The 63,514-nt window shown below is 49.6% G+C and overlaps 1 protein-coding gene and 1 long non-coding RNA gene across 2 annotated transcripts; both read right to left on the bottom strand.

Moving 5' to 3' along the window:
- Positions 1-31,004: 31,004 nt before the first annotated feature.
- Positions 31,005-55,035, bottom strand: ECHDC3 (enoyl-CoA hydratase domain containing 3). The gene is made up of 5 exons (XM_047740834.1): positions 54,717-55,035; positions 50,554-50,675; positions 48,811-48,908; positions 43,642-43,842; positions 31,005-34,555 (listed from the first exon to the last, which is right to left on the bottom strand). The coding sequence occupies exons 1-5, from the start codon at positions 54,881-54,883 to the stop codon at positions 34,247-34,249; spliced, it is 897 nt and encodes a 298-aa protein (XP_047596790.1). The 5' UTR covers positions 54,884-55,035; the 3' UTR covers positions 31,005-34,246.
- On the bottom strand, positions 39,308-42,661 carry LOC125106583 (uncharacterized). The gene is made up of 2 exons (XR_007129358.1): positions 40,038-42,661; positions 39,308-39,965 (listed from the first exon to the last, which is right to left on the bottom strand). It is a non-coding gene; the product is annotated as an uncharacterized LOC125106583 (long non-coding RNA).
- Positions 55,036-63,514: the final 8,479 nt, after the last annotated feature.

Raw genomic sequence — 63,514 nt, 5'->3', positions numbered from 1 at the left:
ACTTAGCATAATGCTCCCAAGGCCGATGTCCCAATAACATGTCTGTTATTGTGAATACTGCTGCCGTGAACATGGGAGTGCATCTCTCTTTTGGAGGGAGTGTTTCTGTGTTCTCTAAAGAAGTACTCAGTAGAGCAGCTACTGGGTCATGTGGCGGTTGTATTCATTTTTTTCCCAGAACCTCCATAGTGTTTCCGGCAGTGGCTGCACCCATTTCCATTCCCACCAACAGTGCACAGGGTCCCCTTGTCTACACACCCTTGACTACACCGGGTGTCTGTCTCTGGGATGATTGCCATTCTCACTGTTGTGAGGTGACAGCTGATTGTGGTTTTGACTTCCGTTTCCCTGACAGTGATTCATTATGTTGAACAACTTTCTTGGTGTCTGTTGCCCACCTGGATGCCATCTTTGGAAAGCGTTTCTTCACATATTCTCCCCAGTTTTTATTCAGTTTGTGTTTGGATTGGAAGGACTGTTTTGTGTACTTTGGATATTAGTCTCTTCTCACACATAGGATTTGCAGATATTTTTTCTCATTGGGGAGGTTGTCTTTTAAGGGTTTGATGGCTTCTTTTGTCTTGCAGAAATTTCAGCTTGATGTCTTTCCACTTGCTGATTTCTGCTTTTGGGGAAGAGACTCTTCCCCAAAACCAATATCGAGAAATTTACTACCTGTGTTTTCTTCTTGGAGGTTTAGGGACTCAGTTCGTACGTTCAACTCATTCATCCATTCATGAATTGCATGTGCGGTGTAAGATGTGACCCCATCACATTCTTCTGCATTTAGTATCCAGTTTTCCCAGGACCATTCCCTGAAGAGACAGTCCTTTCCCCATTGTGTATTTTCTGCTGCTGTGTCATAAGTTAAGACTATACATGTATGGGTTAGTTTCTGAGCTTGCTTGCTTTTTTTCTCCCTTTCTCCCTCTTTCTTTCTTTCTCTCTTCCTTTCTTTCTTGTCTTACAGTTTATTTGTTGGGAAAATAGTTTTTCTGTCGGAATATATGCAGTGTGGGCTTAATTGGCAACATCTTCATACTCCTTGTTAGGACTTTTCTCTGACTTATGTGTTTTTGTAAATAAGTAGCTGGATTGAGCATTTGGGCAGAACTATGTAAGTAGTATTCTGTTCTTCCATCAGACACCAGACTTGTGTCTCAAGTCTTCTTTTGTGATGTTCTCAGCTGTGATGATGGATACCTACATTTCCTTTTCCATGGTAGGTTTATTAAGTGAATTTAATTTCTCTTAAAAGTCTGGATTCTAAGTCATCCTTATTTTATAATATGTATTTATATAAAACTGCATGTTTAAAAAATGCATTTATTGGAAACAAACTTTGGAGCAGGGCATCCATATTATTAATTCCCATTCAGAGTTAACAATTCTATCAGAGCTAAGTTTAAATATACCTTTAATATACTAATGAATAAACTTTGCCAAAAGTACTGTGATTATCAGTTTCCGAGCTTTCTTTCGTGTTCCATTGACATGTGTGTTTGTTTTTATGTCAGTCCCATACTGTTTTGAAGATAACAGCTTTGTAATCTAGCTTGAAATGGGAGTGTGGTGACTCCAGCTCGCTTAATTGCTGGCTTGCCTGCTTGCTTTCTTTCTTATCAGTGAGATTATGTATTTATTTTTACTTATTTTACATTTGTATTCTAAATGTTTTTGTATTTTTGTGGTATTCATTGTAATAGACCATCTTTCTTTTTTTTTTAAGGTTTTCACACTTTTTTTTTAAAGATTTTATTTATTTATTTGACAGAGAGAAATCACAAGTAGGCAGAGAGGCAGGCAGAGAGAGAGAGGAGGAAGCAGACTTCCCGCTGAGCAGAAAGCCCGATGTGGGGCTCAAACCCAGGACCTGGGATCATGACCTGAGCCGAAAGCAGCGGCTTAACCCACTGAGCCACCCAGGTGCCCTTCACACTTTTTTTTTTCAAATAAGAAGTAGACCTATAGGGGCGCCTGGGTGGCTCAGTGGGTTAGGCCGCTGCCTTCGGCTCAGGTCGTGATCTCAGGGTCCTGGGATCGAGCCCCGCATCAGGCTCTCTGCTCAGCAGGGAGCCTGCTTCCTTCTCTCTCTCTGCCTGCCTCTCTGCCTGCTTGTGATCTCTCTCTGTCAAATAAATAAATAAAATCTTTAAAAAAAAAAAAAAGAAGTAGACCTATAATCTAATAGAAAAATTTTTAATTTAAATTCAGTTAGCCAAGGTATAGTTTTTGATGTAATGGTCAATGATTCATTAGTTGCATATAACACCCAGGGCTCATCACCACATGTCCCCTCCTTAATATCCATCACCCAGTTACCCTACCCCCCAACCTACCACTCCTCCAGTTTGTTTCCTATGATTAAGAGTCTCTCATGGTTTGTCTCCCTTTCTGATTTCTTCCCATTCAGTTTTCCCTCCCTTCCCCAGTGGTACTACACACTATTTCTTGTGTTCCACATATGAGTGAAACCATATGATAATTGTCTTTCTCTGCTTGGCTTATTTCATTTAGCATGATCCCCTCCGGTTCCATCCATGTCAATGCAAATGGTGGGTATTCGACCCTTCTAATGGCTGAGGAATATTCTATGGTATGTATGTGCCACATCTTCTTTATCCATTCGTCTGTTGAAGGACATCTCAGCTCCTTCCACAGTTTGGCTCTTGTGGCCATTGCTGCTATGACTATTGGGGTGCATGTGCCCCTTCTTTTCACTGTTTCTGTATCTTTGGGGGTAAATACCCAGTAGTGCAATTGCTGGTCATAGGTAGCTCTATTTTTAACATATTTGAGGAATCTCCACGCTGTTTTCCAGAGTGGCTGCACCGGCTTACATTCCCGCCAACAGTGTAGGAGGATTCCCCTTTCTCTGCATCCTTGCCAACACCTTGTTGTTTCCTGTCTTGTGAAGTTTAGCCATTCTAACTGCTGGAAGGTGGTATCTCATTGTGGTTTTGAATTCCCTGATGACAAGTGATGTGGAACATTTTTTCATGGTCTATTGGCCATTTGTGTGTCTTCTTTGGAGAGTGTCTCTTCCTGTCTTCTGCCCATCTCTTGAGTGGATTCTTTGCTTCTTGGGTGTTGAGTCTGAGAACTTCTTTATAGATCTTGGATACCAGACCTTTATCTATAATGCCATTTGCAAATATCTTCTCCCATTCTGTAGGGTGCATTTTAGCTTTGTTCATTGTTTCCTTTGCTGTGCAGAAACTTTTTATCTGGATGAAGTCCTGGTAGTTCATTTTTGCTTTTGTTTCCCTGGTCTTTAGAGTCATGTCTTATAAGAAGTTGCTGTGCCCAAGGTCGAAGAGGTTGGTGTCTTTGTTCTCTTCCAAGATTTTGATGTAAGACAGGAATCAATTATCTTTCTTTCCTGATTGTATTTGAGCCCTCTCTCTTTCTTGGTGAGTCTAGCTAAAAGTCTGTCAGTTTTGTTTATCTTTCCAAAAAGGCAGTTCATATTTTCATTGATCTTTTGTCTTTTTAGTCTCCATTGGATTTCTACATTCCATTTTGTTATTTCCTTATATCTACTGATTTGGGGCTTTGCTTGTTTCCCTCTGGCCCCCTTCTTTCCCATGTAAAATTAGTTTTACTAATTTTGGAGAGCTTTCAGGTGGATTGATGAGGACCTGAATTTCTATGAACTTCCCCCTTAGAGCTACTTTTCCCACATCCCATAACTTTTCATAGGTTTTCTTTTTCATTTGTCTCAAGGTAGTTTTAAAATTTCTTTTGATTTCTTCTTTGACCATTGATTGTTTACTAGCATGTTCTTAAATTTCCACGTATTTTTGAGTGTCCCATTTTCTTCTTGTGACTGATTTCTACTTTCATACTCTTGTGATTGGACAAGATTTGAACCAGAGCGTGAAGAGAGCATTCAGTTTAAAGCTTTGTTTCCTGGGGTGTTTTCTTTCTTTCTTTCTTTCTTTTTTTTAAAGATTTTTATTTATTTATTTGAGAGAGATAGTGAGAGAGAGCATGAGCGAGGAGAAGGTCAGAGAGAGAAGCAGACTCCCCATGGAGCCGGGAGCCCAATGCGGGACTCGATCCCAGGACTCCAGGATCATGACCTGAGCCGAAGGCAGTGGTCCAACCAACTGAGCCACCCAGGCGTCCCTCCTGGGGTGTTTTCTGAGGACAGACCACAACTTCCATGGGGACAGAGGAAGGTTTTGTGAGACTGGTGGGGGTGGCCAACTCGTGTTAGATTACTGACTACTACCAGGCAGGCTGTATACCACCATTCACACTGTAGCCCTGATGGACTTGTACTTCCTTAGGAACATTTTGTAGGAGGTGCAGGGTGGCCTTCTCAACAGAAAGGTGCCATGTGGGTTCAAGTGATTCCACATCAGGCTTGATGATGCAAGGTATAGTTTCATGGCAAACACGACAAAAAAAACTTTAAATGACAGAAAGTATGTAGTTCAATGTACTCTGTACTATGGCAGTGACCGGGAAAGTGAACAATGGGGTTGGAAAAGGAAATGGGTGTTCCAAGAAGAAGGCTGGAGTCGTCAGGTGGTAGGGGGTGTCTGGTGGAGGAAGGGACCAGGAGACTTGTCACAGGTTCCAACAGTGCAGGGTGTGCACTCTGCCTGACCCACGACCTCCAGGGTCATTGGAGGGCATTCTAGCTCCAGAGGATCTACAGAAATGCAAATTGGCCTGGGCAGAGCTTCCATGGTCTGTCTTCTTGGTTCTTGGGTGTGGCTCTTTCTCTGCTCCTGGAGGCTGTGGATTCTCCTTTTGTTTTCCTCTGAGCTGCACTATCTTATGTGGATTCAGAACTGTTAGTTGACACAAATTCCACCTGAAAAGAAGTGGAATAGAAGCCACCCTTGTTTCCTAAGTAGACCTGAATAGATTCCATAGTACTAGCTTTTTCCCAGGTCCCTGGGCCTTCATCCACACGCCAGCTCTGAGATTTTTGAAAACGTCTTCTATTTTTAACAGGTTGAAAGAATTAGTTCTGTTTTTAAAAAAATTCAACAAAGTCACACTTTTCATAATCTACAAAATGATCTGTAAACACTGAACAAGGCTTGACAGGATGAAGGAAGAATTGGCTTTGTAGTGGGGTTTGCGCCAATGTTTACTCACTGTTGCCCCCATGTGGCCACTCTCCAGATAGCACGTGGCCAAATGTGTTCCACCTTAGCAGATTCAAGGGAGAGTAAGACAGAAGAAGGTTGGACCCTGAATTCTTTAGCTCCTACAAACCATCGTCTAATTTATGAGTGATATTCTTTTTTTTTAAGATTTTATTTATTTATTTGACAGACAGAGATCACAAGTAGACAGAGAAGCAGGCAGAGAGAGAGAGGGAAGCAGGCTCCCTGCTGAGCAGAGAGCCCGATCCGGGACTCGATCCCAGGACCCTGAGATCATGACCTGAGCTGAAGGCAGCGGCTTAACCCACTGAGCCACCCAGGCGCCCCATATGAGTGATATTCTAAGTCGAGTATATCTTAACTAGCTATTAGGGTTAGGGTCAGGGTCAAGTTGCATACATTAACTAGGGACAGCTTTTTGAATGTCTATCTTACCTGCCTAACGTGTTTTTTAAAAATAACATGGGGAGGATAGAGTCCCCAAAGCACTGAGCACACTCTCTGTCCCAGGAAATAGGTAATTAAACATAAGAATTGTTTCATCTTAGCTGAGGAGCTGGTCCTGCGGGTCCTCAGCAGGTAGCATCTGTAGCCATCTGGCCATCTCCCCAACGACACCCACACCCAGCCCAGCACATCCTCTGCTCTGCTCAGGGACAGCAAACAGACGGACCAGGCACAGGTATGACTCCCTCCTGTCAGGCACGGCTTGCTTCCGACGGGCAGAGAAGTGGGCCAGCTCACAGGCACATGACGTGTTCCTTTGGTTCCTTGCTATCTGCCTCCCCTTTCTGTCAGCCTGGTCCTGAACCTTTAGCTCCTGGGAGAATGTGGGTTTGCAGATTTCTGTTGCCCTTTGAAGTGTAGATCTGTGTTGCCTTTGTTCCCTGTGCTTAGGTCAGAGATGAAGGCAGGAAAAGTCATCCTACTCTGAAAGCAACAGAAAGAAATATCAAGTGTGCTTTCCCCCCCGGTACCTCAGGCTTGAAAGCAATGGCCAGCTACGTCCTTGATGTTCTACACAATCAGCTTTAGGGACTCACAGATGCGTGTGACATGAAACCGTGCTGAAAGAAATCTCGTTACCAAACTTTTGCCTTGTAGAAAACAGTTTAGGGACACTGCCCCTTGCCCGCCCTGTCATTTCTGGTCTGGCCAATTCCTGGTCACACTGACATATGTAGCCACACAAAGGCACAGCTGTGACATCCTCCTGGATCATTCCCAGACCCTTGCCCCCTGGTCTGGCCAACCCTGCACACCCCCAGTCCTCCAGAGCATTCCCTGTAGTAACACAGCCGTGATCATCCTCCTGGAGCACTCCAGGGCACCCTGCCCCCAGGTTTGGCCAAACCTGCACACCCCCAGTCCTCCTGAGTATTCCATGCCTTGGCACTTGTCACACGAGACTGTCATTTGTTGTCTCTCTGTCTGTCCTTTCTGCTTGGAGTAGATCTCTCTCCCAGATGCCTGGCTGGATGACAGGCGGATGAATGGTTTCGGGATCTTTTGTCCTGGAACAGCAGGCATCCTTCAAAACCCTGATGGGCAGGGGGAGTCTCTGTCCCTCTGTGTGCCACGCGCCTTGGTGGAACCTAGTGTCCAGGACAAGGGATTTGGGAGTCTGCCCAGATGAAGTTTGTTCTTGAAGGTGGCTTCCTTCTGAAATCATTCTGGAACACCTTGTGTGGCCGGCCATTCCTGTGGGACAGACATGCTACTATATTGTATTCTCCTCAGACACTGTGGCTAACAAAGAGGAAGCACACACTCACAAGTTCACACTTACCCCTCCGTTTCTGAGCATCACTACCATATAAATGACAGTGAATTCCCATTGGGCTGCAGACCTGTAGACGTGCCATTCCAGGTGTTAGTAGAGGAGGATGGAGATGGAGTTCTGGCTAAAAGGATGGAAGTCCTTACCTCTGGGGGTGAAAAAAATTAGATTTTACCCAGAAGGCACTATGTTCTACTCAAAGAAGTGACATGATCCTAGGATCTTTGAGACCAGGGATTGACACAGACTTTTCTGGAAAGTCTTCTGTAAAGATTTTCTGTCAGGTGTTACAGTCCATGTGGTGTCTCTGACAATGACTCCACTCCTGCATCGTGGCTTGACAGCAGCCACAGACCATCTATAACTCATGTTCCAGCCACATTTGATTGAAAGAAGATGGCGGGGGGGGGGGGGCAGTCCCATTTGGCCCCTGGGTGATAGTTGCTCACGCCCCAGATCTGCAACATGATGGGTGATGGGAGAGAGAGCTCTTCTTTTCCAGGAGCAGAGTGGGAATACACTGGGATCTATCCTACCTGACTCTGGCCCCTGTACATGAGAGGGAAAAATGCTGATTGTAAGATTGGCCAACACTTAAGGCCTCAGGAATTCCCCCACATTTCTCTGTAGGCCTCGAGCTTCCTACAAGATGCTTGTCTGTGGTTGAATTCTGTGTGGGTATTGTTTGGCTGATTATGTCCCCATTGCCTGGTGGGTATATCTTGCAGGTTCTATACCACACAGATGATCATCTTGTTCAGGCCAAGACCATGAGTGAATTTAGGGTTCTCCTGAGCTAGCAGAGTATCTAGCATGTGTGGGCTTCAGGACAAGTCCAATTCAGCCCTCAGCAATGTTATGGAGCTCCTGGCTTCCTGGGCCCTCTGTGGCACTGGTGCGGGCCTGGCCTAGGCCACTTCTGCAGTTGTGATGGAAAAGCCCCTGGCCTGGGTGGACCACCCCATCCTTGGCTCTGCAGGCTGAGACCCAAGGTTCCTCCCACCTCATTGGCTAGGACCAGGTCATGTGCCCATGGATGAGCCAATTCCTGGAGCCAGGGAGTGAAGCTGTGGAGGTTGGCACAGGTTGTTAGGACCTCTGTTGTAATGACTTTTCTGATGGGCGTGGTGGCAAGATCTTCTGGGATGCATTTGTTAATAAAACGAATATTAATTTCTGATAGTAACTGGGTCCAAGGTGCTGGCTTAGCACCTAGCACCTCAGTCCCAGCACCTCGGTACTCCTGTACTACTTTGCAGAGACAATGGCTGAGAATGAGCAGAGTGGATGGAAACTGGTCCGGAGTACACAAGGGAAGGGTGTGTGTGTAGGGGGTTGGGGATAATAGTTCTGGCCAAGTACCTCCAATTTACCTATGTTCAAGGAGGTGCGGGGAATCCATGGTGTTTCAACGTCCATCATTTTGCAGATGAAGAACATGCCTTTGCATGGAGTCTGGCAAGACTTGTTCCAAGTCTTCTCTAGTTGGTACGGAAGTCGTGGAGAGCAGTGGCCTCCATCTGCTAGGATAGGCGTGAGAGGCTGAGTGCTCTCAAAAAGGTGTCCGTCTTTTGCAGGGCTCACTGTGAGCCTGCACACGGGACTGACAAGGACGGTTCATGGTTTTGTTCTGAGGGTGAAGTCTTGGAAGAATGCAGTGCCCCATGTAATCCTGGGAAGGGGACAGATCTAGAGCTACTTCGTGGGAGTCGTGGTGATCTGCAGCCTCCACTTCATGAGATGTCTGTCCTTTATTGAGTTCCGGGTGTGGTTTCTGTGACTTTGTCCTAATGGCTGGGATTTCCAACGGGTGGGATTTTTTGGCATCACTGTAAGAGTTGGTCCACCAGGAGTGGGCAAGTCCCCTTCTGCTGCTGAGAAGTGTGTCCCTAGCGGTTGGAGTGTGTATTACAAGCCTAGAGGTCAATGGTGAGGTGGTTACAGTGGTCAGCAGGTTATCGTTATTGATGATTTTTATGGGTGAATTCCAGAGGATGAGAGGTTAGATCTTATGGTTAGGGATCCTCATTAAGTGCCCATAAAGGGCACTCACTTTTTCTGAGGTTCATATTCAGTATCTTTTTATTGCTGCTAATAGCCCTCTTTGTACTTGGTATTCCAATGAGCAATGCATTATAACATTGCCTGCATTTTACCTGTGTGTTGATGAGGATTTGAGAAAGGAACGTGTTTTCAGTGCTTCCACAAGTTAGACACTGGAACAGCCAAATGATAAAATTTTATTTTTGACACAAAGTAGGAAGTATCCCGCTGTGATTCTTAGTTTAAACCTGGGGAGGGTACCCTCTTTTGGTACTGGTAATGAGTACCATGGGCCTTCCTAGGGAACATTATCAGATTCTATTGGAAATTTGGTCTTTGTTATTGGGAAAGAATCAGGAGTTGCCCAATTATTTGTCTCCTGTTTCATTTTCCATGAACATTTCCATGATATTTGGTTTCACACCTCTACCATTGTGAAATCATCACAACCTTGGCACCAGCTTGCCCTTCTCTGCCAAGGGTATGTTTGGGCCAAGAAAAAAGCTGTTTCTGGGTGACTGGGAGACTCTACAATCAGAATGCTGTCCGTAGGGAGTTACTGGGATCCTAAATTCCAAACCAGCTCCTAATGCCCAGACAAATACATTTCAGATTTAGAAACTTCAGATAGAAATTTTGTGTGCATGATGACAACTGAAGAAAATGTGTCATCCCTAAACCTAACCTTAACCCCTAACTTTAACACTGAAACTTAACCTAACCTTACAGCCCAAACTGGAACCCTGAATCCCAAACCTGAAACTGAACCCGAAGTCTGGAATCTGAACCTGAGTGCTGGACCCAAGCCCTGAACCACAAACCCAAACCCTAAACCAGAACCCTGAGTCATGGACCCCGAACTCAAAGCCCAGCATGAACCCAAACCCCAAATTTGACCTTGAACTTTATCCCAGAAGCCCTGAGTCTTAAACCCTATATCATAAACCTAAAGCCCTAAACTCTAACTTCCCTTTCCCTTCACTCTAAATCCTCACCCTGACCCTAAACCCAAAGCCTGATCTAGAACTCTGACTGAAACCTGAACCTGAACCCAAACCCAAATTCAAACACTTCACCACACTTTGTTTATGCTTTCACCACTGATGGATATTTGCAGTTTCTACATTTTGATTCTTGTTTGGGTTGGGGGCTAGGGTTAGGGTCTTGGATTGGAGTCAGGGCCTGGCTTGAGACCAAGTTGAGGTCAGAGTGTGGGTCTGTGTCAGGGCCAGGGTCATGTTTGGTGCCACTGTTTGGGTCAGGGACTGTTGTCATTCCATATTGTTTCCAATTCATTGTTCGTTAGCTATTTTTGGAGAAGTCGGGGCATATTGGGCTCCACGCAGCTTGAATTTCCAGAATGAGCTGGCTTCAGCTGGACCCCAGGACCCAGCAGGTGCTTCCTTTGAAGGGGGAGCTCCCCTGGTCCTGCACTGCCCTCCACCGCCTGCAGAGGGCGCAGGGCCCCAACTCCCGCCCTGAGCCTGGCCTGCGCAGCCGCAGCTGAGACAGCCGCCAGGCCTCCTCCGGACTGCTGTGGAGACTTCTGGAGAATGTGGTGCCACTCCCACGCTAACAGGACAAGCTGAGGAGGACGTGGGGCCGCTTGCACACTGACAGCAGTCCAGCCCCCTCCGGAGGGCCACTGGAGAAGGTGAGGAGAAGCTGCCTCAGTGGGAACTGGCGAGGGGGTGCGTGTTCTCAGGATGCCATGGAGGACAGCTGCACTGTGTAGACCGTGGGGTTTCAGTGGCTTCATGTGCGGGGACGTGGACCCCTGCGGTGCTGTGTGCGGGACTGTGGGGTCCCCCTTTCTGGGCTCAGATGATCCCCGTGTCCCATGACCATGTCTGCGCGCCTGTAGACTCGGTTCCTGGGGCTTCTCAGACGGTCTGCAGTCAGGGAGTGGCCGCTGGCCTCGGGGCTCGTGCTCCCCCCCCCCCCCCCCCCGCCTCGGCCCTGCAGGGTCCTTCCCACGTCCACACCCGCTCCAGGGCTGGTCCCGGGTCTGGGAGTTCTGGAACGACAGTGCGGACTCTGTAGACGGCTGTGGGGAGAGTGTCCCGGTGTCGGTTCTTCCCTGAGCCCAGAGTGTGTCCCCGTCTCCGTGTGTCTCCCTCCTTGTGTATCCTCAGTGTCTCACGGCTGTCAGAGGACAGGCCTGTCACCTCCTGGGTTCAGGGGACTCCTAGGAGTCTTGTTCTTTTGGACACGGTAGTGCATGAGATTGTTCTCCGTAGTCTCTGATGGTTCCTTCCGAGCACGCAGAAGTGCCATTGATTTACGTGTATTGATTTGTTCCTTGCAAGTTTCTTGAGTTTATTCGTTCCGTTCGCCTTGAACTCAAACTGCCAGTTATTTGAGCAGCCACACGGGTTTATCTGGGAAGAGCAGAGAGTAGCAAACTGGGACGAGCGGGCTATAGTCCCACCACCGGCAAGTGCAAGCAACAGAGGAGAGGACCATCATTTCAGGGAGAAGGATTTTGAGGGTATGATTTTATCTATTTTGTTCCTTCCCTTCTTACGCTTTGGTGTCGGATCTAAAAGCATTGCTAAATCCAAGGTTATGAAGATTTATCCCCCTTTTTTTCTAGAGTTTATAATTTTGTTTCTTACCTTTAAGCCTTTAACTTATTTTGAGTTAATGTGTGTATGCGGTGTGAGGTAAGGGTCCAGTTCCACTCCTCCGTACATGGACAGCCGGTTGTCTGGCACCCTTTGTTGAAGAGACCATTCTGTCTCCCCTGTGTAATGTTGTCCACCCTTGTCAAAATTCAGAGGACCATAGAGGAAGGGGTTTATTTCTGGGTTCTCGGTTAAATCTCCCTGATCTGTATGCATACTTTAAAAATATATATATTTTATTTATTTTAAAAAATTTTAAATTCAAATTCGATTAGTTAACATATAATGTATTATTTGTTTCAGGGTGCATGCCTACCTTTACAACAGTATCACAACGTTTTACTTACTGTTGCTTTGTATTAAGATTTGAACTTTGGAAGTATGACCTTTCACCTTTGATTTTCTTTTTCAAGGTGGTTTTGGTTATCTTGTGGTTCCTTAAAATTCCATATGACTGTTAGGATTCGCTTGTGCATTTCTTCCCAAAGGCCTTTGTGAAATTTCTTGGGAACACATTGAATTTCCACATTGCTTTGTGTACTGTTGCCATCTTATCAATAGTACGTCTTCTCATCACCATGGGGTGTCCTCAGATTTATTTAGGTTTCCCTTACTTTCTTTCAGCAGTGCTTTGTAATTTTCAGTTTACAAGACTTACACCTTGATTACATCTATTCCTAAGTATTTTTTCAATGTTGATGTTACCTAAAATGGAATTGTGTTCTTAAACTCCTTTTTGGATGATTCATTGCCAGTGTATACAAATAAGATTTTTTAAAAAATTTATTTGAGAGAGAGAGACTGAGAGAGAGCATGAGAGGGGAGAAGGTCAGAGGGAGAAGCAGACTCCCCTTGGAGTTGGGAGCCGGATGCAAGACTCAATCCCGGGACTCCAGGATCATGACCTGAGCTGAAGGCAGTTGCTTAACCAACTGAGCCACCCAGGTGCCCTTAAAAGAGATTTTCGTGTATTGATATTTTGTCCTGTAACTTTGCAGAATATTACAAAGGTCGGTGGGTTGTGCAGGGGGGCTATAAATTTCCGGCCAATCATTGTCTCAGTGTCCATGTCACAGGGTCTTGCTGGCGTCTGGGAGTAGCTATTGCTTGAGGGGTCGTTTTGGTGCCCACCAGGTCTTTGACTTCAGTTAACAGATGAGGTGGAAGGAGGCAGGTCATCAGTTAGGAAGTACAGACGAAGGTCACTCTGAGAGCAGGGGAGCTCTGAGCCTCTGCCACACAGCTTGCCTTGCTCATCGCTTCCAGCTGCCTGGTCCTGAGTTCTGTCCTTTTAATGAACTGATCATCTAGTAAGTAACATGTTTCCCTGAGTTCCATGAGCCACTCAAGCAGACTATTCCAACCTGTGGAGGAGGTCGTGGGGACCTCTGATCTGTAGCCCATAGCCTGAAAACACGGTGACCTCTCTGCCCAGCCACTGGCTGACCACTAAGTTAACAGCACAGGATCCAGTGACCACACACAGCACAGAACACAGACTGGACAAAGTCAGTTTAGAAAAGTCACTAAGCCAGCAGTAGCAACCACCACAAGCAGCAGTAACAAAGCCTGGCATGAGGAAGGTCTGATTTCAGGATGCCTCCATGATAATATTCATCATCACACCCTGGACTTGTCAGTGGGGCCAAGGCCCCAGGCTGGGGGTCAGGGAGCTTCCTACATGTTCCACCTGCCTCTCCCTGGCTCCCCCAGCCAAGCACAGTCCTGTGCTGCTACGCACAGAAGCAGTTTCAACCAAGGTCAGGAAGATGGGATGGGTTTTCCTGACTCCCCCTGCCACCACCCCTTGCCCAGGGCTGCAAGAGAGGAAAGTTTCCTTCAAGTCCTCTTAAGGTCCCTGGCTGGGTCTGGAAATTGACAAAGACAGATGAACCGGAGAACAACAGGCAAAGTGTACTGATTTTCTTTTTTGGTGGGAGCCTCACATGAACATGGAGACCAGCAGAGGCGACTGGAACAGACAGCTCTTCTATCTTTTAGACAAAGAAGCAATCAGTGTGTGAAGAAGAATTGAGAGACACAGGAGTTTGGACTTGGGCTGGTAAATGACAAAGAAGTAACTGGGAAGATAAAGGTTAGTTTAACCAGGTTTGTTCCTACAGACTTTGTGGCCCTAAATTCCTTGACTCTGGTGATCAGCAGGTCCTCCCTGCGGTCTGGGGAGAGCAAGTGCCACATGGGAGTATTCTGACCTGCTTCAAGGAAGAAGGGCTGACGGCTGGTGATCAGAGGGAACTTCCTGCTTCTGCTCTATGCATAATTCTTTCCGTTTCTATATTTAATTTGCCAAGGTGCCATATTTGGGGTACCGTATCCCGACCCTTACTGGCCTGGTGCTGTGCCCTTCTCCTCCTAGTATCAAGGACATTGGATGTGCTGCTGCGGAGACCTCCCAGCCCTGGGGCAGCCCCTTGTCCAGGGAGGCACCTGCCTCCAGATGGGGATTGCCTACAACTTCCCACATAGGTGCCCTGTTGCTAAGGGTGGCCGCCCCTCCTCCAGGACATTGGGTGAGAGTGTGCAGATCTTATATCAAGAAACTGACTTCATTTCCTGCAAATGTCTACCCGGTGGTGGGATCATACAGGAGTTCTATTTCTAGTATTTTGGGGATGCTCCATACTTTTCCCAGCACGGCTGTGCCAACCAGGGTCAATTATGGATGATCTTACCTATAAACCAGATTTTTCAAGAACCTCTCTGGCAGAGAACATGAGGAGAACATTTTCAAAGGCCTCGCACAGTATACTAACCATAGGAACAAACCGGTAACTCAGAAACTATTGACATGAAGAACTGTTTCTCCTTCTTCCATTTGTGGCTAGTGTGCTGGGCTCTGGCTTGATCCCACCTCAGGCAGCTGGAAGGTTGACCTCCCAGGTTGAGTGCCACTGAGATGGCTATTGTTTCCAGAAATTCTTCAGGGTGTGGCCAGGTTTCCCCACCTGTGCACAGATCAAGTTGGCGACCTCTGACAGTGGAGCTGTGGGTCCTCCAGGCTTGGTCCCTCCCCATCCCGTGGTGAAGCCATCACACTGCGGGTTTAGGGGGATTAGAGCTGACCACAGGCAAAACCACCCAAGATTCCCACTGTCCCTGCCTGACCTCCAGATGCTCCTCAGTTACTCCTGAGCCTCTGGTGTCTTCCTGGAACCCTGGCTTGGCTGTTTCCGGACAGCTCATCCAGCAGAACCCTGACGTTTCAGGGAGGGGAATTATTAGCTGGAATCTGCAGTGTGTCCTGCTGTCCCACCTGGATCGCTGTTTGAAGGCACGTCATCTGGGCCATCTGAGGATCCAAGATTGTGGGTCTGTGGTCTGGAGGGGTTCTGAGCAGAGCTAGTGGGATGGGAGGGCTGCAAGGCACAGAGACAGGTTTCCAGAAAGCAGTCTGGGGTCACAGCATCCTACCATTTTTGAATCAAAGTCCTGAGACCTTTAAAATGCCAGCAATGTTACAGCGTGGGCCAGAAAATCACATGTCTTTGTGCGCCCAACACCACCTCAACTATTGGCCATTTCTTGTCACTTGAGCTGAATACAAAGGATTAGGAGTTGGGGCTTGAGGGGAGGTCCTGGGACAGACTTTGAGTATGGGGACACAGACCTTCCAGACAAGCTTGTGCTGAGCCTCGGGAGGGCGTCTGTGTGGAGACCCCAGCTGTAGACACTGCCCCCTCAGCCCTCCCCACCCCCCCCTCCGCTGATGCCCCCTCAGCCCTCCCCAGTGCACCTGCTGCTAGGGGAGTGCCTGCCCCCTCCTCTCTGCAGAGGGCTCTCTCCTGCACCAGCCGTGCCCCTCCCCTCCCAGTCACTGCCAGCCTGCAGCTGGGGACGGTGGATACCCCGAAGATCTCCAGTCCTGGGGCAGATCCAGTGCAGGTGGGAAGGTGGTCTCCCAGCAGGCCTGAGTGCCAGGCCCCCACGGTGCTCACTCTCCTCCTGGCGGCTCACTGTGCCACATCCTCCCTCAGCCTCCCTGGACCCAACTCCTCCTCTGCTCAGAGACCATCCTTGGCCCAGGCTCCTGGTCATCTGGACCTTCTGGACTCACACTTCCATCGCTTGACATGGGCACAGGCTGGCCTCACGGACTCTTTCAGAGGAGACCCAGTGCAGGAAGATGCAGGACACTGCAAGGGAGATGCCAGGTGACCCCAGAGGGAGCGCACAGGCCTTGCACAAAACATGGGGCTTGTGGAGCCCAGTGTGGGATGTGGGCACCCTGCTAAGGGGCACAGGGAATCCTGGCAAGGGTGGCCCTAGTGGGGGGAGGGGGGACCACAGAAAGGTCATAGAAAAGGCCAGAGACAAGGACAAATCTTCCCAAGGAGGTTGATGGAAGGATCAGAGGCTCACAGAGACCCTTGGGAAAACTCGGAGGTCCTGGAGATGTTGGCTGAAATGCTGTTATTTGGTCAGAAAAGTTGTGTCACAAACCTCCAGTCAATGCTGGATGATTGACTCTTTGTTGCTTCTAGGAATCAGGGCGTATGGGCCATTAGCACTCACGTTGCATGAAAACTAGGATATATTTACTTTTTAAAATTATTTTTAAATTTGATTTTATTTTATTTTTCGTGTTCCAAGGGTCATTGTTTATGCGCCACATCCAGTGCTCCATGCAATACGTGCCCTCCTTAATACCCACCACCAGGCTCACCCATCCCCCTACCCCTCCCCTCCAAAACCCACAGTTTGTTTCTCAGAGTCCACAGTCTCTCATGGTTCATCTCCCCCTCTGATTTCCCCAATTTACTTTTCCTTTCCTTCTCCTAATGTCCTCCATGTTATTCCTTATGCTCCACAAATAAGTGAAACCATATGATAACTGACTCTCTCTGCTTGACTTACTTCACTCAGCATAATCTCCTCCAGTCCCGTCCATGTTGATACAAAAGTTGGGTATTCATCCTTTCTGATGGAGGCATAGTACTCCATAGTATATATAGACCACATCTTCCTTATCCATTCATCTGTTGAAGGGCATCTCTAGTCCTTCCACAGTTTGGCGACTGTGGCCATTGCTGCTATGAACATTGGGGTACAGGTGGCCCTTCTTTTCACTACATCTGTATCTTTGGGGTAAATACCCAGTAGTGCAATTGCAGGGTCAATAGGAAGCTCTATTTTTAATTTCATAAGGAATCTCCACACTGTTTTCCAAAGTGGCTGCACCAACTTGCATTCCCACCAACAGTGCAAGAGGGCTCCCCTTTCTCCACATGTTCTCCAACACTTGTTGTTTCCTGTCTTGTTGATTTTGGCCATTCTAACTGGTGTAAGGTGGTATCTCAATGTGGTTTCGATTTGAATCTCCCTGATGGCTAATGAAGATGAACATTTTTTCATGTGTCTCATAGCCATTTGTATGATATATTTACTTTTCATTACTTTTCAGGGCTAGATTTTTCTAGAGGAAGTGCTAAGCATGGGTCTCTCCATTCTTTTCTTTGTGCAACCAGCCTCTGTTTTCAGGAGCAGATTTCTGGTGCTCATCACCACTGCTAGCCCTGAGGACTGTCCCCTGTCACCTCCCACAGTGGACATGACCACATGGATTGGGGGATGCTCACTGATGAAGCCCCAATGCTCAGTACAGAGCAGGGACCCCAGATTCTCTGCTGAATGAAGGAAGGCATGAGAGAGGGAGGGAGGGGTAGGAGGGTAAAGAGGGAGGGAGAGAAAAGAAGGAGGGAAGGAAAGGAGGAAGAGAGGAGAAGGAGGGAGGAAGCGATGGGAGAGAGGAAGGGAGGGTGATGTAGTAGGGGAGAGAAGGGAGGGGTGGAGGGGAAGGAGGGGGTAATGAATGAGAGAGTGAGTAAATGAGGTAGGGAGGGAGGGAGTGAAACCATGAAGCTGGGTGCATACATTAGGAGCCATTATTTGGAATGAGGTCTGAGGGCATCACAGCCTGGGCCCTGGATGGTGGCATGGGGCTTGTCCATCTGTCCTCCCAGTGCTGACCTTCCTTCTCCTTGGCCTTCTGTCATTCTGGATCCTCTCCACCTCCTCAAACAATTCTGAATGTTCCCAGGAGCAGGGTGGCAGGAGGGGGTCTCAGGAGGGGCTTCCCGGATCCTGTGCCCAGACAACACTAGGACAGTAGCTACAGAACATTCTATCACAAGGATTTGGACCCAGGATCCCATCCATCTCCTTGGGCATTAGTGTTGTTCCATTCCCTGCTCTCTCCACCACCTCTGTGCTGAACACTCCTGACAATACATCTGTGAAAAACCACACCAGAGTTTCTGGGGGTGAGTCTGAGACCAAGCACCGCTAGGTAAGGGGTGCCCCTGCGGCCTGGGACGGGTGCTGCTCGCGGTTCTCCCAGACAGCGGTGCTCATCACCCTTCTCTCCAGGAGACCTGCAGTGGACTTCTGGTTCTTCACAGTCTCCCCAGGGCTGCAGGTCCCCAGACCAGACCCCTGGCACTCTGAGGGTAACCAGCGCTGCCTCCATAGGGTTTCCTTTGCCAGAGTCCTTCCCAGGAGCTCCCGCATCTCTGACACTTACTCCCCACACCCCTGTCCTCCCCACTGGACTTGCATGCATTTGGTCTGTCCCTGTGAGACCCAATGACTTGAAGCCTGGTTTGGAGCAGAATCAGGTGAACTTTTTTCTGGCCTTAGGTTGTGAGCGATGCGTTTGCCCTCTGTGGTGTCTTCCAGTTTTCTGCATTTCCCTGGTTTCTGTGTGGGCCACAGGAGGAACCAGCCTTGTCCTATCTGGAGTCAGGCTGTGGTGTCCCAGCAGGAACAGGGGTCTCATCCCCAAGATTGTGCTTCTAATTCCTAAGGGGACCTCTATGATTACATCTCATCTGTAATCCATCAGGAGGTTCAATATCGGATATGTCACACAAACACAGAAAAAAACAAGTTCCCTTTGAAAATCAGTGGGCAGACACAAAGGCACCTATTGTGTGATTTCATGTACAGAAACATCCAGAACAGGTAAAGGAACACAGAGAGAAAGCAGCTTGGGGGTTGCAGGGATCTGGGCTAGAGGAGAAATGGGCAGGGAGGGCTTCGGGTTCAGGGTCTCCTTTGGAGAAGGAAGTATCCTGCAGTGATGCTCCGTGGTGTGGTGACACAGGGTTGGGAATGTACTTAATGCTCATGACATGTTCAAGTGAAAACAAGCAATTTTACTTAAAACAAATGATAAAGAGAACATGGAAAGATAAAATAACTGTTAATATGTACCAGAGAAAAAGAATATACTGGCAGGTGACAAACCATTCCTATAGGCTGTCAGGGCTGGGGGATAGAACAACAGATAGCTGTACAGGGAACAGGGCTCTGGGCTCTGGATATGGCTCTGGGAGCCCCGCAGGAGCAGGTGTAGGGGCAGGGGTTGGGAGAGGGGCAGGGACAGGAGCCGGGGCAGATGCAGGAGCAGGGACAGAGCAGATCCCAGGCAAGAGCTGGGTCAGGGGCAAGAGCAGGAGCACAGGCAGGGGCAGGGGCTGGGACAGGGCTGGGGCTGGGGCAGGGGCAGGTGCTAGCTCTTCCTGGACAGCATCAGCCTTTCTGTGGGCAGGTGCCCAGTCACCTGCTGGCTCCTCGTCTCCTGCTGAAGTCCCTGCAGGCACCATCTCCCACTCTGGTCAACCCTTGTTCAAATTACTGACTACTACCATGCAGGCTGTGTACCACCATTCACACCGTAGCCCTGATGGACTTGTACTTCCTTAGAAACATTTTCCAGGAGGTGCAGGGTGGCCTTCTCTAACAGAAAGGTGTCATGTGGGTTCACAGCATGGTCCCAGGTCAGCAATCAGGATGTATGGTAACTTGGGGGATCAGAGCCCAGCTTTCCGTTGGAAGTGGGAGAAACGGGACATGGTGTGCTTCATGACACTAGCCGAGGTCCCGAGTGACCCACTGGGTGTTGGTGGTGGGTGGAGTAGCAGGGCCTGTGGATCTGTCTCATCATATCCTGTGGAATTCAGGGACACCCTCCTGTCTGTTGAGTCATGCCGAGACAGGTGTACAGCGGTCTCTGGCCAGGCACGTCGGTTGTCCTGGATCGCCACCAGGGGGCAGAGTGTGGGGGGAAGCCACTCCTTCATTTCCATACAAACTGACCTGGCTTGGTGACTCTGGTTCCTAGCAGCAGCATGGGGAGAGGAGGGCAGTGGTGGTACACACTTCCTAGGGTTGTGGTCATGACTAATCTGGAGCCCACCGAGGTCAGCCATGCTGGCTCAGAAGGCACCCAGTCAATGTACCTGTGGGCATGGTGCCCATGGTACTTCTGAGCCAGCACCCATGCTGCCGCCTCCTACTTTTCATCATCTGCATGGTCATGAGCCTTTGCTCTTCCCCATGGCCCCCGGGTTATGGCCCTCCCTCCAGCTGGCCCTCCTGCCTGGGGCCCTGTGCAACCCGATGCCAGGGTAGCCTTCTTTTTTTTTTTTTTTTTTTTTTAAAGATTTTATTTATTTATTTGACAGAGAGAGATCACAAGTAGACAGAGAGGCAGGCAGAGAGAGAGAGAGGGAAGCAGGCTCCCTGCCGAGCAGAGAGCCCGATGCGGGACTCGATCCCAGGACCCTGAGATCATGACCTGAGCCGAAGGCAGCGGCTTAACCCACTGAGCCACCCAGGCGCCCCCCAGGGTAGCCTTCTGAAGAGGCAGCTCAGTCAGTCCCCTGACGGAACACTTCCGTGGATCCCCGTGAGGGGAGGATGATGCCCTGCCCTGGAAGGGGGCTGCAGGTCCCCAATCAGGAGAGCCACTCTCCGTTTTCAGCCTGGCCTGCCCTCCCCTCAGTCCTCCTCAGGGAAGCTGTCCCCACTTTCTGAGCTGACAGCTCTGACCTTAAAAGCCAATATTGCTTTCTGTTTCTCCATGCCTTAGTTCATCCATGGCACGTCCTTCAGACCTGTTAGTGAGTTTTCAGCAGTCCTTCAGGGCTGTCTGCTCAAAGATGAAGTGATCTGCTCAAAGACGAAAGACCTTCCCTCCCACCTTCCTCAGCATGTCCCTGAGCCTGGGGCCAGCTGTCCCACTGAGGGTTGAGGGACCCGAGCCAGCCCATCCTGAGCCCAGGCTGTGTCAGCAGTATAGACTGATGTGTGCCAGGAGCGGTGGGCAGATGGCATGGGGCAGAGGCAGGCACTTTCTCTTTCTCATTCCTTCACCCCCCGCCACCTTCCTCCCAGAGGTAGCTCAGAGCAGCCTCCAAGCCCTGCATCTCGAGATTCCGTGACCTGTGCCTCCTGCCTTCATTTGATGACCTCAGTGGTTTCCTGTTGCTCCAGTGGCAGTTCCTGGATCACGGGAGGGATCATACCCTTGTCTGTACTTTGACCTCTTCCTGTCCTGCACGGAGCCCACCCACCTTTGCACCTTCAATGGATGTGCTTGGAAACACGCTCATCCACAGGGAATCTATCAGCCAAAGGGATCCAGGGAATGACCATTAAATTAGCGATCCAGGATAGAGAACCAGCCTGCTCTGAACCCTGTCCCGCACTCTGTGACTGTCTCACACTAAAACAGAAACAGTAACAGCTTTCTGGACTGTGAAGTGGCATCTGTCTCTATGTACACCGTTGAATGCTAGGTGCTGAACCGGGACAGAAAGCAACCATGGCTCCTGTGGGCTGGGATGAACAGTTAAAGTGTAAGAACTCAGTGAAATTTGAATTTGAGGGATAGAGTGAATAAATATTGTCAAGGAAATACTCCCAAGCAGGGCTTATGAACATTGCACAGCAAAAGCTTTTTCAAATAGGTTACTGAAAGAAAAATCGTTTTTATGTTTTGTTTTAATTCCAGTTGACTTAACATACAGTGGTGTATTAGTTTCAGATGTACAATAGAGTGATTCTGTAGTTTGGTATATTACTCCGTGCTCATCAGGAAAAGCAAGGATAATCTTAATTCCCTTCACCTAGTTCACTCATCCTTCCACCCACCTTCCCTTTGGTAACCATCAGTTTGTTCTCTATTGTTAAGAGCCTGTGGGGTGCCTGTGGGGCTCAGCTGGTGAAGCGTCTGCCTTTGGTTCAGGTCATGATTCCACAGTCCTGGGATCAAGCCCCATGTTGGGCTCCTTGCTCAGCAGAGAGCCTGCTTCTCCCTCTCCCTCTGCCTGCCATTCTGTCTACTTGCACTCTTTCTCTAGCTCGTTGTCAAATAAATAAATAAATAAAATCTTTTTTTTTTATTCTGTATTTTGGTTTGTCTTTTTCTCCTTTATTTTTTTCTTTCTTAAATTCCACAGAAGAGTGACATTCTATGGTATCGTCTTTCTCTCACTGATTTCACTTAAGATCATACTCTCTAGTTCCATCCGTGTGTCTGCAAATGGCAAGATCTCATTTTTTTTTATGGCTGAGTAGGATTCCATCATGCATGCGTGCACGCACGCGCGTGCATGCGTGTGTGTGTGTGTGTGTATACACATATCTATTGTCTCATTTATCAATTTATAAATAGACACTTGGGTTTCTTCCCTATTGTTATATTGCAAATAATGTTTCAAGAAACAGGGCCGCATATATCTTTTTCAATGATTGTTCTCCTATTCTTTGGGTTAACACCAGTCGTGTGACTGCTGGATCATAGGGTAGTTAGTTCTCAATTTGATTTTTTGAGGAACATCCAAACTGTTTTCCACGGTGGCTGCAGCAGGTTGCATTCCCACCAAGAATGCACGAGGCTTTCACTTCCTCCCTATCCTCCCAACACCTGTTGTTTCTTGTGCTGTTGACGTGAGCCATTCTGATAGGTGTGAGGTCATATCCCATAGTTCTTTGGATTTGCACTTTCCAGATGATGGGTGATGCCCCATTTCACGGGACATTTGGCCATCTGTATTTCTTCTTTGGAGAAATGCTGTTCATATCGTCTGCCCTTTTTTTAAACTAGATTCTGTTTTGGGGATGTTGAGTTTTATCAGTTCTCTATATTTTGGACACTATCAATTCATTACATAGGATATTTGCAAATATCTTCTCCCTTTCAGTAGGTTGTCTTAAGATGATTATTTTTTCATTGTTCTTCTGCTCTGTGGAAACTTTTTATTTTGATGTAGTCCCAGTAGTTTATTTTTGCTTTTGTTTCCTTTGCCTCAGGGAACATGTCTAGAAAAATGTTGGTGTGGTCCATGTCAGAGAAGTTACTGTCTGTGCCCTCTTGTAGGACTTTTATGGTTTCAGGTCTTCCATTGAGGTCTTGAAACTATTTTATTTGTATGGTATAAGAAAAAGGTCTAATTTCATTCTTCTGTGCATAGCTGTCCAGTTTTCCCAACACCACTTTTTGTAGAGACTGTCCTTTTCCCTTTTGATATTCTTGCCTGCTTTGTGGAAGATTAATTGGTCGTGTAATTGTGGGTTTATGTCTGAGCTGCTGTCCTGTTCCCTTGCTCACTGCATGTATTTCTGTGCAAGGACCATACTGTTAGGATGACTGCAGCTTTGTAGTACAACTTGAAATCTGGAATTGTGATACCTCCAACATTTTTTTTTCTTTCTCAAGATTGCATTGGCTGTTCAGTATCTTTGGTGGTTCCATACAAATTTTTAGGAGTGTTTGCTTGAGTTCTTTTTAACTTAAACTCAATGAGCTAACTTAGAGTACATCATTGGTTTCAGATGTAGTTTTTAATAACAGATAAGCTGTCTATAACACCCAGTGCTCATTGCATCACATGACCTCTTAATGCCCATCACCCAGTTACTCCATCCCCCATCCACCTCCCTTCCTGCAACCCTCAGTTTGTTTCTGTAGTTAAGAGTCTTTCTTGGTTTTTCTCCCTCTCTGATGACTTCTCATTCAGCTTTCCCTCCCTTCCCCTATGATCCTCTGCGCTGTTTCTTCTATTTCCCATATGAGTGAAACCCTATGACAATTTTCTTTCCGATAGACTCATTTTACTCAGCATAATACCCTCTAGTTCCATCCAGGTTGATATGATGGTAAATATACATCCTTTCTGATGGCTGAGTAATATTCCATTGTATTTATGTATTCATCTGTCCGTGCACATCTGGGCTCTTTCCACAGTTTGGTTATAGTGGATATTGCTGCAATGAACATTGGGGCACAGGTGCCACTACTTTTTACTCAATCTGTGTCTTTGGGGTAAATACCCAGTAGTGCAGTTGCTGGGTCATAGGATAGCTCTATTTTTACCCTCTTGAAGAAACTCTATACCATTTTACAGACTGGCCATACGAGCTTGCATTCTTACTAGCAGTGGAAGAGGGTTGCCCTTTCTACACATCCTCAACATTTATTATTCTGTGACTTGTTAATTTAGCCATTCTAACTAGTGTCAAGTGGTATCTCATGGTTTTGATTTGTATTTCCCTGATGGCTGGTGATGTCGAGCATTCCCTCCTGTGTCTGTTAGTCACTTGTATATGGTCTACAGGGAATGCTTGTTCTGGTTTTCACCCATGTCTTGAGCTAGGGTTAGGGTTAAGACTCAGGAGCACAGAAGGTGTGATCTGCTGATGAGAGAAGAATGTCACAGGGGACTGATTTGAGGGCTATAGGTAGGGAGAGTATTGGGCTGAGGGTTTGTGTTCAGTATGGTAACAAACATAGACATAAACAGGGATTTTCTGATTAGTTCAGACAGAATTCTCCTGCTCTGAATCCCTTCTGGAGTTCCAAATGGCTCAGTTTCTTCCTGGGTGGCAGGCTGAGTCCTCTGGTATGGCTCAGGTGTCCCCAGTCTGGAGGCCTTGGGTGCCAGGCTGGGAACAGAAGCCTGAACCCCAAACTAGGGTAAGGTTTAGGGCATAGGGGCATGGCAGGCCCAATCTGCCAGCACTGAGGCAAACTCTCCGGAGAGCTGAGTTGAGGGCATGGGTCAGGCTGAGTGTCTGGCTCTGGGTTTGTGTCCAGGGGGCCACTGAAATTGGGGGTGGCTCCAGATAGGCATGCAAATTTCTCCTGCTCTGAATCCTTTGAGGAGTTCCAAATGGCTTGGTTTCCTTCTGGGTGGCAGGCAGAGTCCTGCAGTATGCCTTGGGTATCCCCAATCTGGAGGACTTGGGTGCAGGCCTTGGGCACAGAAGCCAGGAAACCCAAACTAGGGTTAGGGGTAGGCCCTAGGGATTGGGGTTTGATCTGCTGCCGCTGAGGTGAGCTCCTGTGGGGGCTGAGTTGAGGGCATGAATCAGGCTGAGTGTCTGGCTCCAGGTGTGTGTCCAGGGTGCCTCTGAAAGTAGGGGTAGCCTCAGGTGGGCATGCAGACTTCTCCTGCTCTGAATCCTTTGTGGAATTCCAAATGGCATAGTTTCCTTCTGGGTGGAAGTCAGAGTCTGGGGTATGGCTCAGGTGTCCCCAGTCTGGAGGGCTTGGGTACCAGGCCTCGGGGCACCAAAGCCAGAATTCTCAAGCCAGGGTTAGGGCCTAGGGGCATGGCAGGCCCGATTGGCAGGTGCTCGGAGAGCTCCCGGTGGTGTTGAGTTGAGGGCGTGGGTGAGGCTCCTCTCTGCCTCTGGTGGTGGCAACCTGCATAGCTATGCCACACATGGCCTCGCACTAAAACACTGCCTCTAGTGGCGGTAAGCAGCACTGCAACACCTTCAGGCATCCCTCACACTGCAGGTGACCACTGCTCCAGTGGCGGGAACTGGCGCTGCCACACCTTCCAGCTTCTCACACTGCAGTTCACCAGTGCTTCGTGTCAGGATACCTCACCCACACTCCCTTCAGCATCTCGTATTGTAGTTCATCACTGCCTCCAGTGGTGACAAGCTGCAAAGGCACGCCATACATGATCTCACACTGTATGTCAACACTGCCTTAAGTGGTGGTAGGTAGCACTGCAAATCCTTCTGGCTTCCCTAGCACTGCCTCTGACCACTGCCTCCAGTGGCAGGAACAGACACTGACTCTTCTTTCAGTGTCTCGCACTGCCTCCAGTGGTAGGTAACTGCACTGCCACTCCTTGCAGCATCTTAAACTACAGCTCAGCACTGCCTCCAGTGGTGGGATACTTCACTTCACTCCTTCCAGTATCTCTCATGGCGGCTCATCACGGCCTCCAGTGGTGACAAACTGCACAGCCACACTGCCTATGGACTCACACTGCATCTCAACACTGTCTCTAGTGGCCATAAGCATCACTGCAAGGCCTTCAGGCATCACTTGCACTGCAGCTGACCACTGTTTCCAGTGGCGAGAACCTGCACAGCTATGCCTTCCAGGGTCTCGCACTGCAGCTGACCAATGCATGCAGTGGTGTGGAAGAGCATTGCAACTTCTTCCAGCCTCTTGCACTGGAGCTCACCACTGCCTCCAGTGGCAGAAATCTCCTGGGATGTGCCTGTGTGAGATTTGTACAGAGTTCACAGGATTTCACATGATTATTGAAATGAGTTCTTATAAGATTTGGACAGAAATCTCTTGAGAAATGCCCCAGTTCTCATAAGATTTGGACTGAGATATCAGGAGATTTGGATTGAGATCTCACAGGATGTGACTGAGTTCTCAGATTTCAACTAAGATCTCATGATATTTGGACAGAGATCACAATATTTGGACTGAAATCTCACATGACCTTTGGGTAGAAATCTAGTGAGAAATGTCTGAGTTCTCAGGAGATTTGGAATGACATCTCATAAGATTTGGGTATGTTCTCACAATATTTGGACTGAGATCTCATGAGATTTGGAATAAGTTCTCAGGGATTTGGACTGAGATCTCATGAGGTTTGAACTAAGCTCTCAGGAGCTCTGGGAAGAAATCTCGTTAGATGTGCCTGACATCTCAGGAGTTTTTGGACTGAGACATCACAAGATTTAGAGATCTCCTGGGATTTGACTGAAATCTCATGAGATTTGGGCCGAGATCTCGAGATTTGGACGTAGATAATGAGATTTCCCTGAGATGTCAAGATATATGAAATGAGTTCTCATGAGATTTGGGTAGAAATCTAGTTGGAGCAGCCTGAGTTCTCATGAGATTTGGGCTGAGATCTCACAAGATTTAAACCATGATCTCATGAGTTTGGATTGGGTCATGAGAATTGCCCAAGTCCTCGGGAGACTTGGACTGAGATCTCTCGAGATTTGGAATAACCTCTCACCAGATTTGGACTGAGATCACGTGATTTCCCTGAGTATTCATGATATTTGAAACGAGTTCTCCTGAGATTCCTACCCAAATCATGTTCCTATATGCTCACCCAGGAGGCAAAATGGATTTTTCCTCTTGATTCCTGTGATCCTATATTGCCTGTGGTGTTCATGTGGCAGCAGACCCCATTGCTTCACTGTAACTTGTCTTCCATTGCTAAATCTTGTGTTCACTTTTTTGCTGGTCACTGAGAGAGGCTAATGTGAATCTGCCTCTGGACTTGAGTTTGGGGTTCCCCCAAAGGCAGACCCCGAATCTAGGACTTATGTGAAGATTGTTTATTTGGAAAGTGGTCCCAAGCGAGGGTGTGGAACAAAGGAAGGCAGTGAAGGAGAAAAGCTGATGAAGTTTGCATTAGCAAATGGGTCATTGCTGTTGGGGGATGGGGCTCAACCCTGCTGGGCCCTTCTGAGAAAAAATAGCACCCCATCTCAGCATGGTTCCTTCCAATGAGGAAGGGTGGGGACATTCTTACACCGTCTCCCATCCTGCTGCTGTTTGAGGGGTGTCCCTTGAGGCCTTCACTCCCCCCACTTCTAGGTTGGCCTGTTGAAGGCTAACCAAGCTCCTGGGAGTGCCAAAAATTACTCCCAGAGGGTGTGAAGGGGTGTCTCAGTCAGCTCAAGATGTTATAACAAAATACCACAGACTGGGACGCCTAAAAACAAATTTATTTTTATACAGTTCTGGAGGTGGGAAGTCCGAAGTCGGGGTTTTGGGAGGGTTGGTTTCTCCTAGGGTCTCTCTCTGTGGCTTTTGGGCAGCTGCCTTCTTGCCATGTCCCCATGTGGTATGTGCACAGTGATACGGTTTCTCTCTCCTAGTGTCCTCTTGGATTAGGGTCCCATCCTTAGGACCACCTTTAACCCTACTATCTCTTTAGAAGCCCTTTCTCCAAATGCAGTCACCCTGGGGAGTAGGGATTCACATATGAATTTTATGGGATCAGAATTCAGTCACAGCGGGAAGCTCTTTCCTGTGGAAACTGCCCACCATAGCTGCAGGTGAAATGGGGGTCGGTCATCAGCAATATTGCCACCCATCTATTAATGTAATCTTCCTAATCACTGAGGTACGTGTTATCACCCCTCTTATAATCACAAAGAAGATCAGACGCAAAGAAGTTGAACACCTAATCCCACATCATACTGTTAGTGATAAGGGTAAGCCCAGACCTAATTCAGCTCTGACTCTTGGCCCATGATAACTATTTTGTATTTGAATTTTAATGTGTTCATGACTTATCTCAGTTCCTGGAAGGTTGGAATATTCTTATAGTTAAAAAACAACAACAACAAACAAACAAAACCATCCCATAGTACCTAGCATAGAGCATTGCAAATAAGCAAACACTCCATAAACTTGGGCATTGAGGTTTTAAAAATCACCTCTTGGCGGTCTCTTTTGGAGATATATTGGGATGGGGGGGGCAGTATCTATGCAACTAAAAGGAAGTTAAATCTGTTTTCTTGGGAACATGGTAAACTTTGAGGGGCAGGTCACCCTGGGGCCCCTGTGATGGTCCTTGCAGGGTATGGGCTGGGTGAGGGGCACAGCCAACCAGCCTGGGGATGGAGAGGGCTTGCTGATCTAGGAACTAAGAGGACTTGAGGAAACTTCATTAGTAGAAACTGGTCAGACTGCTATCCTAAGGGATAATTATCAAATGATCAGAGTAATGACTTTGATGACAGTAACAAATGAAACAATTTTGGCTTTAGGTTCAAACAAGCATGTTAACCATGTCGATAGATTTTCTTTTCTTTTTTTTTAAGATTTTATTTATTTATCTGACAGAGAGAAATCACAAGTAGGCAGAGAGGCAGGCAGAGAGAGAGAGGAGGAAGCAGGCTCCCTGCTGAGCAGAGAGCCCGACGCGGGGCTCGATCCCAGGACCCCGAGATCATGACCTGAGCCGAAGGCAGCGGCTTAACCCGCTGAGCCACCCAGGCGCCCCCGATAGATTCTTTCAAGTGCACACCTGTTAGCTGTCCTCACCTCTTGCCAACCAACCCTGTATTTTATCCATCTCTCTAGGTGGAGAATGTTTTACCACCAGAAATGTTAACATTTGGAGACCAAAACATGCTTTAGCCATGCCTTTAGAGAAAGAAAACAGGCTCCACAGAACCCCGGGGACTGATTCCATCTCAGCAGAGCACCGTAACTCCCAAATGTTGACCTACATTTACCAAGAGATGCTTATACCCACTTCACCGGATCCACAAAGAAGACAGTGAATTAATTCATGTTCTGCTTAGCGATTTCACTTTCCAAAAACTGATGCAGAAAATGTGAATGGAGAATTTTAGAAAGCCTGTCCGTATCATGTAGGCTGTACCCTGGCCATGTTTGACTGGACCCAGCCAAACTCACTGAAGACCCACTCTGTGCTGAGCAGGGTCTAGTCTCTGAGGCTTGAAAGGCTGAGGAAGGACTCACCGCCCCTGCAGGAGCTCACAGCTTTGTTGGGGGGCGGGGAGGGTAGGACACTAGACTATGGATGAAAAAGAAATTTCCCACACAGCAGAAGTATCTACAGAGTGATGCAAAGGACAGACTTATGCCCCAGAACTAGACCTGCTGGGTTCCCCTGGGGCGCCTGGGTGGCTCAGTCATTTTAGTGTCCCACTCTTGATTCTGGCTCAGGGTGTGATCTCAGGGTCATGAGATCGAGCCCCAAGGTGGGCTCCAAACTCAGCAGAGAGTCAGCGTGGGATTTTCTCTCTCTCCGACTTCCATCCCCCCTCAGCCCCTTTGGCACATGTGCTGCTCTCTCTCTCTCCAATAAATAAACCTAAAAAAAAAAAAACCCCAAACCACTTCCCCTCTACAGGACACATGATACAGAAAGGTCTTTGAAATTCGCAGACCACATTTCCTTGATCAGTTTAAAGAAAGTGAAATGACTAACCAAAGCCCACCCCTACCTAGCTGTGTGATAATGAGAAAGTCACTCAATACCTTCGTATTTTGGCTTCTCATCTGTATAATAGCATTCATAGGGCCTACTTTGTATGAGGATTAGTGTATTAATATCTACAAAACGCTTAAAACAGTGCAGAGCATATGACTAATAAATATAAGGGTTGTTGGTCTCTAAATGTCATTCCCGGGGCGCCTGGGTGGCTCAGTGGGTTAAGCCGCTGCCTTCGGCTCAGGTCATGATCCCAGGTCCTGGGTTCGAGCCCCACATCGGGCTTTCTGCTCAGCAGGGAGCCTGCTTCCTCCTCTCTCTCTGCCTGCCTCTCTGCTTACTTGTGATTTCTCTCTGTCAAATAAATAAATAAAATCTTTAAAAAAAAAAATTAAATGTCATTCCCCTCTGATGCATTGTTTTTTTTTCTTTTTCTAAGTTTCTAGAAATTTCTAAAAACTAGATAATTTCTAAAACTTATCATCTTGTTTGGTAAGGTAAATATTGAAAACATACAACATAAAAAAGAAAAGATTTCCTAAATACATAAACAAAAATGTGCAAGTTGGTTTTATAGTCTGTACTTAAACAGTCCTGCTCAGGACAGGAAGATCCAAGGGACTATTGCTCTGAAGTCACTAAGGATGTCAGAAGTCTGCCACACTGGCTGTAGAAACCCCATAACGTGGGATGTGCCAGCTCATCCCTTCCCCCACCCCCCCCCCCACCCCTGCTCCCTGGAAGAGCTTCCTCCCCTACACCCGGAGCTGGAGGGGTCCCAGGCCATCTCATCAGAGAGACCCTGCCTGCCAGCTTCCCACGGACCTGAAGAAATAAAATCTGGGCTCCAAAATAGAAAAGAAAAACCCTTGCAAGACTGAAGTTTAATATTTTATTAACTGTAACACGTGAAGTTTGATAATGTTGAATTTAACTCCCGAGTTAACACTATAATTGCCAAGAAATCAGAATCGTTAATCAAATGTTTAAAAATAATTCAAGAAGCAGATCATGGGTCTCCTTTCCCTAACTAGCAGCATGACATGCAGTGGGGAGCACAGTTGTATTCTGATGTTTACGGTGCTATGGGGTGGGGCGGGCAGAGGCAGGAGCACCCGGGGCTTGGAAGCCCCTAAAATCTGCCCGCGTGGAGGTTTCCGGAGGCTCTCGGAAGAGCTCAAACTTCTTCCTGCCCCTCTCGGAGCCAGCGGTGACAGCCCACAACTTATCGTAAAAGCTGCCCGGGGCTCACGGTTAAAATACGGTGCAGCTGCAGAGAGATGGGTCGCTTCTGCCGGAATGCCAGAGGTCATGCTTTTCGTGTGCAGCAGAATTACTTGAAACCTTTTTTTGGGGGGGGGGTCGGGGGGTTGGAAGTCTGAATTTGTGATTCAGTAGGTCTGGTGAGGAGCCCGAGAATCTGCGTGTGAAGATCCAGGCCGTCCAGGGGCCACACTTTGGAAACAGCTACTTTTAGTGCAGGGGGTTTTCAGAAGAAGCCAAGGAAAGGTGGGGGTGGGGGCGGGGGCGGGGATGGGGGTGGGGAAGGGGGCGTTGCTGGCTGAATAACCCATGTGCGCAAAATGAAGGGTAATTGCCAGTTTGGAGACAGCTGTGCCTCAGGTCACGGCTTCCCCGTGGACGACATCTTCAAAAAGTGCAGGTGCGGCCCCAAGGCTCGGAGAACGTGGCGTGGATTTCTCGTTCTCGAATGTGCTCAGGTGTTGCCAGTGTTGACCACTTCTGGAGGCAAAACGCCCACCTTCTCCATTCCTGAAGGAGCATTTGCTTTGAGCAGAAGCTGCCTGTTTCGCGTTCCGTGGCAAGTTTCCGAATCCCAGCCTTGCAGAGCCTGGGACCTCACGAGGAAGAGGACGGGAGTCGGATGGCGTCATGTTCACCCACGGAGCAGCGTCGTGATGAAAGGAGCCTCACCCGCTCGCGGCCGCCCTGCAGACCGGGGACCAGAACGCCGCGATCTCCCTCCCGAATCGCCTGCGGTAAGCACACTGTGTCGCCTCGGCTGTGGCACTGCTGCGTGGTTTGCTCGGAGCGTGTTCCTAGTCCCTCCAGGCTGGGACAGGGTCTTTCCCGTGTTTGGGAGGAACATGGCGCGGGAATCATGAGCACAGACTGCGGGATCCTGCGGATCCAAGCCCACATGCTGGTTTGACCGAGGCAAATGCCTTCCCTTCTCTGAGTCTCCTACACGCGGGGGGTGGGGAGTGAGGGATAGTAAGAGCTACTTCAGGAATTTGGGCTCCTTAAATCAGCCCTGGTTCCTGAAGGGCAACTATCTGGAAGTTCATTGGTGTGAAGCTAGCTGGGGAGCCAGTCTCCCTGCACTTGCTGGTGTTCTGCCGGCTCAAGCCGGCCTCGTGGAATGCTCCCTCACACGGCCGGGAGTGGGGACCCCGGCCCCTGACTTCCTGGAGCCCGGGCTGCTGGGATGTGGTCTGCGGGGCTGAGCTCAGCAAAGCTCCCTGAGAAGGAAATGGTACTGACGGAAAGACGGACGTTCCAGGCTTCCCGAAAGCAATCGTCTGTGTGGTTATCAGAAAAAAACGTCATTCCATGTCCCAGTGGAGGGAAGCAGGGATACAAATTAACCCGAAATTTATATTTGCTGGGGGATGAATCATAGGACACGAGAGGGTGGGTCGCAGGTTTTCCTTCTGGATTATTTGCTCCACAGGCGAGGACTGAGATTTATAGCTCATCCCTGAGTGTGCGCAGCTCACAGGCTGGGAAGCCAGCTCAGAGCCCCGGGGACTTCGTGCTTTCAGGGGACCGTGCATGCTCAGACAGAAACTGGAAAGTTGATTTTTGATTTTTATTTGCCAAATGTGTGTGTGAGAAGGCTTTGCCACTTTCTCCGAAGTCCGGGGCCTTTGTGACACCCTCTCCCCCACATCGTGTGATCTTGGGGCTGTCAAGGGGGAACTTCCCTGTCAGGCCACCTGGGCAGGAAGGCACAGCAGGGGTCCCATGGCCAGCACTGTTTCTGAGCAGACCATGACGGCCCCGTCCTTCCCAATCTAGCCTAGAACGGCAGCCGCTCTTCATCGGCTTCGTAGTGAAAACTCCGGCTGTGGTCTGCAGACAGTCAAATCCGGCGTCCCCCGAGTACTGGTCGAGTTCTGCCGCGGCAGTACGTGGTCCGTTCCTTCGTTCTGGAAAGCTGCCTCGGAGCCAGGGAGTCATGTCCTCGGGGCTGGCCCAGGCTCTCCTCACGAGGCCGCGTGGCCAGGGGAAGGTGCACCCACGGCTCTTTCAGGCAGAGTTGGGGACCCTAACTTTACCCAGGAGCAGCTGTTGGAACTAGCACAATGGGGGCCTCAACGACTCAGCTGTAGGGGGCGATAATCGGAGCACCTGTGCCACGGGGGGACACGAGACTATACAGAGGGTCCCGGGCACGTCACAGGTGTCCGGCCAATGGCAGCTCTGGTGACCTCTACGTACAACCAGCATCTTAGTAACAAGTTCCTCCTTTCCAAGAAAATGCTTTTTTTTTTTTTTTTTAACCTTTCTAAACTTTGGCAAAGCAAAAAATTGTCCATCTCCATAGAAACCTGTGGAAACACTGGGACATCCATTGCAATGTGTGTGAGCCCCAGGGCAGAGCCCCACACTTCTCCGTCTCAGCCTTGGGACTGACCACATTCATGTCCACATTCTACTCCGAGGGGAGATAAATTGATTTTAAAAAACAACAAAAACCGAACCAAAACAAAACAAAAACCAAGCCCTGTGTGAAAGCTTAAGGACAAGAGACTTGGAACATGTCTTGGGCGGGGCTGGACCCAAAGCTGGAGAGGAGCAGGTTCAGGTCCTGGTATACGTGCTCCCTCCGAGAAGGCACTAGCCTGCCCAGCAGCTGAGCGGAGCTGGTGGTGTGTGATGGGGAGGACACGTGTCCCTCCTACCTCTCCCTGATGTTTTCATCCTCGGCTTTAGCCCGGGGTCCCAGTATTGGATGTCAGATGGCCAGGACATTCATTATGTCAGGCACCTGGCGTGTGCCCCCAGGGACAGGCTCACCAAAAAGAGGACATTGATTTTTTTTTTTTCCTTTCTTTTCTCGGACACCCTGCAGTCTGGCTGGGGAAAGATAAAATTACCAGTCCCTCTCAATATTTAATCTTTTTAAATCATAAAAGACTATCCCAAAGCCTTTTCCGTTGAGAAGTAGAAACAAGATTTTCAGTGTGGAGAAGGTCTTGTGGAGACTGGAAATATCTGGCCACCAGTAGGCAGCCAGAACGACCTCAGGGGACATTTCTGAAGGCGGAGCCTGGTTGGCAGCCTCCTGCTGTGTCTCCGTGTAGCCTCACCCTCTCCTGTGTCAGGTGATCCCCCACTTAGGGTCCTTGAAGGATCACCTCAAGCACCAGGCTCCCCCCTACCACAGCCAGCTGGCACAGGTGCTGGCCGGCTTCCACTTGATTTGTTCTCTACCTTTTCCCTCCCCCAGGAAATCACAGCTTTTTGCACGGACCACACAGCAGGCTGCTGTCTATGCAGTCAAGACAAAGCAGAGGAGTTTGGGCATCAGAAGGCAGGGAGTGGAGGTTCCCTCTTCCTCCGCTTCTCTGAGAATACTCACTACGACCAGATGGGTTTTCTCTTCTGGATGAAGGCCTTGATTCCCTCCTGCCCGTCCTTCAGGGCCACGTTGTCCACCATGGTCTGGGAGGTGAGGTGGTAGGCTGTTCGAAGGTCCTGGGGCAGCTGCCTATAGAAGGTGGCCTTGCCCAGAGATACCACGGGACGGCTCAAGGAGGCAATCTTCTTTGCGATTCTCATGGTCTCTTCCTCCAGCTGCTCTTCTGGAACGACTTTGCTCAGCAGCCCGTGGAGCAAGGCCTCCTGAGCAGAAATGGGCTCCCCGGTGAAAAGCATTTCTAAGGCCACCTGAGGGAGGAAATGTGTTACTAAGGCATGCTCCCTGTGACCCCCAGCTAGCCAAGCGCCACCCTCTCCCTTCACTCTGCCTACTTCCCTACCACCTCAGCCCAGTTATCTGCTTCCTCAAATAACATGTCATCCGTCAGGCCCGACGTCTACAACACCTAGACTCCTGCCAGGGACAGGGTTGGATCTTTCCAAGAGCAAGGAGGAGGCAAGTGCCCAGGGAAGGGCCTGACTCTCCGCCTTCCCGGAGAAGGCAGAGAGTCAGGCCCTTCCCTAGCTCCTTCACCAGAGCTGATCTACCAGCACCCCCCGAAGCCAGGGGCTCCCCTCTCTCTTGCAAGGGCCAGGTACAGGACATCTGATGGGAGGGAACCAAAACTGAAGCCCCAGGCCTGCCCCAGACCGACGGAGGGGCCACTTTCCAGAAGGAGGAACATGCTTAGAGATGCCACCACCATAGTCTGACTGAAAGCACAGCCCCCAAAATCAGAGACGGGGGGGGGGCGGTTGAAAGGAAATGCCTTCCAGGGACTAGACTCAGGATCCCGGCATGATGTAACTTACACAAGAGCCTGCCTCCCTCTAACCACCTCTCTCCCCACACACTTTCCAGGCCTGCAGAACGAGGGTAGAGGCTCCCTACTCTCCGTGGTTTGCTCTGTCCCATAGCCTGCCGTGTACTGCACCTCAGTTCTCTTTCCACAAAGTCTGGCCTCTTGAGATTCAAATTCATGATTCCCACCGCACACAGAGACACACAGCACGGGCCGGGGCTGGGGGGAGGCGCCTCTCTACAACCCCCCACCCCCTGCAGCCCCGCTGTTCCTTGAGCGCCCTGGGCATGCTGTCACCTTGGGGAGCTTGTACTCGGTGTCCTCTCCGCCTGCGATGCTCCATCCCCAGGTGTCTTCAGGACTGGTGCCCTCGTCCCCGTCAGGTCTCAGCTCCTGCGTCCTCTTGTCCACACGGTCCTCCCAGACCAGGCTAGTCAACCTGGAGGTCACACCCAGCACTCTCCCCCTTTCCGGCCGTGTCTTCATCCTTTGCGCTTCTGCCGTTTAGCACACCGCATGCTCGACACGTTGATCTTGTGTATTGTGATCGCCTTTGCCGGTAGGGGAACGCCACCAGATCACGGAGTTTATTCAAAACTGTTCCGTTGAGTTGTGCGTTCAGCTCTTGCACACAGTAGGCGGCTTACTAAGTACTGATGCGTGGTTGGAGGGGTGGATGGATGAAAGCAGGTGGTACGGCAGGTGGGGGAGGCTTCCGTTCTTCGCAGGCTTGGTCAGAGCAGTGGCTCAGCTCCCACCTGGCTCGTCTGCTTGGGCTACCTGGTCTTGGAACCTGGCCGCCGTGGTGTATGATGGGGAAGTCTGAGACACATGAGAGACCGTGAGAAGAGTTCCAGCGACTGGCCCAGCTGGGGTCCCCGCCAAGAGGCTGCCCAGCAGCCGGACACGGGGGTCTGCAAGTACTCAGATGATGCTCACCCCCCATCTTCTGTTCCCCCAGCTGAGGCCACACATGCTGCAGAGCCGAGAAGTTTCCTTGGGGACCCCTGCCCGGATTGCAGATTCACGAGCTCGACAATCTGCTGCTGTTGCTTTAAGCCACTGAGTATGGGTGGTTTCCTCTGCAGTAGTGGGTAATGGGACTAGACTGAGATAAAATTTTGGGGTCACTAGCATTTAGATCATGCTACGGACTAGGTTTCTCAGCCTTCGTGCCATCGTGTATTTGGGGCGAGGTCGTATCTTGTGGTGCGGGATTGCCATGTGCATTGCGGAATGTTCATCAGCGTCCCTGGTCTCTATCTGCCAGATGCCAGGAGTTCTGTGTCCCACCCCAACAGCTGCGACCCTCACAGACATCCCCCCGGCACTACCAGATGTCCCCCTGAGCCATTGTTGCTCCCAGGGAGAACCGCTGACTTAGATGGTTTTTCTAGATCATGAGGCTAGACTGGCACAGCTAGGGGCAGAGCTTTGGTAAGAAGGGAGGGGTCAGAAGGCCGGGCTCGGGAACTCCTGCCATCGTGGGGACAGGTGGGAAACACACTGGACTGGTAGTTGGGGCACGTAATGCTGGGCCCCGGCTTCCCCTCTGCAAGGTTAGCAGTGGACTAAATCCCAGCATGTCCAGTTTGGGGGTGTGTGATGTCAGCACGTGGGAGGCAGCAGGTACACGATGCCTGTGGGTCAGTCTATGCCTGTGGGTCACCCCAGAGACTGTGCATTAGTTGACCGGGAATAGTATCATGGCGTCAAAGCCTCTTGGAAGCCCCTGGTTGAACGTGGAGCTAAAAGCCAGGTCCTGCTGAGGAAGGGCTGCAAAGACCCCGCAGAAGACACCCAGTGAGTCACACGAAGGGGCCGGGACAATGTCTGCTCTGTCGCTGCCTGACAAGCACATGTCAGCGGGGACCCCGGTCAGAAGCCAGGGGAAAGCAGGGCCACTGCACTTTCCAGCCTTTCTTTTCCTCCGTCCATGCAGGCGGCTCTCCAGAAATTCATGGGACCACAGAGCAGACAGTGGCCAGCCCCGAAAACAACACTAAAAATCAAATCTGGCGAAGATAAGTCATCAGACCCTTGACAGTCATCAATCGCTTTACAGCAATCCCTTTACAGCAATGGGCAAGACCTCAAATAGCCTTCCAAGAGTAGTTATGAGGGGTGCCTGGGGGGCACGGTCAGTTGAGTGTCCAGCTCCTGGTTTTAGCTCAGGTCATGACCTCAGGGTTGTGAGAATGAGCCCCACGTCAGGCTCCATGTTGGGTGGGGAGCCTGCTTGGGATTCTCTCCCTTTCTTTCTCTCTCTCTCTGCCCCTCTCCTCACTCTCTCTTTCACAAATAAAATCTTCTTAAAACAAGTAGCTGTGAATGCTAGGAGAGTCGTAAGGAGGAAATTGTTACAATCAAAGCATCAGTGTTCCCTTGGCGGGCTCAGCGGACAGGCATTCATCCATCCTGGGCCATCCCTACTTGCTGGCTGGGCTCATCATCTGTCCGTGGGACAGCCCCTCGTCAATGCCTTCCTCCAACAGATGCTTTCATTAGTGTCGCTGTCTTCCGGGGCCTCCTTGGCTCTGTTCTCCTTCCCCTGCTTCCATGAACCAACCGAGCTCCTGTCTGGCCAGGGCCACTGCCAGGGCCCAAGAGATCAAGAAGTTTTCAGAGTGAGTCCTTTGGAGTCCAAGCTTCTGCAGGCCTGGACACAGGCCAGGGTGTGGGCAGGGGCCTCGTCCTGTCTGCGGAGTGTAGCTTCTCCAAGGGACCCCTGGGCACGTTGCTTCTCGTCCCCTTTCCCCAGCTGGCATGCATGTGTACGAATGACTCTCAGAGATGCGGCAAAGAACAGCTAATGAAGGACCGCAGGACTCACAGTCACATGGAGTGCGACAGAAATGCAGGGGAAAACGGTCTGTTCCAGCAACACATGAACCGGCGGAAAGAACTATGATGGTTCTGCTCACTCGAGGGACCTGGCATGAGTCTGCATTTGAGGCTGGGGGCTGCGGGCCAGCTTCCATGCGCAGGAACTCCAAGCAGAGCCAATCTTCTCTTGGGCATCCATTCACCCCACAAAGACTTACAGAGGAGAGCTCCAAGAATCCGGGGCAGTGCTATGCACTGAAATGTGTCTCTCCAAAATGCACGTGTGCAAGTCCTGAGCCCCAGTGCAACTGTATTTGGAGCTGGGGCCTTTGGGGTAGTAATTAAGGTTAACTGAGGTCATTGGGTAGGGCCCTGATTCCATAGGATTGGGGGCCTTAGGAGCAGAGTTAGGGATCTCTGTGTTCATGTCTCTCTCACATCACCATATGAGGACATAGTAGGAAGGTGGCTAGCTCCAAGCCAGGAAGAGAGCTCGTACCAGGTTTCACATCTGCCGGCACGTCAAGCTGTGACACCCAGCCTCTGGAACTGTGAGAGAGCAAACTTCTGTTGTTTCAGCCGCCAGTGTTGTTTCAGTGCCAGTCCCTGGCACGTACTACAGCAGCCCAAGGTGATTAATACATACACAGGAAGACTGTTTTTGTAATGTCTTAATTCTGAAGCAATGCCAAAAACACATTAAAAAAGACATCCAAGTTCGTGAACTAAATGAGTCTGGGAGAATGTGGAGTCCTCACCCCTGGAGAGGAGTGAATAGGGCACCCCGTCTGTCAGGCCCAGGCAGCTCTGCCCATGGGAGAACACATGATCTCTTAAATTGCCTTCTAGATAAACAATTCCTAATGTTACTTCAGGGTCTCTAATATCCACAAAAAGGAAGTGACCTTGAGCTATAGCATGAGGGGTTGTTCTTGGATAGAAGATATTTTCCCTTTCAGTCAATCAGTCAGCCAAGTGGAGAAGGACAGAGACAGACAGATGGTCAGAACGTGAGAGACCATCAGAAATCAGTCCATCCTCTGAAGGGTCCCCACCAAGTTCAAGCTCGACACACTCAGAAATAAAATGGCGCCTACACACCATCCCGGCCTCTCCTACCACCTCCAGTGGGTATGAGAACTGCTAAATTCAGAAATCACCTCACATGGAAATACTGTCAAAGACACAAGATGCTCATCTTTCTGGAATGCTCTAAAGGCAGCCTTGCCTACAGGTAGGTGAAGGGACCACAACGTCTGGACGGGTCCCCTCCACTCCTGGATCCATCCTCCCTTCTGGGCACAAACTTCCTTTATTATCGTTTACACAGACTCAGTAAAAGAAAAACAAGCAAAAAAAAACCACACACACACACAAAAAACAACTGATTTGTTAAATGGTAGTGAGCTCACTTATGTCCCCATCCTCTCTCCCACTTGATGGAAAGTGACAGACTGTCCCATGAAGAGGGATCACGAGGGGTCACGAGGAGGGGCTGTGCTCCAAGTCTCACTGTGCTTTGGAGCCCCATCTGGGTGGCCTCGATGTGGTCCTGGGGCTTGGAGTTGGGCGCACGGGCTCTGCTTCTCAGTCCCTCCGCACACCCAGACAGCGCCACAGACCTGTCATGTCCCAGGAGGATGGTGGAGAGGTGGCTGGCTGAGCGGCTTCCTTCTAGCAAACGACGGATGCGTCTGACTAGATGGGAACAGGGAGGAAAGGGCCCCCATGGCTCTTCCTGAGGGAGGTATCACTGGCCCGGGGCAGCCCCGAGACAGGTGCACCGGGGTCCACCTGGACCAGGCAGGGGCTCGCTCTCCCAGGCGCTTCCATTCCTTTCATTCCCGGGGACCAGGGAGGTCTTAAGGGGATTCAGGCAACCCTTGAAGGAAGTCTTGATGGAAGGAAGGTCAGCATCCCCGGCTGGTTCATCCCCTTCTTTGGGCCTTGGTTTCCTCATCTGCTTCCTGGGCTCATACTGATTTACAAAGATTTTACCCAGGCGGGTTGGATGACAAGAGTTGTATTCTCTAGAGAAAAGAAAGCCTGTTTATTCTCTAGCTAATCAGCACCATCTTTGCTTCAGATGAGAGAGAGAGCACCTTCTCTCATCCTTTTCCTTCATCAATTCAAGCTGCCTTTTATGATGGCACTTCTTGGGTCCCCGTAAGAAGCTGGGGGTCTCACACTTCCTCTTCCTGGGGCACTTGTGTTAAAAACAACAGCACCTGAGGCCAAGGCAAACCCTGAGAGCAGCAAGATTTGGGTCTGGAGTTGGTCCCCCGAGTTCCAATCCCAGATGGGCCACTTCCTAACCACAAAATCTTAAGCATGCAACTTAAGCCCTCTGAGTCTGTTTCCTCATCTGAAGGTGGGAATGAGCCTTCGGTCCTCCCGCGGGATTGCAGAGATGAGAGACAGTAAGTGTATAGCTAACACTACCCTGCTGGGCACTCAGTCGGCACCTAATAAATGCACTGATGATAGTAACACGCCTATTCCAACTGTACATTTGTAGGACTCTGATTGGCTATTAGGTATCACAGCCCTGAAAGGGGGTGATTCTTTAAACCCGAGGGGTCTTGGGGGGCCCCCTTGAGTCACACCTATCGTAAGAATTGGCTGGCGATGCAGTAAGGGCTCAGGAAGGAAGGAAGCCGACGGAGAGTCACAGGTGGGTTTGGTTGCTGGGAGATATCAGGTAAGGCCCTGAATTGCCCCCTCAAACCCTTTTGTAAATCGGGAGTTGAACCACATGGTCTCAAAGGTGCAGAGGCCCATGGCTGTGCAGTTCTCTGTTCAAGTACAGATTCTGATGTGGTCGGTCTAGGGGGCTGGGACCCTGCATTTCTCAGGCTCTCTGGTGGTCTCCAAACCAGGCTGAGTAACAAGACGTTAACACTCTTTCCAGCCTGGAAGTTCTACTCTGTTTTTTTTTTTTTTTTGGTTTTTTTTTTGGTTTTTTTTTTTTTAAGATTTTGTTTATTTATTTGACAGAGATCACAAGTAGGCAGAGAGGCAGGCAGAGAGAGAGGGGGAAGCAGGCTCCCTGCTGAGCAGATAGCCTCAATCCCAGGACCCTGAGATCATGACCTGTGTGGAAGGCAGAGGCTTAACCCACTGAGCCCCCAGGTGCCCAGTTCTACTCTGTTCTAATGAGATTTGAGGAAATCCGATTCCACAAATACCCAAAGTTTCCACAGATACCCCAGGCAACTAGATGGAAGCCAGCGTTCCCACCACAGAGAAGTGATGGGCTGGGGAGTGGGGGTTCGGATTTTCCCATGCGCTCCCAGGATACCAGCTGCTTGAGGGCCCGCTCTGGCTGGGGAGGAGAGCAGCTGCACCAGGCAGTGTTTAGAAGGTGCAGTGAAGATGCATTATTTAACTCATGCCAGAGGAGAGATGCGGTTTACAAATGTGGAAAATTATTCACGCCCGGGCTCAGTCTGGCTTGAACACAAGGGCTGCACTCCATCACTTCTGCTCTCTGCGGGGAAACCGCCGCCCTCCATCTCCAGCACAGCTGAGCCATTTCCCACGGTGACCAGCAGAAGGCACTGGTGACCCACACCCATGGCTCTAGCTGGGGCAGAAAGGGTAGAGCTCCCAGGGCAGGCAAGTTTGCAAAAGCACTTGCTTGCTTCCTTGTGGCTACGCGCAGTGGAATCGTGTGCCCCCCACCCACCAAAGCCCACAGGCCTGTGTATGGATGTGTTCATAGGGGTGCAATCAAGCAATGACCGCAGGGAGGGGTGTTTCTGGTTAGGTTTAGATTTTTATGAATTCCTACTTGCCTCCTCCAGGGGGCAGCACAGGTGAGACCTGAAGATCCAGCAACCTGGCAAAGGCCCTAGGTTCTGACAGATTTCTTCCCACCGAGTTCCCTTTATCAGTACTGCGATTTCAGATCATGAGTGTTGACCCCAAACTGTGTATCCCCTTCACGCCTCTGTGGAGTAATGAACCCAACAGGCAAAGACATATGCAGATAGCTCTGAACCACTTTCAGACTGCTAACTGGGAAGAAACCCGGGGGTCAGATCACAAGGAGCACAGATCAAGTTGCTGAGTGGGGACGATACTGGAGACTCTGCCCTCGTCTTCTCAGCAGGCCTGGCCCTTGCCAAAACTACTCAGGGGAAGTCAGAGCTACTCTTGTTCTTGCAATGTCCTGCCCCTTCATCTGTCATGCCAAGTAGTTAGGCGGGGTGGTTCTGAGCACCGGGCTTCCTGGAAACTTAAGGCCTATGTGTGTCACATGTGAGTTTTTTTCTCTTCTCAAAAACTCTTAAAATTTGACAAATGTGATAACAATGTTTACGTTTCTAGGACTCCATTGTAAGCCTCGATGGGAAAAGTTTGTGTTAAGAAAGAATGGATTCTTATCCTAACGGCAGGGCTGATACAAAGGTTTGGGTGCCTCACTATGGACCCTTCCAGAACATCAGGTGTTAAGGAAGATGAACACCTGCTGATGGGGTAACCCGTCCACCTGCTGATGATGCGACAGGCCTCGTGACTTGATTTGCACAATTTTACGGCAGTTTGTCAATGAGCTCTGACAATCTACTTGAGATGCACTTTGATTTCATGTACTTGGCACAGAGGAGAGACTTAAGAAGTATTTGCTGAATTACTGTACATGCATTTAAAGTGAACTTGTCTCCTGACAGGATGAAACCCGCTTAGTCTGCAAACCTTTTGGCAAGCTGTTATGTCTGACAGCTCACCTTTGCCCACTTTCAGCCACTGTTCCTGAGGGTGTGTGTTCGCACACTCTGCCTTCAGACCTTTCTCACAAATACACGTTTCTGTAAAAACTAATGAGGCACCATAAAGGAAAGGAACGCATCCCTAAACTTCTTGTTCCTGCCGCTTGATTTCCCTGGGGTCTCATCTCTTTTGTGCCTCAGGCATATGGGCAACTGCTAATTTTTGTAGTTGACATTAAAATGGATAATATATTCTAGAAAGCAGTTTAGGTTCCCTACGTTCTGCAACTTCGCCAACCTCTCCCTTTCTGGAAACATGTCTAGTTGAGAATGAGGATGTATTTTTTTCTAGAACAGGAAAACCCCTGGTTTACACTTAAGAGCTCCTTAGTAAATCTTATTTTACGATGTGATAGGAAGAACAAGTTTAATGAAGAACATGGACTTCACCGTGGTCAGCAACGACCAACCACCTCATGTAATGTGGCTCCTTCCAGGGCAGATCCAATATGCCAAGCATGGGCTCGTCTTGCTCCTCAAACATAACCATTGCGAACCTGACACACTCAGGGAATCAGCTCTTTTCAGTCCTTTCTGGAACAAGACAGATCGCTGGCAAGCAATAAGCCAGGGACACTAGCATCCTAGCCTCCTGATACGGGCCTAGGTCTCCCCAGGTGTTCCAACAAAATGGAGTTTCAACGGCAGGGCCAGTAAGAGGACAAGAACATGTGCAAACAAAACAAAGCAGGACCCTAACTAGTCGTCCTGAGGGGCCCTCGAGGGTGACACGCGGTGAGAAGCTCAGAGGAACAGGTGCCAGCCATCCCCGCCCCCACACTTGGCTTCAGAAGGGACACTGCAGCGCAGCCCGCCAAACACACTCTGGGCGGAACATCCTGATCCAGTCCTTGTAACCAGTGAGTTCTGGAACCGACCACCCCGTGCCCTGGGGGATCACATGGGGAGGGCCCACAGGGCGTTCAGTTACCTTCCTCGGCACCGCTCTCCCCAGGGCCACCCCAGGGGTGGAGCAGAAGAGCCCGATGTTCACCCCAGGGGTGGCGAAAGAGGACTTGTCGCTTGCCACGGCAATGTCACAGCTGGCAACGAGCTGGCAGCCGGCCGCGGTGGCCAAGCCGTTCACCATGGCAATGACGGGGACCGGGAGCTTCTGGATCAGCAGCATGACCTAAAAGGGCAAACACACGACTTCGTTTCCGGCCAAAAGCAAAATGCAACAGCACACGGACGATTTTCTGTGACTTCACCCTTCCCAGAGCATGTCCCCTATGCGTTCGATCAGAGTCTCGGAAAAAAAGGGTGAAAGAAAGCCTGGCATCAAGTGCCAACTGTTTGGTCTTCCTGAGACCCAGGGGAGGAGGGGACAGTAGGTGACAACCAGGGCCGGAAAGCTCAGTGGGGAAGGAACTCGCCCAGGCGGGGAGATTTGAGCTTGCGTCTGGCTGATGACACAGCCCTGGTCCTTCTACACCTGGCAGGACCCTCTGTGAGGTCACGGTCCCCTCTGACCACGTCCCCAGCAGCCCCCCATGAAGCACAGAGCTGATTCTGATCTCTGGGGAACCGCGCCTGCATGGAGCGTGCCCGGTGCAAGTCTGAAACTGGTATTTGCTACTTCCTTGAAAAATGAAGCTGGAAGACAAATTACTTCTCAAATTACTGCCCTGAATATTCTCTCAATTCCTTTATAATGGTGGGAAGGAACCCTGTCATGATCAAAATAAACAAAATTCCCTAAACAGGGCCCCTGGCACAGAGAGGAGCCCAAGAACTGGCTCATGCTCGTGGGACCCCTCCCCCACTCCATAAATTTCTGGAACTTATTTTTACAGCTTATCAAATACCTTGGTTGATTTCTCCATTTTTTTTTAAATGTCACACAAAACAGACTGTGTCACTATGGTAACTTGGACGTATACACAGTTGCACTTTGAACCCTGGCAGGGAAGGAGGGCAAGTGGGAAGGAGCTACTACATCTGGGTTTGTTTCCTAGGCGGCCACTCTGAAAAAATGACTTTCCTTGATTTGAAGGTTTTGCCCAAGGAACTCCGCCTTCTGCTTTCACAAACATGGTCTATTCGGCAGCTTTACTATAAAATAATAATATATTTAGGGATATGACATCATGTTCTATAATAGTGGTTTGGACTTTTTTAGGGGGTCACCTTGTGAGAATCTGATAAACGCTCTTGACTTTCTCCTCAGAAAAATGCACGTGTGCATATCCACACCCCAAACGGCTCCGGATGTAGGGGCTCTGAGAGCTCTAGGTGAGGACGAGTGTGGTCAGTGACTGAGCTTATTCCCAGAGAACTGCAACAGCAGGGGGAGAACTCTTGCTCAAGAACTTGTAGCGTCTTGTAGCAAAGAAAGATTCTTTTTGGCTCTGAGTGTCGTCTGTCATCCAATGAGCTGGTTACTTAGGACAAGTCACTTGGCCACGATTAGTGTCGAACAGTCTGTGTCTCCCGTGTGCCTGCTACAAAGCACTAAGATTCTATATAACCTGGTGGGAAAATACTGAGAGTAGATCCCAACAATATTAAAAATATTTATATTTTTCATCTAGGGAACATTTCTAAGGAATAATCCTAAAATAGGGTAAAAAGGTGTCTAGGCAGAGATGTTAAATTATAAAAATATTATAGTGGTGATAAACTAATAAGTAATGAATATATATAAATAAATAAGGGGCACCTGGGCGGCTCAGTCAGTTAAGCGTCTGCCTTCAGCTCAGGTGATGATCCCAGGGTCCTGAGATGGAGCCCCACACCAGGCTCCCTGCTCAGGGGGAGCCAGCTTCTCCCTCTCCCCCTTGCTTGTGTTCTCTTTCTCTCGCTGTCTCTCTCTCTCTCTCTCTCCCTCTCAAATAAATAAAATTTTAAAAAAATAATAAGTAAATAAGAAAAGTGACTATGTAAACTAATTATCCACTTAATGGAACACCGTGTTCTCATTTTGAGATTTTCCACCAAACATAGCAACATGGCCTGACCTTGCATAGTGGGCTGGAGCCAGGCTCCTGGGGTCTGATGCCCAGTCTGCCACTTACCCACTGGCTATCCCCCAGTCTTCACATCTGGGTATAAGAATGGGCACAATAATAGTACCAATCTTGTAGAACATGAGAATTCTATATATGTCTAAAGTATTCAAAACATTATATGGCACATGGTTAAGCATTCAGTGCTATAATCACATTATACAGTTATATAGCATAATTGCCCCTATGTATGATTATTCAAATAGGTTCATGTGGGAAAAGGTTTGAAAGAAATCTACTAAATATTAGCATTCTCTCTGGGTGGTATGATCATGGTCTAGTATCAGCAGTTTGTTTTCCTGCCTTCTCTTTTTCTGGATTTTCAAAATTTTCCATGTTTATTATTTGTATAATTAAAACATATTTTAAGTAACATTTTTTAAGAAGGCTCCATGCCCAACATGGGGCTGAACCCATGACCCTGAGATCGAGTCACATGCTCTACTGAGCCAGCCAGGTACCCCCAAAATGTCTTTTATTTCTTAAAATTTTCTATTTTTTCAAGATTATTTGAGAGAGAGTGTGCACACACACATGTGCACATGCATGGTGGGGTGAGGGAGAGAGAGATTCTCCAGCAGACTCCCTGCTGAGCGAGGAGCCCCACATGGGGCTTGATCCCACATCCCTGAGATCACAACCGCAGCAGAAATCAAGAATCAGACCCCTAACCGACTGAGCCACCCGCGTGCCCCCAAAACATACTTCAAATACAGTTAGCAACACAGAAAAGACAAAGGCAAGTTAGATAACAAATCAGCTGAGGCAGCCAATCCCTTGGTAGTCAAGAAATTATTTTCCCTCCTAGTTTACCTTCCTGAACTAAGTATTTTTCCTGGGTTCTCTGCCTTCTCCAGATGCGACATCAGTGTAACTACAGCTTAGCCTCACTCAGTAGCGTGACTGCGGGCTCTGCGAGCAGCCTTGTCCCATTGCCATTTCAGCCGTGAGGCCGAGGAGAAAGAGAAGACTCTCTTCCTGGACTAAGGTTTCCACCTCAGACTTCAACAGGACAAAAGAAGAGACACATGGAGTGGGTCTCCAGGGAAATGTGTTGGGTCAGCTCCACAAAGGGTTACTTTTGGTCTCCCATAGTCACGATTTTTTCTCCTTCTCCATTTACCCTATTCCTAGTTTGTAAATAATTAACAATTAGGTGGCACTTGGTGTCTGCAAGGAATCTGCTAGTTTAGATCCTGAGCCAAGTCAGGAAGCTCCGTCTTCCTCTCTAAACCCGCATTTTCTCGTGTGTGAACAGAACAGTGAAATCTCTAGCTCATTCTGTCCCAATCTGTCCGTTGATCACATTTGGAAATGGAGATCTTCCAAGTTTATGGTGCTCCTGTTTGTCCAAGACATTGTGATTTTCTTAGAAGTATTCAAGAAACCAGGGCGCTTCCGCTCCGATCGCCGTGTTAGGACAAGGTCCCGTTTATGCACTATGTCTTTATCAGTGAGCCGGAGACATCCAGGGGTTGCCCGCGTCCGTGAAATCTGGCCTTTCTCCTCTGAAGCAGCGCCGGGCTCCCCTGTGGCCGTCTGGCTAACCCGTTGGGATCTCAGTTCGTGAAGACACCACGGCAGAGTGATAAAAGCAGGCCCTTGAGGGAGGAGGGAAGGGCTCTAGTGGTTCTCTTTCATGCTTTTCTGTTTTAGCCAAACCCAGTGGATATTGTAGAGAAATCACTTCTGAAGCACCGTGCCTTGCCAAACACCAGAGCAGAACGTTACGTAAACATCACTGGTGTGGAACAAAACACCGAAGCCTTAGCTCCGGGTTGCTTCTGTGTCTCCGTGAAGCCTAAGTCAACTGCTTTCCTGGCTTGTCGACATGAGAAAACTCTTAACGGGCTCTCCGTACAGCATTCTGGAAGGGCAAGGGAAACAAATGGTGGCCGAGAAGCCATCTCAGTCACCTTCCTGCCAGCCTCCCTGGTGCGTGCCTCTGTCTTGTCTGTAGAGAAGGTATCGCGAAACACTTGTTGAATCGTTAACGACCAAATACATGAGCAAGTCCATGAATGAATGAAAAATTCGGTGAAGTAATTTTAGGGCCAGGTTATGAAACTGCTTTTGGTCTTTTTTTTTTAAGATTGGTTTATTTAAGAGTTTTTAAAGATTTATTTGTAAAATAAATAGAGCATGGGGGGGGCAGAGGGCAAGGGAGAGAGAATCTCAAGTAGGCTCCACGCTCATCGTGGAGCCCGACATGGGGCTCGAACTCACAACCTGATACCACGACCGGAGCTGAAACCCAGAGTCGGTTGCTTAGTGGACTGTGGCACCCAGGCTCCCCTGACGCTGTGTTCTGTCTTGCTTCTCACCTACATTTCCAGTTTCAGTGTGGCAGGAGGTTTGTTTTTCCTTCTTTTTCCCTCAGTGCCTGGCAAGTACTGTGCATACAGTGGTGCTCAATAACGAGTTATGAAACAAGCGAAGCATGACCTGAAGTTGTAGGCTGTATTCAGTTTCTCATTATCCAGGGGTGGACTCGGTGTGATTATAACCATCGCAAGCCTTTTGTTCCTCTTCCTCCTCTCTGCTGGCAGTTTCTCTCCTTCGTATGGTTAAAGACACAGACCGTGAGAAGTAAACGTGAAGAGGTTCATTTTCCACTTGGAGGCGGTGATTACCAAGGTTGGTCAGAAGAAGGGTTTGAAAATAATCTTTAAAATCATTATGGTTATTCCATTCACAAATATTCTCTCTCTGCCATTAACAGAGTTGTTTTAGTTTAAAATTTTAAAAAAATTACACTGATCTTGGGCCCTTCCCCTCCACAGATGTTCACACCCACCCTCTGCCTCTGACTTGAGACATATCTACCAAGACACACCCTCACGGTCCCGGACGCGGCCACTGTCAGCACCAGCCTGTATCGACCTTTCTCCGGCAGGTAACAAGATCACTTGCCAACTGTGCCCACTTGAAAATCGAAACCAAATAGTGGCCTGGTTAAAGGATGGGCCAATGACCAGTCTGCAGGGACTCGGTCTCAGAGATAAAGCCTTGTGTGTCCACTGGAAGCATCATTCAGTATTTCACGTGGCTCTCATTTTTGAGCTGTGATGTCACCCCTCGGCCCAGCTTACCTCAGAACAGGTCTGAAACACTTCGGTGTGATAATCTGGGCTTCGCTCATCCGTCAGTTCCTTTAAATCATGTCCAGAAGAAAACACGGGCCCCTCAGCTGCACATGTTTCCAGTAAAGAAAAGAAAAGAAAGAGAAGTAAGCAGCTAGAGCTTGAACGTTCCCTTACTTACCTCCCAGGTAATGTAACAGCAATCGCGCTGATGCCGTGGACACTTTGAGTTGATGGCTCAGTTTTGATAGAATAATTCCATTTTGCTTGCAAAGTGACAGCCAGGGTTTTGTGGTGACAAAGTAAGGGGCAGCATGGGTTCTCGAAGGTCTGTGGTGGAACCAGCGAAAACATGCCATGCCAACAAGAAGGCTCAGTAACCGTGGCAAATGTCCTCCTTCCAGAATCATCCCCTGGTTTCACACTTGTGTGTCTGGACTTGGTCCGGCCTGACTGTATAGACTCACTTGGGCCCATCAAACCCACCCCGCCTCCCGCAGTGTCCCTGTCCTTCGGTCCACATATCGCGGCCACCCACACAGGTTGGGATCAGGAAGGTCGGACTGTGAGGACAGCCCCTTTATTTTTACGAGGGATTGGACGATGTGGTATTACTGATACTGTTGCTATTAACAACAATGACAAAATGGACACAACCCATCAGCTGGTAGCACTTTCTCCTACTTCCCTTTGGCTGCGGCTGCTGGGACAGACGATGTTACTCCCGGCATGCCAATGAGAAAATTGTGTGGCTGTGAGTTAGCACCCGGCTTACAACCACCATGGCTCCTGGACAATATTTGCTCTATTTCTTCCCCCCCTCGCCATATAAAAAGTTGAAAATTTGGGGGCGCCTTGGTGGCTCAGTTGGTTAAGCGTCTGACTCTTGATTTCGGCTCAGGTCATGATCTCAGGGTCACGAGATCGAGTCCTGTGTCAGGCTCTGTGATGAGCGTGAGGTCTGCTTGAGATTCTCTTTCTCTGCCCCTCCCCTCGCTTGTGTGGGAACATGCCCTATCTCATAAGTAAATAAATATATAAATAAATAAAATTTAAAAGATTTTTTTAAAAAGATGAAAATTTATATTCAATCACAGAGAAGAAAGTAACATTCTAAGTAGCTGCCTCCAGAAACACGATTTTTTAACTTTTTAAAAAAGAATAGTGCATCATAGGGCAGCATGTGTTTTCTGTGGTTGCTTTACAATGCGGGCACGCTGTTATTTATGCCGCTGTCATCATCACCAGACGACTTGGTAAAAGTTCTTACTGGAAAAAGAGAAGGAAAGAAATGAGCAAAATAGATCATGCTTCCTGGGACCCTTGAAGAAGACCACAGATCTCAGCTGAAAGCTTAGGAAGAATAGAAAAGACCAATCAGTGAATTGCCCAGCAGCCTGTCCTGACCAGCTAGGTAGTCTGCCGAAAGCTTTGGTGATTAAACCCATCTGATCGGATCCATGAAGACATCAGTTCTCGGACTTTGATGGGGAGACCAGCACAGCCAGGGGTGGCAATGTTTCCTACCCGACACGTCCGACAAAATGGAAAAAGACATAGTCTCACCGCACGGTAATCTTCCCTATAATTTCCACCATTAATTGCACAGGGGTTTTTTTCATAATGTTCTTGTAAAGGAGCTTCAGAAACAATTCTCCCACGAGGGGAAGGAATGCCTCAGTTGACCAAAGAATTTTGAGAAGCTCCTTCCGGGTCATTACAGAACACTGAGGCGGTATATCCGGTCAGTACCTGAAATGATGATGACTCTTAGGTCTTTGCTCTCGGCTTCGTGAAGAAGGTCACTCTGCAGAGATCTCAGCATGGCTAATGACAGCGCGTTCCTCTTCTTCGGATCACTCAAGACGATGTTCCTGGGAAGAATGTTTTATAATCACTGTATAATTATAAGTACACGTGTCAAAACAAATGAGGACCCCGATTCCTTTCTTACCCTGGGGGCTCTTTATAAAACACCAGGAAAGGGAACCCTTGGTGCTTAGAGGCTACTGAGAGGGTCTGCCAACTATCGAGAGATACGGCTAAGGCAAAACAAGGAGACTACCCGAAATGTGGGCTGGGCTTCCCACCCCCTTTCCCTGGATTTCTCTTTTTCTCCAGGTTTGCGGTCAGAAACATGACGGCCTCCTCCCCATAAAGGGTAGGTTACAGCAGTTCCAGAAACCACCACCAATCCTTCCGAGAGGCTGTGAGGCTTGTGAGACCACAGTGGGAGCCCGAGGAAGCTGCCACGTGTGGCTACCTTCCACTTCTCTCTCTGCTGTTCAAGAGAGTAAGGTCAGGGAAGGAGCCGAGAATGGAAACACACCCCCAGATCTCCTCCCGTGCACCCCATTGAGGGGGCAGCGCGGTTACAGCAGCCAACGCATCTCAATGACCACATCTTTCCATGTTTTTCGAGTGGCATCCTGCAATTCTGCAGAGTAATTCACATTGAGAACGGGTGATGTGTGAAGAGCAGAAGGAAGGAGCGGACAGCAAGGGGGCTCTTTCGGGACATGTCTTCCGACTAGGAGCTGGCATGCCAAGGGCTCGCTATATTGTCGTCGGGCTGCCTGTACACAGGAATGTCGTCTTTGTGCGGTTACATGGAATGGGTGGGGAACCAGACCCCAGGCTATTATTCTGTACATTGCATCTGTTTCCCCTCTGTCCCCACCTCCATGATTACTGCCGTTCTCACTCTTTCTCTGGATCTGTTAACTCCTGCTGTGTGTCAGCCTGGATCCTCATAAAATCGCCCTCTGGGCCACCGGCTTCTGGAAAACCACTCCAGTGAGTGACTTTATTCCAGCGCTATACGAATACCCATTTTCTTTGGGACACCGTTCTGGCTTTGCTGCCATCTTCAGATGGGTGTGACAGTCACGTTTCCTCCTGGGTGCTGAGAATGACTAGCAGCTGATAGGCAGATATGCAATGAAACCCGCATTCTGGGGTGTCGTAAAAGAAGTGTGCACCAACCTTCCAGTAAGATAATGAGTGTGCTTTCTGTAGCAAATCTCAGAGCTGCCATCCCGTCAGTGACATATGCTTAAATTCTAAGGCCTCGGGCAAAATCGTGCAGAAAGATGCCAGCGCCCAGATCCCCTTGCTGCGTGGCAGTGTCTGGTCATATGTGGCCCATTAATCCCATGGCTTGCGCGTTGCACACCCTGTCAGAGTGCTCTGAATTGCTGAGTTCACTTCTCGACCCAGACCAGCCAGGCTTCTGTTCCTGTTACTCTGCTCAATCTGTCCTCGCCCAGAATCTCCTCCTTGTTAGAACAAGTCCAGTGGCCATTGGGATCACGCTCTCATTCTGTCTCCTATCTTTTGGTGCTTCTCTAGCCTGTCCTCCTCTCCTTCTTCAGGGCTCTCCTTGCCTTCTGCTCACCCCTACGTGATTCTCAGAGCTCCCCCTGTGCTTTTTGTCCCATGCTCTTCCAAGGCAACCTGACCATGGACTTGGCTTCGCCTGGTACCGCTATGCTGATGACTTCCAACCTTTGCCCTCACCCAGACCTCCGTTCTGAGCTCCAGGTCTACTCCACAAGTTCATTCCCACGTCTCCTGGACTATCCTGGGGCATCGTCCCCAACTCCCTTCATCTTAATGCTACCACTCAGTTGCTCAAGCCAGAAACTGAAAGCCTTCTTAGACTGCTATTTCTTCCCTCTTGAACTGGCCGTCAAAGCTGACTGATAATACCTGCTAAGAATCTTAGCAGTCTGAATTCTCCCAGTGACTATCTTGGGTCGAAACGTGTGACGCCTTGCACCTACAGCTTCACCAACACGACCACCGGAAGAGGGAATCACTAAGAGGGAGGTTACTGCCAGAGCACATGACAAAAAGTGTAGTATTTCTCTTTGCAGGGCAAGAGATGGGCCCTGGGGAGGCCCTGATGAACTATCTGGAGCCCATCACATCATTGTAAACCCCCAGAAAGTTCAGGAGGCGAGGCACCTGTCACGTTCACACAGACACTCGACAGACACCTGCTGAGCGAATTAATGACCCCAAATAGCATTTTGATTTTTCACAGCCAATTTCACTAACTCCTGGAAATTTTCATCTCACCTAGGTAGGTTTGTTTGTTTGCCACCTCTTTTAAACCTCAGTGGCAAGGACACTGAGCTAGAGAGCAGAGCGGAAACAACTTTGGAGGCAGACGGACCTTTTCCTGCTTCCTGGCTTTCTTTCCTCCCAGCTGTGTGGCCTTGAGCCAGTGGCCACCTCTCTGAACTCGGTTCCTCACTGTAGGATGGGGACAACGTAACCTACCTCGCAGGCTCTAGAGGGATTAGGGGTAGCAACTGTACTGTGCCTAGCACGGTACTCCAATTCCTGCTCCATGACTATCACTGCTGAGAGGAACAGCTCTGAAAAGGGATGCTTGAGGTGTGACTGAGTTGTTCAAATTCACCAGCTTCATGCCTAACATACCACTGCTTCTGTGGTGCGTTTGGAGGTTCCTACTTACTGATTCCGAGCATTTATGTCAGATTGATTCTTCCCATTGTCTCCCTTTCTGACTCCTGTTTAGCTCCGGAGAACTCACCCAGACCTTCAGTCCACTGGCTCCATGCCAGATGTCCGGGTTCTGAACCAGATTTGCAGAAGCAGGGGCACCCTTGACAATGAGCAAGGAGCCCTGCCCGGGCCCGGTACTTCTGGGTACCCCCGCTCCAGCTGTGCCCTGCCAGATGAGCCAGGAGTCCACCTGAATAGAATGATATGCCCACCTGGAAGTCACCACCCCCTTCCAGACCTTGCTGTGGTTACCTGAGACTCTGGAATTCTCTGGCTTTGCAGAGGGGCATCCTTAAGCCCCTGGGGTGGCCACATACAATTATTTCTAGGAGAGGAGGTGAGAGACAGAGAATGTGGGCACCCTGGATCGGGTGTCTGCAGACCCGTGTGCCAAGCTCCTGGCAGAGCAGCAGGAAGGAGGGGTGGAGAAGTGTGAGGGGGTGAACATAGGGTGGGACGAAAAGAAAGTTGCAGGCCAGCAAGCAGCTGGCTTGCCACTGCTTTGGGGGAACTCCTAGGAGCCTCAGGATTATAAATTCAAGCATGGTCTTCCAGGTCTACGAAGACACACTTCTCAGGGTAGAAGAAGAAAACGTATTTAGCTGTTAGTTTGATTTGTGACTTTTAAATACTTAGCACGCTGGGTAGGCCTCTCTTTGCACCCTTGCCCTGGCGGGGCAAACAATAGGGTGAGGCCTGGATGGGGCTAGAGGTCCTTCAACCTTTGCTACTCCAATTCCAGTTTGTGCACCGGTTTTCTTGTTTCATTTTGTTTTGTTTTGCTTTGTTTTTTAAGGGTTTTAGGCTTGTTGAGCCACAGGGCAGAGCTTAGTACAGTGTGCCCTTCGTCCTTCATATTGACCTGCCCCCACTCGGGTACTCCTGGGGCAGGGCCAAGGAGCAGCTCGGCTTTGCCTAACCTGGCGTTGGAACCAGGTCAAGGTTGTGAGAAGCATAGAACCTCTTTTTCAAGGCCACAGCAGCGGTGTGGCCACCTGCTGAGCTGCCCACACGGAGCCTAAAATCCACTGAAGACTCGGATCTGTTGCCCCGGGGGTTTAGGGGCAGTGCTGGGGCCTTCCGAGTTTGTCCCGTTTGAAATTTTCTGGTGTGTCCTGCAGGATCCGAAATGCTACAGTGCCCAGGCTAGTGACTTGAGGAAACACCGTGTCCGCGGCTGGGTTCCTTTGGCCGAGACGGACAAACTGGTGTCCCTAGCGGATATAGCTGGCCCCTGGCCGAGCCCCCGGTGGCCTCCGCGTGGGGTGACTGCCCATCTCTGCCCGGGTCCCTGCCGCCCACCCCCACCCGGGAGCTGCCCCGGTAGGCCCGTGGGCTGGTCCGGAAGGGCCCGGCGCCCGCGCGGCCCCGCCGCTGACCTGATGCCGTCCTGCTGCCGCGCGCGGGTGGGTCGCGGCGGGAGCTCCGGCCGCTCGGCCCCCGCCGGACCCCTGCTGCAGAAGCCGGCGGAGAGCTGGGCCCACGGGCTTCGCCCGAGCCAGGCGGGCCCCTTTGCTCCGAAGGCCCGGAAGCCGGCGGCGGCCATGGCAGCCAGAGACGTGCCCCAGAGGGCCAGACGCCCCGAGGGTCGCGGGTGCGAGCCGGGCCGCTGCGCCTCAACAGCTGAGGGTCGCAGCAACACCGGGAAACAAAACTGCCACGCCAGGTCTAGGTCTGTCTCCTCCCGCAGGCCAGACCCTCCCCCTTCACCGCCCCTTAGCATGCCCCGCCCCTTCCCGTCGCCCGGCCCCGCCCCTCTGCGCTGCCCTTTCAGACGCCCGGCCCCGCCTCCCAGCGTTGCGCTACCACCTCCGCCCCGTGCCCCTCCCTCTCTCCCCCCCTCCCCCCGCTCCCCTCCACGCCCTCAGGCCCCGCCGCGAATACCGCCCACTGCGCCGTCGGGCCTCTTGCTCACCGCCCGCACTGCAGGCTCTGCGCCGCCAGGCCCCGCCCCCTCCTCCCCGCCCCTCCCCGTGGAGCTGAGGGGTGGAGTCTGGGGTGGTGCGCAGACCGCAAACCTGCAGGCCAAATGTTTGCGATAAAGAGTTCAGGAGAGGCGGGGAAAGGGCTTGTTTCTTTCTGCATCGACGCCGAGAATGTGGTTTGCGTGGATTAGGAAAATGAGGGTTAGCAGGTGGCGACTGGTATGAGCTGTGGTGGCCACGTTGTTACTTCCGTCCGGCCACCGCAAACCCGCTCAGGCCTCGCAGGTGATCACAGGTCCCAAAGGGAGGTGCATTCCACACAGGCGTTGACTTTTGAAGGATTTCATGTCCTCTCCTCGAAAACCCTGCATCTATCTCTTGGGTGTTTCAAATGCACCCGGGAGGGAAAGGGAGATCCTTCTTAGGATCTAATCGGCTGGGTCCAACAGGAGACAGAGAATTTCCTGTCGCTGAAAGCTTAAGTATAATAAGAATATTCTCATTGTCATGTGTTAGCTAAACTCTCAAAGTTTGGAGGTTTTAAAAAAATTTCTTAAGTACTTTATTTTTATTGACTACATGCTCATTTTCAATAGTAGATACCCTCCACAGGAGTTGCTCTGGTCTCAGGACACAAACTTGTATCTTCCACTGCTGTCCTGTTTCAAGTATTTTAGTCAACAAAAGCATCTTTTTGAAATATGTCTGATGGGGGGGGGGCCTGGGTGGCTCAGTGGGTTAAGCCTCTGCCTTTGGCTCAGGTCATGATCTCAGGGTCCAGGGATCGAGCCCCTCATGGGGCTCTCTGCTCAGCGGGGAGCCTGCTTCCTCCTCTCTCTCTGCCTGTCTCTCTGCCTACTTGTGATCTCTGTCAAATAAATAGATAAAATCTTAAAAAGAGAGAGAAAGAAATATGTCTGATCAGGACGCCTGGGTGGCTCTGTCAGTTGAGGGTCTGCCTTCAACTCGGGTCATAATTTGGTGATCCTGGGATTGAGTCCCATATTGGGCTCCCGGCTCAGTGGAGAGCCTGCTTCTCCCTCTGCTTGTGCACTCTTTCTCTCTGACAAATAAATTAAATCTTTATTTTTAAAAAGCAACAAAAGAAACGAAATCTATCTGATCACGCCACTTCTCTGCTTCCCACTGTGACATGTGGCCCCCACTCACACATCAGCCTGTCTTGTGCTATTATCCATGTTCCGGGTGCACAACGGATCCAAGTCTGGAGATTGGCAGGACACATGGAAGAAATGGTCTCAGCCCTCAAGGGGCTTACAGTCTCTAGGAGAGACACTGTGCCCAGGACCCTCCGCACCCTGTACACTGAGAAGTTTTGCAAGGATCACAATTATACAAAGACATAGTCAAATGGTTTTTTTGGGGGGTGCATGTTGGCTTCAAATAGTCACACACTTGGGTTAATTCTCAGCCTCATCATTGGACAGAACACTTATGTACAGAAGAGTATTCTGAAATATCCACTGAGACCTCCTGTACCACCACCACTGCTCTGTTTCCCTGACCCTTGGTCCCTGCTCCATGAAGGGAGCTGGGGTATTCCTCATTCATTGTCTCAAAGGAACAGGGGGTCTGGCAGAACTCAGAGACAAAAACGGGGCAAATTTTGGCTTGCAGATTGTGAGCACTTGGGTGTTGGAAGGAACACCAAACAGACATAATAGATTTGGGAAGGTGGTACTCATGGTAAGAATGAGGTCTCCAGCCTGAGGCCAGATTTAAGTCCTCTGGGTTTGGGGGCAAAGATAGGGCAGTGGGGCTGGTGGGAAAAGCCAGAAGAGGCAACTGCTATAGGATTTGGGGAAAGCGTTGGGTCTAAGGCTTCTGGAGAAGAAGTGGGAATGGCGAGAAGCCCTAGCTGGGGCAGAAGCAGGCTTGCTCTGTTTCCTTGATAGAACCCCGGGGAAGTCGTGAGACTTGAGATGCCATGAAATGTCTGAGCCGATGGGCCCGAACACCTCCCACAGAATTCCCCGTGGCCCAGTGTGGTGCTGTGACAACAGGTGGGTCTCCGTCCTTGGAGAGGGGCTCAGAAACAGCGGACAGAGGTCAGGACACCAGGAGATCCTGAGTGGGGAATGGAGGATGGCTCAGGAAGTATGGATTGCCAAGTTGAAGAGGGAATGAGGCCATCTCAGATGGATGCCATCACCCGTACCCTTCAGGTAAGCTAGAATATGCCCAGGTTAACAAGAATAACAAAAATAGGTCTAAGTGGCTGAAACAACAGGACTCATTTCTCACTTGGACTTCAGGTTGACTGGAGATCAGGGGAAAGCGCTGTGCTGGGTCAGCACTGTCCTGGGCCCCCCAGGATCTACTGGAGCAGCGTTTATCTGGAAAGTTGCCAGTCTCTGTGGCAGAGGGGGGAAAAAGAAGGAGGAAAAGCATGAACTGGTATTTAAACCTTCCTTCTGGAACTGACACTTGCTCTTATGTTCCATTTGCCAAAGCAAGCCACGTGTCCACACTTAGCTTGTAGGAAAGTGCAATCCTGCCATGAGTTTGGAAGCATGGAGCCAGAATCTTTTCCAGCAATGACTGCCTAATGACTACCATGATCTCCCAAGCACAGAGCCTTGGTTCAGTGTGGTTAACTAACTTAGGCTTATGATTCAGGAACTGGTGCTAGAATTCCGAATTGGCTTAGGTTACGTTTCTGCCTCCAGGCAGAATGGAGATCTGACATAGAAATTAAGCTGACGTACAAAATGAAGTTAAAAATCTAGAACACTGAGTTTGCGCACTGGGACTCGAATCTATCCCTTTGGTCATGCCACATCCTGCAGAAAGGCAAGTCATGCAGGATCACAAAGCAAGAGCAGAATGATCACCACCATGAGCCAAAGTCCACCTCTGGAAGACATTTCCCACTGTCTGACCAAGATTCGTTTTGCTGGCAGGATGGGGGCTTTGGTTGGGAGATGAAGAGCCTGCTGTATCCCAACACAGGGTTTGGAATAGAAGAGAAATCTGGAGTTTACGGTTTTGAGAAAAAGACGGGGCAAGGAGAGCCCGCAGAACCTGCAAATCACAGACAAAAATGGAAGTTTCCAGAGACAGCATCCAGTACTTCTACATTTTATTTAATAATAATAATAGTGGCTCTTTGAGAGGCCCCCCATTGGCCCAGTGCCTGTGCTTGTTGCTCCCCATCTGCCCTCTGAGGGTGACTAGTGAGGCACCTGTCACGATCCGGGTTCCGAGAGGGCTGGCCAGCAGCCCTTGCACTCAGCACCGTAGGTGCAAAGTTGGGGCTGGACGCTGGAGGTCACCAGAAGGATGAGGCTGTGATGGGGCTTTCTGCACTCATCTACATCCCGGTGCCTGCTCTCCCCTCCCTTTCCTGCTTCCGTTCTTCCGTCATTTCCTTCAGAGCCTGTTGCTCTGGTTGGACAGTGGCAAAGCAACACAGGACAGTGGAGATGGACGGCCATCGCAGGGTCCAAGCGGGACTCGAACCATTGCAGAACTCCTCCTCTCCGGCTTTAGGATGGCCAACAGTCTTTTCCGTCAGGCCCTTTCTCCAGGCCTCCTCTGCCTCTCATTCATTTTGGAGGGGCTGCCTGTCTTTCTTCTCCCTTGTTCAGCGCCCTTCTAATCTATTTTCCACACGGACCTTCTCCGTGACACAATTTGATTTTCAGGTTGCTAGCAGGCTTCTCTCTCGCTTTGATTTATGTGCCCCTTCTGGGTGCCACGTGCCTTTGCTGTATAGATGTGTCTTTGCTACCTTTTCACGTTCCCTTTAAAGACCCACAGATGCTTGGCAGAAACGTTGTGGAAATAATGCCGAATTAAAGACAGTTCTCAGGAGCCTGGTATCTCAGGCTTGATGTGGGAAGGAAGGAAGATTTAGAACTCCTCTGCGTGCAGAGAAAGAAGAGTGAAGGGCAGATTTTCTGCTGCTTATGGAGTGGTTTTTGAACTTCTTTTTATTGATTTCAGGCCCTTCTAAGGAAGGCGATGTAATGACACAGTTCAGAGGTACAGTGAGAAAGTGGGGCTGAGTTTCATTGGCGGTCCCTCTGGCACCGGGCTGATTCCACAGGTCTGGCTGCCCCCTCAGACCTCTGATTTTCCTCATATCTGTCCCTCCCCCTAAAGCCATTTGGGAGGTCAGTCCCCCCAAACCAGAAATATTTCAGACTTTCCTTGGTTCCAGCTACAGATGCTTTTCAATGCCCCGATTCTATTATTTTATATTTTATTTAAAATCCACTGGTCATTATCCTAATGCCTTTGCAAACCTGAAACTTCTTTGCGGACAAAGCCATAACCTCCAGTTGGGTGATAATTAATTTAGAAACTAAACAGGGGGCAGGGAGAGAGGAGGAGTGCATGGATGAAATTAAGTTCCTTTTGTCCCCACTTTGCACAAAGTCTTGCCTTAAACCAGACAAGGTCCATAAGCCCCGGGGAGGGATGGGGGGAGAGGTGTGGGCTACCAGAGGCGCATGTGTCGCACCGCATTGGGGCTGGACATCGGGGCTTGAATGAGCTTGCTAAGCGAAAGGATCCTTATGGCACACTGATAGCCCCTTGCTGGAGGACACGAGGGCATTTGGGAGAGGAATGGTCAACATCAGATCCATTAAATGATGCTCGAGAAAGACAGCCAGGTGGAAGCTGGAGGCTGCAGAGCCTGGCCGCTCATCCCCAATCGGGGGTCCCTGCGGAGGAAGGGCCACGAGGCCCCAGGGCGAAGCCAGCCTCGGGGAGGGCAAGTCCTGAGGCTCCTGTGGCGCCTCCTGCCTTTCACCACACTTCCCAGTAATTCCAGTCCCACCACACGGAGAGAAGGTTACATTCTATTTCAGTATTTTGGGAGGAAAGGAAGAGTAGCAGACGTCCCGGCATCAGACAGGTGAACGTCCAGCCAGAGGCACATATAGACCACTGTGCCGAGTGGTCCATTGCCTGAAATTTCAGATAGCCCCAGTGGGGGATTAAGGTGCTGGTGGAGGGAGTGGGAAGGAGGGGGCTTTGGCTGGACTGGAAGTAGTTTCCTGATTGGTTGCTGGAGTTTCCTTTTTTGGTAGTTACTCCCTCACTGGTTTGACGGTTGTGAGCCATTCACCAAGGAGCTTGCCTCCTCATCTGTAAAATGGAGGAAACAAGATTTTCATCCTTTCACAAAATATTCATTGAGCAGACTGTGTGCTAGGTGTTGATCTAGACGCCTTGGAGACCAATCCAAGTCCTTACTCCCAGAAGGCTTGAATTCTAGTGCAGGGAGCAGAACAGAAACAGATCTGTGGGCAACGTGTCAGATGCTGACGAATGCCACGAGGAAGACACCGCAGGGCAAGGGCAGGGGGAGAGGCTGCTATTTTATTATAAGGCGGCGGGGCGGGGTGGGGAGAGTCAGGGAACCCTTGTAGAGATGCTGTTGCAGCGGAGACCAGACGGGAGCAGGAGTGAGGGAGTAAGTCTTGCAAGTGTCAGGGGGTGGGGACAAGCATGGAGGCTGGGGTTGGGGGTGGGGCATGAAGGCTTGTGGGGCAATAGAGGCAGAAGCAGAGGTGGCCTCAATTTAGGTGGCCGTGAACCTTTGGCTTTTTCACGCTGAGCAAGGCAGGCAGCCACGAGCTGGAAGGAAGTGGCCCCAATCCGCAGGAGAGGAGGTGGTCCTGCACTGGGTGCCTGTGGTGGGGAAAGTGAGCAGTAGAGTGTGGGTGTATATTGAAGGTAGAGTGGACGGGACATGCTGATGGGTCAGTGTAGGTGCGAGGGAAGGAGAGGAGTCCGGGATGACTCAGTGTTTTGCTGTGAGCGCTGATCTTACGCCAAAAGCTGCGTATTCTACCACAGGAAAAGTGGAGTAGAGCGTTGTTGATGAGCCTGGACTGGGGAGCCACGCAGCCTGGGTTCAGAACCTGGCTTCACCAGTAAATGCTATGTAACCTGGAGCTAATTTTATGCTAAATGATACATATGTAATGGAATAACGCATATGTGGATGTAATATGAGCTTGGGAAGCTCAGTAAAGGCTTAGCTGCTATTGTTTTTATGTAACAATGTAATACAGTTTCAAAGTAGGTGGCTGTTATTTTAGGTAATTTCCACTGGCGGTTCTGTTTCTCTCTTAGTTGCCTTTACACTGTCTTTCTCTTTCTCCCTGACCCTCCCCACCGTGATGCCCTCACAGTCCTTCCAGTGCACTCCTGAACGCCCAAAAGGTGTATTTTCTCACATTCCCCAAGGGACTCTTAGCTTGGTCAGAGGTTAGAGAATCATAATCCCTTAAACCACCTCATTCCTCATCCTTTCTTGGATGTCTCTAGTTGGTGTCATCCTCGCTTCCGTGCTGGGAGGTCCCATTCAGACTCATCCTCTGTCCTCGTTCCATCCCATTTTTTCCTTTTATTTCTGCACAGTCTCAAAGCTTTCATGTCTCCTTGAATGCCTTTCTTACCTTGTTTTCCCCCTAGCCTGGGGGTTCCCCACCTTGGGAGTTTGGGTAGGGTTTTTCCAAACTCCACACTGACCATCCTCCCCTCTCATGCTCCACTCCCATCGCCCATGAAGACACTTGCAGTGGCCTCCCTGTTTCTAGCCTTTCCTCTCGAAGTCTATACTGAGGCCAGACCAGCCTTCTGGGAGCCTCCTCTCACCCCCACTGATAGCTGCTTTGACACAGTCACCACTGGCAACTGCAGAAACCTTGCCACTGATGTTCCAGAGCTGCCCATGCCCTCTTCTGGTACCTTCTTCGCATTGTACCCGAGTGGTGTTTATACCTGCCCATGTGGTCAAGTTCTCCTTGGATTTCCAGGGCACTTAAAACTCAAGTTCATTGCCATGACTTACAAGGTCAGCACAGGCTAGTGCCCACTTCCCTCTGCTGCCTTCTGCCGCCTTCCTCCTCTGCTGTGACCTCTGCTCACATCAGCCTGTTCCCAGTCTCCTGAGCTCAGCAGACCCCTGACTCCTTCAGGGCTTTTACACGAGCATGGAAGATTCATATCCTGAATGCTCACCTAGCTGACACCACCCGTGCCCTTCAGATCTCAGTTCTAATGTCATTGTCATTGACACCGAGTCTCAGTTAAGTCCCCAGCCCTTCCTTATTCTCTCATAGGTTCCTGTTCTTCTTTTTCTGCCTTATCAGTATCTTGAGTCAAGTATTTCTTGGGTGAGTACTTCTTTATCCTCTCTCTGCCATAAGCTCTGAGAGCAGAGCCCGCGTACACTTTCATTACTTCTGTATACTGGACGCTGGTGCGTGGCACAGATCGGCACACTAACATTTGTTGAATGAGATTGTTGGGTAAATCAAAGACTAGATGAGCATCTCTCCTGTGCTCATAAGCCTTCTTTGGCTCCTACTCCATCACCCAGAGAGCCCCAAGTTTGCTTGATCTTAATTCATGTCATTACCCTTCACAAATGCACACTCCGGTAGCCTAAAACTCCAGACTGTTCTTTCCATAGGTTTCTGCCTTGAGGTCTTTATTTCCCCACTACTTACAATATCTCACAGGTGAAGTAATGACAGTCCCTAAATTATACACAGTCTTCCAGGGGTATCAAATGTCCTGTCTCCCATGAAGCCTTTCAGACACCCCCAGCTGGAAGGAAGTTTCCCTTCTTCTGGGCCTCCATAGCACTTTCTCTGTGGCCATTAAAGAAATTTGTCACGTTCTACCTCTCCTTTCGAGTTTCTTTCTGTGTGGCTGATTTTCTACTACACCGTGAGCTTCTCAAGGGCAAGATCCATGTTCCAATATCCTTTATATCTGCCACCATAAGGCTTCAGCTGTAGGTGCTCACTGTGAGCGAAGACCAAAAAAGTTATTATAGATTATTGATTCGAGGCGATGATAATTTTTCTAAGGTCGATTTTTCTGTAGGTAGTTCCCTTTGGAAACACATGGGGGTGCTCTAACCCAGCAAAACTATGTGGGCTGCTCTAGATGGATTCATTTCTAAATTATTTTAAAGATGATGGGGCTTCTCTTGAATTTTGTCTCACTGGTTGTATTGATCAGCTGTGGATGACAGGAAGGAAAGGCAAACGACAATTTAGTGGGCAAAGTAAGAGTTAGTAAATCAAATCCAAAGACAGCCCGTGGTCAGAGACAAGGCAGGATGTACCTGCTTTCTCTGAGCGAAGGGTCCTGTGATCACAGATTCTGGATGTCACATCGGTAGCGTGGTCCTCCACATGAAAAAGGGCTGGGGCTTGTGATGTGGACCGGATTGTGTGCCCTCGAAACCGATACGT

The sequence above is a fragment of the Lutra lutra genome, chromosome 8, assembly GCF_902655055.1.
Source record: "Lutra lutra chromosome 8, mLutLut1.2, whole genome shotgun sequence".
In the NCBI taxonomy this organism is placed as follows: Eukaryota; Metazoa; Chordata; class Mammalia; order Carnivora; family Mustelidae; genus Lutra; species Lutra lutra.
Note: the sequence above shows the minus strand (reverse complement) of the source record. Positions and strands in the feature narration are given on the sequence as shown.

Bases quoted from the DNA above. Each gene is read 5' to 3' on its own strand.
- ECHDC3 (XM_047740834.1), bottom strand. From the start codon at position 54,883: ATGGCCGCCGCCGGCTTCCGGGCCTTCGGAGCAAAGGGGCCCGCCTGG. The intron at 50,676-54,716 runs GTCAGCGGCGGG...CATTCTTCCCAG, and splicing joins CGGCAGCAGGACGGCATCAG to GAACATCGTCTTGAGTGATC. The intron at 48,909-50,553 runs GTACTGACCGGA...AAACATGTGCAG, and splicing joins AAGAGTCATCATCATTTCAG to CTGAGGGGCCCGTGTTTTCT.